The sequence below is a fragment of the Hyaena hyaena genome, unplaced genomic scaffold, assembly GCF_003009895.1.
Source record: "Hyaena hyaena isolate Hyena2069 unplaced genomic scaffold, ASM300989v1 scaffold_261, whole genome shotgun sequence".
Lineage (NCBI taxonomy): Eukaryota > Metazoa > Chordata > Mammalia > Carnivora > Hyaenidae > Hyaena > Hyaena hyaena.
This window is the reverse complement of record NW_024080893.1, coordinates 40,675-101,622: the sequence shown is the minus strand read 5'-3', so window position 1 is coordinate 101,622 and position 60,948 is coordinate 40,675. Positions and strand designations below refer to the sequence as shown.

The 60,948-nt window shown below is 36.9% G+C and overlaps 2 protein-coding genes across 2 annotated transcripts; one reads left to right on the top strand and one right to left on the bottom strand.

The window, feature by feature from the left end:
• Positions 1-1,748: 1,748 nt before the first annotated feature.
• ARL1 (ADP ribosylation factor like GTPase 1) lies at positions 1,749-13,154 on the bottom strand. The gene is made up of 6 exons (XM_039245585.1): positions 12,943-13,154; positions 10,040-10,177; positions 8,029-8,110; positions 6,495-6,606; positions 2,891-3,069; positions 1,749-2,152 (listed from the first exon to the last, which is right to left on the bottom strand). Exons 1-6 carry the CDS (start codon positions 12,944-12,946, stop codon positions 2,122-2,124), a joined length of 546 nt encoding a protein of 181 aa, XP_039101516.1. The 5' UTR covers positions 12,947-13,154; the 3' UTR covers positions 1,749-2,121.
• On the top strand, positions 12,948-59,080 carry SPIC (Spi-C transcription factor). Its single transcript, XM_039245577.1, has 8 exons — positions 12,948-12,975; positions 13,074-13,259; positions 13,345-13,791; positions 50,086-50,183; positions 53,105-53,198; positions 53,908-54,020; positions 55,476-55,584; positions 58,653-59,080. Exons 1-8 carry the CDS (start codon positions 12,948-12,950, stop codon positions 59,078-59,080), a joined length of 1,503 nt encoding a protein of 500 aa, XP_039101508.1.
• The last annotated feature ends 1,868 nt before the right edge of the window (positions 59,081-60,948 follow it).

Genomic DNA, 60,948 nt, shown 5'->3' with positions numbered 1-60,948 from the left:
TCTGATTTTAAGTTTGGTGCTTTTCCCATTTTCAATCTTCTCCAAAACAATATTCAGATTTTTATAAATATCATTCAAACGCCTATAACTTGCCTGTATAGTTGTTTCCTGCTAGACAAGGACTTCATAATTTATACCATATTAAAGTAAGTGTATGCTCTTTTTACCCCATTCTATTCTTCGTGGTAAAACAGATCAGGATCATCCAAATGTTTGCCTTTGCTACTACTTCATGCACATTCAGTATTCAAGATGGCAAGAGCTACGTGCTGGGCAGCATCTGCCTGCCAGGGTGTCTCTACCCCCACTTATATTCTCAGTGTTCCTAGAGTGCTGGCAGGAGGTGTACCTTACCACTTAGGTATAAACTCAGCACCAGACATGTGCCACTGACCAGAAGGGAACCAAGTATAGGTGACAGAGATAGTATTTTCTTAGTTGACAAGCATATACCTACTGTTTCAACCATGCACATATTCTGAGGTGCAGTAATATGCCAGGTACCACACTGGATTCTAAGTATATAAATACAAAATAGTCTGCATATACAGAGTGATTTAGAAACTATGAAACAATGTTAATTACATGCTCAGTGAGTAATATTAGATGTAGCACTGAGAACATTTGAGCCTGAAAGATCTCCAGAAAAGACTTCAGAGACCAAATTAAGAGTAGGTGCTGGGGAATAAGTAAAAAATAAAAATTAAAAGTCCCACAGGTGAAAAGAAAGGCACATTCATTTGATCTGAATGACCAAAATTATGAAGGAAAGAGGCTAGGGTCCAACACCTGGAAAGACTGTGGCAGGAACAGGAAATGGACCACTGGTGTTCCCAAGAGCACTAGTGAGGGGCATCAGGTTTTTTAAATGCTAGTTGTCCCATTTAAAGATTCCCCCTAGTTTTAGTAAATACAAAGGCTATATTTACTTCTGTCACCACTGTAGCCAATCCTGTAGCGGACTGGATAGTATGAAAAGTTACTCTGAACATAACTTTTTGATAGCCTAGCAGTAAGTCTAGTTTTTAAAACCAAGAATGCTTAATTTCTCCCTGTACAACCACTAATTTTTTTACTTTTCACCAAATTTACATGTCCGGTACAGACAGATAAAGGAAATGAAAGACAGTAAAGACATCTTTTACAATGCTTCTTAAAATAGATTTTTTAAAAATTCTCCTTTAAAATGTTGTGGATTCCATCAAATATAACCATATTTAGGAGTGTTTTTACTACCTCTACTAATATAGACAAATTTACAGATATTATTTTAAATGTATTGTGTCAAGTACAATTAGCCTATTTATTTAAGCAGCTATGGTTGTCTCTTGCCAGTGTTGACATTTTTAGGAATTAATGTAGTTTATAGGACAAGCTTCTGACCCTGAAATCTCACTTTGAGTCCTGTTTCCACCTCACTAGCAGGTGATCCCGAGCAAGCCAACTCATCAGAACCTTGGGTCCATGTCCATAAAATGAAGACATTACAACCTGTCCTACCTGTATCATGGGGTTCCTATACATATAATTTTTCCAACAACTATAAAGTACTATAAAATGACAACTACAGAGGTCAGTGAAGTTAGCCACCAAAATAATTATTTCGGCTTCATACCTATAACCAAAAGCTTTTAAACAAAACAGGTTAAATAAAGCAGTCATTGAGCAAATAAGATCTATTAACTCACACTATGTTCCTAGTCTATTGAATCTAATCTCTGGAAAAAAAATTCATTTATGGGGAAATATCTGAGTTAAGATATTTATTAGTGTTTATACAAACAAGATGCAACCACTGATTCAAAAATAGGAGGGTGTTTTCCTCAATGAGAATACATTCTTTAATAGGACTCTATTTGAATAAGAATTCCATACAAATAGAATATATACTTAACACAAGAAAGCAAGGAAGGATTTTACATTACACACAACAGACATTCAGTTGGTTCAATAATGGTGAGCTACCCTTCCAACTGAACACGTTATATTTATTACAAATATTGCAGTCAGTTCGGTATATGCCAACAATCACAGAGTTTAACATTTAGTAGCATGAAACTTAACTGGTTCCAAAGGGATACGTGATGTAGTCTTCATTTCAGAGGAACAGAAGTGACTGAACTATTGTCTGCTCTTTAATGTTTCCACTAACCTGTGAAGAGAATGAACAGTTTCGTAAAATTAACCTAAAACTTTCAGGTATAAAACATGATCATTTATAGTAAGTTTTATACTGGAAGTGGATTCTAAAGCACTTTAAATGAAGGCTAAAATAGTTATATCAGAAGAAGGAGTTATGGACTCCATTTCCATGAGGGCCTCTTAGCTTTTACTTTTGTCTATGCTCCAAATGAATAATCAAAAAATTTCAAATATCTGCTTGCCAGGCTGTAACTACTGCAGCAAGGCCAAATGTGGATAATTCAGAGCTGGAAACTAGTCTCTCCTCATGGAGCTGAAAATCTAATGAGCAGATGCACAAATCAATTACATGACAGTGTTAACTACTACATCACTGGTCTGTGACAAGGAGATCTGTGTGTGCGGTAAGACAGTGGGCATGGAGATGTGCAAGGAAAGGTTCTTGAAAAGAAGACAGTCTTAACCCAAGTCTTAAAGGATAAGGAACTGGAGGATGAAGTAAAGGAGAAAAAGCTAAAAAAAAAAAAAAATGGCACAGGGTTGGCTTATCTAACTATAATCAAGGGGTGTGGTTAAAATAAAAGCCAATGCATATGAAGACCAGTGGAAGAAAAGGCTGGAGGAACTTAGTATGATGTGTTGCTAACTAATCCGAATTTTGTCCTTAAGACTAAACGGAAATCACACATTTGCACAGCTGCACACAGAAACAAATGCACAGATTACTTCTAGAAACATGATACTTCACCATTCCATTGCCTCATCAAGGCCAGTGCCTTTGGTTGCTGAAGTTTTGAATATTTGCCATTTTCTGTCCTTCAACGCAGGTAACCCAAGTGAATTTGCCATCTCTGAGGGAGTCATGGCCTGTTCCATGTCCTGCTTATTTGCAAACACCACTAAAATGGCTTTTCTCAGCTCTTCTTCCTAAATAAAATAGAAGGTATTTAATTTTTTCTAATCAAATTGCTCCCTTCAGTTTGGGGGAAAATGCCAACAAATACACTATTTTAAAAATTATTTCCTAATTATGACTATATAATGTTCATCATAAATTATCTCCAATAATAGAGAAGTATGAAGAAAAGAAGCTTCATCCATAATCCTACCTTCCAAACATGATCACTTTTAACATTCTGGGTATTCTCTATTACTTTATAATTTAGATACTTATAGTTTATTTAGTAAATACATTTACACATTTAAGATCAATACATTTACACACAGTTCTTTACCCTGCTCTAAAAAATAAACATTTGGGGGACTGGGTAGCTCAGTCTGTTAAGTGTCTAACTTTGGCTCAGATCATCATCTCACAGTTCGTGAGTCGAGCCTCACATCAGGCTCTATGCTGACAGCTGGGCGCCTAGACCTTGCTTCCGAATCTGTGTCTCCTCTCTCTGCCCATCCCCTCCTTGCGCACTCTCTCTCTCTCAATAATAAATAAATATTTTTAAAAATTGAAAATAAAATAAACATTAAATAATTTTTAAAAATTGAAAAAATAAAGATTAAATATTTTTCAAAACAATCAAAAATTTTTCAAAAAAAAAACATTTAATGGGGCGCCTGAGTGGCGTCCAACTTCACCTCAGGTCATGATCTTGCAGTTCATTTGTTTGAGCCCCACATCAAGTCTCTCTGCTGTCAGTGCAGAACCTGCTTAGGATCTCGTGTCTCCCTCTTTCTCTGCCCCTCTCCCGCGTGCTAATGTGTGCACTCACTCTCAAAAACAAACATTAAAAAATATTTAAAAACTTTTAAAAACAAAAAAATGCAATGGTTAAATATACTCTGCACTACGAATGCATGCACCATAAACTATGTAACTGTTCTCCAGAGATTCTTACTAGATTCTTTTTACCAGACTAATATAGAAACCTAAGGGATGCAGTCGTTACACAGAAATCTTTTTCTTTATCAAATTCTCTAAAAATAGAGTAAGAGTTTGAATTTTTTAGGCTCTTATTATATGTATTAATAAGCTGCTTTCCAGGAAGGTTTTTAACAATTTAGACCCCCACCAACAGTGTATGATAGTACCATTCTTCAGTGCAGCACTGGAAGAATTAGAAATATGTATATATGTCTATTTTTCCAAACACAGCATCTCATTAAATGCTTATTACCAGAGTATAAGAAATACAAACATTAGAATATAGTTTTCTCCTGTGCACTGTGGGCTCATGCCTTTTGTTCAGTTTTCTGCTTATTTGCAAAAGGTCTTGATAGGATTAAGAACATGCATCCTTAGTTGCTGGTTGTAAAACTATGTCCTGGTTCCCTGCTTTACCGTAAGTTGTATTTGTGAGGTTTTTGTTTGTATTAATATAATTAAATCTATCTTTTCTTTGGTAACTCCTTCTAATCCTTTGATTTAGAAGGACCTTCCCTATCCAGATATTTTAAACATATTCATGTACATATTCTTGGAGTTAACTTCCATTCTTTACATTTCATTCTTCACTCCATTTAGAATTTATTTTTGCATACAAAAATGGGAAAACTTAAACTGACTTATATGTCTGTAAGTTTTAATGTAATAGAAAACAGACCTGACTCATATTCTATGTGTACTCTACATTATATATATTGATTGAAACAATTAAGTTACCTCCTAAAAAATTAATATGATTTTTTACTCTTTCTCATGATCATACCAGTCAAATTCTAATATCACAAGTAACAATGCAGCACAAGAATTATAAACTGAAGTTAATAATCCATTTCTTTTATTCAATACTTTATATGATAAAAATCAATTATACCATGTGAATTACATCTGAACAAAGCTTTTTTAAAAATCCATTATACTAAAAGCAGTTAAAATGCTCCCTTAAAATTCCTTATACTTGAATTTGGTCTAAGAAACTTTTTTTGATAAATACGATGCCATGTTGTGAAAAAAATTAAGCAAAAGTTTAAAAACTATTAGGTCTCCACTTTGTAACTCAGAAGCCATTAAGTCAGTAATCAAGAAATCAGAAGTCCAAAGCATTCTGAGAACACTTCTACCTAGGTAATCAAATGGCCTAGAACTTAAACAATGATTGCATAATTCAGAATCATAGTTTTGATAGGAAAAGGAAAAAGCATCTAATTTTCTCAAGCATAAGGCAATTTCATTATTACTTAAATTAACCATTAGTACATTTGAAAAGCTTATTTAGCAAATGGAGATTTTTTTGAACTTTTGATTACTTAATACAGCCTCTGAATTCAGCTAGCCAATAAATTTATTCTATAAACTTCAGTGAATACAATGTACTGAGTTTTTAGTAAGTGTTATACATTGTTCTGAACATCAGGGATTATATTAAGGTAAACTCAAAGAACTTACATTTTAGAATGGGAGATTTATAGAAGTAAACAAATATATTTTAAAATAATAGAAAGAGGGGCACCTGGGTGGCTGAGTCGGTTAAGTGTCCCACTCTTGGTTTCAGCTCTGGTCATGATCCCAGCGTCATGGGATCAAGCTGCATGTTGGACTCTGCACTGTGTGTGGAGCCTGCTTAAGAGTCTCTCTTTCTCCCCCTCTGCCCCTCTCCCCAACTCATGCTCTCTATCTATAGAATAAAAAATTTAAAAAGAAGAACAGATTTTAATATAAATTAAATTAAATTACAGAAAGAAACAGTAAGTGGTACAAAAAATAAAGTAGGATAAGGTGTTAGAAAATAACTGAGCCTCCTCTCTGGAGCAGAAACAGGAGATAAAACACGTCAAGAAGGTAGCCATGCAGATTTGGAGGAAGAGCACTACAAGCAGAAAGATGAACAAGTGCAAAGAGCCCTCAACCAAGTGTCCAGTGTACAGACTCAGTGTATCCAAAGAACAGAAAGGTCAGTAGGACTGAAGCACTGGAAACACAGCCAAGAGTAAAAAACAATAAAGCCGGAAGAGATAAACAAGGGTCAAAGTTGTGCCAGAAACCCACAGATTCTAAAACAAACAAATATGCTTATTATGTATATACTTATCTGCTTCTCTAAGCTAATTTATACAATTAAAAATAATTTACACAACTAGAAATATAACATTTTATAAAAAGCACTTGATAAAAGTAACTCAAAATAGTTCTTCCATTTAGAAAAAGTTCAGGTCTGAGCTTCCTAGAAATCAAGGAATCTAGTTTAAAGGAAGTTACAAGGCTGGATTCTTTGGTTTTTTGTTTGTTTTTGGTCTCCATCCCTCTTCCCAGTAGAATCTCTGGAATATGAAATAATTTGCATAAAAGAAAATGATACTAAAGGCATGAGGGGAAAAAGTAGGGATTCTTGCATGTCGTAACAATGAGAACAGCAAGCAAACATAAGAGATTTCCCCGCGTTTGAATAAAGTTGTCTTACCTCCAACATGGCAACTAACTCTGACTTGGAAATGCCAATTCGGTCTCGGTCACAACTGTCTACTACATAAATGACTGCATCTGTGTTTGAATAATAACATCTCCAGTATGGCCTAAAGAAAATTCAGAAAGGGAGAATATATTATTATTTGAAAGAAAAAGAACCTGCTGTTAATTTATGTGCTAGGACTTGGCAATGATGGGGGGTGGGGGACTTACCTGCCACGTTAGAATCAATGCCATAATGATTCAGTTTCTGATGGATATGTACATATCCTTCAGATGGGATGGGGGTGGAATGATAAACATTAAATCACAGGATCAAGGAGTTTCAGAATTTAAGCTAAGAGAAGACATTTATAATCAATCTATATCACTAAATGTACTAAGATAAAGTTATACACAGACCTTACTGATACATCTTATAAATTTTTAACTAGGAACTCCTTAAGGAATGGGTTCTTAAAAAAACTTTTAATATGATTTTATATAACAGACATTAAATTGATTACTAAAGACTTCATGAAGTAGAAATGGCTAAAATTAGAGAGGGACTCAAAAGTGGTTCAAAAACGGGTTGCCTGAGTGGCTCAGTTGGTTAGGTGTCTGACTTTGTCTCAGGTCATAATCTCGCGGTTTATGGGTTGGAGCCCAGCATCGGGCTCTGTGATGACAGTTCAGAGCCTGGAGTCTCTTTCAGATTCTGTGTCTCCCTCTCTCTGCCCCTCCCCTGCTCATGCTCGGTCTCTGTCTCAAAAATAAACATTGAAAAAACAATTTTAAGTGGTTCAAAAAATAAAACAAGTTAGGGCCGCCTGGGTAGCCCATTTGGTTGGGTGTCTGACTCTTGATTTTGGCTCAGATCATCATCTCACGGTTCCCAGGATTGAGCCCCCGCATCAGGTTCTGCAATGACTGCACAGAGCCTGCTTGGGGTTTTCTCTCCCCCTCTCTCCTTGCCTCTCCCTCACTTGCACTCTCCCTCTCTCTCTAAATAAACTTTTAAAAAAATAAATAAATAAAATAAGTAAAAAGGCAGCAGGATATTTGGAGACTGTACTACTTGGGTTTTAAGATGCCAGGCACCACAGTGAGCAATCACTAACAGTCACCAAGCATTCATAGTTGCCATGCTACTCACAGAATGCTAGGCAGGAGACCCGAGTTCCAGAAGGCATCTATGTTCACATTAACCCTAAATGGTGGGCTAAAAGGTATTTTTTATAAAATCCAAAACAGTGTGCCTTACTGACAAAGTGACTGACAAGAACTAAATGGAGGATTTTTATTTAAAAACTACCCAAGTAATTAGGTCTTGGGATTTCCCTGAAGATTTTTTTCATTTAGGTGGTATCTGGAAAATTGGCTTCCTTAAAGTTTAATTCAACTGAGAAAATAGGAAGTTCTTCCTCATCTTAAACTAGGTGGCTCTCATTTAAATTACAATAGAAGACATATTTGGGTTTACTGCTCTTCACCCTTAAAGGGCCAATAAATACTCAATACTACAAAGTAATCTGGTCTTTATACCATACCTGATACTTGTCTGTCCTCCCAAATCCCAGACTTGGAATTTAAGGTTTTTGTATGTTACTGTCTCAACATTAAATCCAATAGCTAGAAGAGAAAACAAAATCAGTAGTATATGTAGACTAATGCATTCTACCTTCAAAGTACCCAATCTAATTGCATCTTAGCAATTAACGAATTACCACTGACTCACACTATTGGTTGAAATATTATTCCAATATAAAACACTTGTGCTACACAGACACACAGATGCGCGCGCACACACACACACACACCAATTAGCAAGATCAGCACCACTTTCAGGTTATATAAGAATCCCCAGTTACCTCTGCAAATACAGAATTTTTAGCTCAGTGTGAATCCTACTATGTTAAACTCCCTATATAATACAATCCTGGCATACAAAAGTGTTCAGAAAGTTATGCTTAGAAAGAACAGATGTAGATGTATTACAAAAAAAATGGAATTTTGAAAGGTAGCAAATACACAGGGAATAAAAACAAGACAGCAAACATTTTAAACTTCAGTGGTTAAGGATTCAGCAAAAGCTGTATACCACTTTATAGAACCTGGGATCTCTAAGGGTGGCAATCTCACAGACTCTGCAGACTTTCTCAGGAGCTCATGTGTAATAAGGCCACGGCTGGATGCTCAGAGGGGAGGTGTCTCATCTCTTTTCCCTGCCATCCTTTTTAGGTGGAGGTGTGGAACCATATGGCTAAGACAGGATACTACTATTTTCATTGAAAGGACTCTAAGGGAAGGTGGAGAGGATGGTGAAAAACTTAAATTAGTAAGATTTTATAAGCTTAAAACAAAGTAAAAAATGACTTATAGCTATAATTGGACAATTTTTGTTTTAAATTTAAGTCTATATTGGTGAATGATGCTAATCCCTATCACAACTAAAAAGTAACTATAATAAAGCTGAGTAGAAAATTAAAAAGCAAGCACATGATGTGTCCCTTATAATTAGGTAGGAGTGTAATCACCATCTTTACTTCAATTACAAACACATTTTATACGCAAAGTACAAGGGTGGGCTATAAAGCGTGGTCCCTCAAATGCAATCCACTGGGCTGTGTGCTCTGCAGGGACCACCAAGACTTAATCACTGCAGAGATGGGCGATTTTGAGAAGCAAAAATTAAGGGAATTGAAATTTACTGGAAGTGGCAAAAAGAAATCAGATGCCACAGGGTTTAAAAGGCTCTTCTTTCATAAAAGCTAGACTATTTTCCCTTTTAATCCGGAAATTTAAATACTACTGAATATAGAAATACTTTGCATGACAGTGATTTTAGAGGCATAATTTAAAATACTCTTGAGCAAACTGTACAAACTCTTAAACTTAGTTTAAATATATTAATCTTCTCTAAGTCAATTCAGGCCAACAAATAAAAAAAATATAACAGTTTTCTCATGTAGTCAAACGGGACTATTTGAGAATATTCCTCTAAGATATCAACAACTGATTTAACGTTGAGGTGTTTCTTCTCTTATTTTTAGGCACCAGATTAATTCAACAATCTCTTCAACTCAGATCTTTAAAAGCAATGAATTCCTTAAAAAAAACATATCTTAATTAAAATAGTAACAAATATTGGGGGGGGAGGGAAGCACCTCAGATGCAACAGTATCACTTAACATCTATATAATTCTTTAAAACAGGATTACAAAGTATTTTATATATTTCACTTATTCCCCCTTCAGAGTCAGTAGGTTTATTTATTATCTTCATTTTATCAATAAAGATACTCGCTCTCAATGAGATTAAGTGGCTTAACTCTATCCAACTTTAAAATTAGCTTTAAACAGAAAAACCCAGCCATGCACAGGGGTTTACAAATTGCCTCTAAATTTATGAAAAATGTTATTAATATTATTCCAACACTAGAAGTTTATAAAGCTTACTATATTAAAATTATCTTTTTGTATTAATTACTTATTCAGAAGTAAAGTTATGTTAGATGGAAAACAAAACCCCCTACAATTAGTATATCATACCAACACTTACTAGGAATCGTAGTAACGACTTCTCCAACCTGTAATCTGTACAAAATTGTAGTTTTTCCTGCTCCATCTAATCCCAAAATTAAAATCCTCATTTCCCGGGTTCCAAACAGACTAGAAAAAATACTTGAGAAAAAGCCACCTGAAAAAAATAATAAAAGAAAAAATGTATTCAATATCATTTTGTGAACTAGGTCCACAAAACATTTAATCTCAACCTTTTTAAGCTACACCAGAGGTGCCCGGATGGCTCAGTTGGCTAAGTGTCAGACTCTTGATTTCTGCTCAGGTCATGATCTCCGGTTCATCAGATCCACCTCCATGTGGTACTCCGCACTGGGCCTGGAGTCTCCTTAAGATTCTCTCCCTTTCCCACACCCTGTCCTCCACTTTCACAGGCTCTCCCTCAAGAAAAAATAATAATAAAGCTATACCAAATTAAGTAATACTGTAATATTTTCCTTGATTTATAAGTGCATAAGTTTGCTCCCAATGATATATATTATTCAGCATCAAACAAGTAATTACTGATTGTCACTATGTCCTAGATACTGTGTCAGGAAGGCACAGAAGATATATTCCAGAATAAGAGAAACAGGACTACCTTCCTCATGGAGCTCACTTTCTAACGATGAGAATATGGATACCTTACCATGCTCTCCTCGCAACCCCTAAACACCAAAAGACAAATTAGAATGACAGTGGGACAATGAGATCCTCAAGTGGGAAAAGCAATTATTATCATTGTACAGTAGCACCGTCATAACTACCTTCAATCACTGAGATTTCTCTTTAAGCAACAGAATTAGAAAAAGAAATTGAGACACAGAAGCCCAAAATAGCAAAACCTACTTTTGGCAGAAAACTCATTAAAAAAAATAATAAAGCTACATTCAATGATCTTGAAATATTTCCAGAAAGCTTCCTATACGCGAGGTATTGTGTAAGATAAAAGTACTTGTGAACAAAGTAGAATGGTAGTTACCAGATGCTGATGGAGTGGGGGAAATGGGAGAGATGTCAAGGGTACAAACTTTCCTTATTACTCCAGTACATTAACAATGTACTGTACACTTGAAATTTGCTAAGAGAGAAGATCTGGAAGTGTTCTCACCACACACAAAAAAGGTTAACTATGTGGAGGTGATAGATGTATTAATTAGCTTGACTGTGGTAATCATTTCACAATGTGTACATTATATACATATGAAAACATCATACTGTGCCCCTTAAATATATGCAATTTTGTCATTCATACCTCAAGAAACCTGGAAAAAATTAAAATTAAAAAAATTGTCCTTTGTCTCAACAGGACCTGCTGGTAACAGATTAAGGTGTTGATTCATCTGGAATCATTAAATAAATGGTGATTTAGAGTACTCTTTTTACAACCAAATAAAGAAGCTTTTTTAAGATACATTTTTTTCAAGGTGCCTGGATGGCTCAGTCACTTAAGCTGCCAACCTCGGCTCAGGTCATGATCTCACGGTTTGTGGGTTTGGGCCCTACATTGGGCTCTATGCTGACAGCTCAGAGCCTGGAGCCTGCTTCGGATTCTGTGTCTCCCTCTCTCTCTGACCCTCCCCTGCTCACGCTGTCTCTCTCTCTCTCCTAGAAATAAATAAATAAATAAAATAAAATACCTTTTTTCTTTAATGATTACCAGAAAAAAGCACTTTGGCCCTTCTCTGCCAAAAGCCATTAGAGAAGATTAAAAGATACATTAACAATATAAAAAAAGGTGAGAACGGAAGTGATGCCACACAATACACGGTTATTTGACAAAGAAATGGCACAATTAAGAGCTGCAAGTCTGTAAAAATAAAGACACCACAGGCAAGAGAACCTTGCGAAAGTGTAAGAGAAGGGGTGTGACTTGACAAAATCCATACCACCTTTTACACCTAAAACAAAACAAAACAAAGCAAAACAAAACAAAACCAGAAAATTGGTGCGCCTGGCTGGCTCAGTCCGTACAGTAGGCGACTCAATCTTGGGTTTGTAAGTTCCAGCCCCATCTTGAGTGTAGAAAAGTACTTAAAAATAAAATCCTTAAGGAAAAAAACTGAAGGGAGTTTTGGAGAAAAACAGGAAGGCGCCTGTGACATGCCAGGGCAGGAAGTAAATCCCCCAGAAAATCGCAGAGGAATTAAAGTAAGCCATGGAATGTGCATCCATCTGGAGAGATGTAAACCAGTTTAAAAAATCTGCACCTTCATTTGGGCTCCAGCGGGGAGGGAGGCTGACAATACAGTTCTCTCAATTAGTACTCCAGATATCGAGATTAAAATTTCACTCACTGACCAGTTATGACCAGTACCCTCCCCATTTCCTTCTCCACATTACTCTATTATCTACATGAAAAGCTGTTACAGCAAGCAGGCAAATAAGAAGTGGGCTATAAAATATAAAACATTATGAGCAACAATTCCCTTTAGATTTTTTAACCTGACGCAGTCCCAGCGACCAGGAAGAGAATCAAGCTTCTACTGTGGGCTCCTATCTTTCACGCAAGAAACCTCAGCGCACCTGCGACTGACAAGTTGCTAAGCTTCCCAAGACCAACTCTGACCCCCGAATCGAGCTGGGTCTGAAGGGGCAGGGAAAAGTTCACGGTCAGGGGAAAGGTCTCAGGGCCGGGTTCCCGGGCCACGGCGCCGGGCGAACCTGCGCCGCCCCTGCCGCCTAACCTTTCTGGGATAAAGGCAACAAGAGCGAGGGCACAGGCGAAAGCTCGAGGCAGGGTCCACCCCCACAGGCGAACAGACAAGGCGAGTTAAGTCCTCAACGACCTGCCCCTAAAAAGCAGGCTACTCCTGGCTTCCCAGGCCGGCCCCTCTCCTCCAGACCCCGGCCCTCAGCCGAAGCCCCTCGAGCGCGCTCGGGCGACCTCCTCAGATCCCTCACCCATGATGAACCGCCTGTCTGCCCTTGTCGCTGGTTAAAGGCAGGCCCCAGCCTCGGCAGCGACTCCTATTAGAGCCTCGACGCCGCCACCTCTGCAAGCCTCGGCCTCTGGCTCCGGCTCCGGCTCCCAGGCGGTTCCCTTGGAAGTCCGGTCCGCCAGCAACTTCCACGTCGGACTCCCGGCGGGGGCGGGAGCGACGGGCCGCTGCGACTACGCGCCAGGAACGGCGACCTGAGCGTCCGCGTCGTCGCTTTCGACAAAAGTCACAGGCGCGCAAGACGAAACCCAGAGGATAAAAAATATTCAAGGACCCCAAGTTTCTCCTGCTTCTATTTTCTTGTATTGAAAGGGCTTCCAAAAGGGAAATTCGAATTTTCCTTTTAAATTCTAACCCCCAAAAGTGGCGAATCTGCCGCCCAATAATTCGAGTTGGGCCTCGATGCAGCAGCCAGTCGACTGGTCGCAGGCTTCGGGTGCAGCGTGGCAGAAGTTGCAGGTCTTGAAGCGTCCTGCGGGGGCGAAGCACCTTTCCCTGGGTGCTTTCTCCCACACGGAAATAGGACTACGTAATAATAATAGGAAGAGCCCTGCGCCGCCAATGCGAAGTAGCCTTACACATGAGGTCGCTAACGAGTATTTTGGTGTCGCAGTGGTGCCCAGGGTCAACGTTAGACCCCTTCACTCCGTTCTTCCACCTAGTTCTGAGCACCTGACCACCTTTGTGGGATCAGCACTGTGGATGGGCTGCTTCAGATCACAAGGACTAATGACTTGTTCCCTCCAGGGGGCGGGCTGCTTCAGATCACAAGGACTAATGATTTGTTCCCTCCAGGGGGCGTCGATTGACAGTAATGCTGTTCTTGACAGACCATTATATTGGGAGAAAGGAAGCAATAGTTGGACGATGGGAAGAAGGGATACTCATAGACTAATTTTTCAAAAAAATTTTTTAATGTTTTATTTATTTCTAGGAGAGAGAGAGAGACAGCGTGAGCAGGGGAGGGTCAGAGAGAGAGGGAGTCACAGACAAACAGGCTCCAGGCTCTGAGCTGGCAGTCAGCACAGAGCCCGACGCGGGGCTCGAACCCACGAACTTCGAGATCATGACCCAAGCGAAAGTCGGACGCTTAACCGACTAAGCCACCCAGGCGCCCCTAGACTAATTTTTTTTTTAAAGGTTGAGTGTGTGTGTCTTAATTCGTAAAGATACACAGAAAAGTAAACCCATCCGTCGCTCCAATCCCACAGTTCTCCCTAGAAGTCACCATTGTAAACTCTATCTTGGGTCTCCTTCCAAATATAGTTTTTGCATATTATGCTTTTATTTATAATAGAGATTTCCATTCATCCAACGTAAGTTTATGGACTGACTTTTGTTTTTGATTTCAATTTTCAGACCTCTCCTGCTGCCCAGGCGTTGAACTAGACTTGACTGTTGCTCTGGCCTCCCCTCCCCACTTCTAAATTATAAATTCACAGAAATTTTCCAAGGAAAATTTGGTTTTTATCTTTGTTTTGTTGTTTTGAGAAGGGGACAGTTGAGTGACTCTTTATCTGAACACCTGGACCTTTTTAAGGCTGTGTGTTGTAAGCATTAGAAAGTGCCAGCTGTTGGACTTCAGAGGGCTGGGATTCCACTGACATTTCTCTCTTGTTCTTCATCCTCTTCCCCTCCCTGTCTTTGACAAGATTAGCTCCTGCCACTTGGCATGTCTTGACCGTCGCTACTTAAAATTTTGTCTATGTCAGATTTCCAGTATAATGCACATAGTTCTCTGAAAATACAAATTCCCTTTAAAGAAGAACTAAAAGGAAGGGCATTTGGGTGGCCCAGTTGGTTAAGCGTATGACTTTGAGCTGGTAATGATCTTTGAGTTCTTGAGTTCGAGCCTGGCATGGGGCTCTGTGCTGACAGCTCAGAGCCTGGAGCCTGCTTGGAATTCTGTGTCTCCCACTCTCTCTGCCCGTTCCCAGTGTATGCGCTCTCTCTCCCCCGTCTTCTCAAAAATAAACGTTTAAAAAAGAGAAACTAAAAGGAAATCTATGCTATAAACTTTATATTTGCAGTGTATATTCTGAACCAAATAAACAAATGAGACCTATATGAAGACACTGTGTGAACTGAAGGCTATCTACAAATTTAAAAGCATTGTTAATACTATTAGATGGCTTGTCAGCCTTTCATAATGTGTATTAAGCACCTAATTATAAATCATTATGGAAACAATAATAAGATAAAACCAAACAAAAGGGTAGTCTGGATGGCTCAGTGCATTAAGCATACCACTCTTGATTTTGGCTCAGGTCATGATGCCAGGATGGTGAGATTGACCCTCAGGTGAGGCTCAGTGCTAATAATAGCAAGTAGCCTGCTTGGTATTCTCTCTCCCTCTTTCTCACTCTCTCTCTCTCTTTCTTTCTCTCTCTGTCTGCCCCTCCCTCTCACTCTCAAAATAAATAAATATACTTAAGACAAAAACCTCTGCAACTGGATTAAAAACTTTATTTTTTACATTTACCCATTTAACTCTTTGTTAAGATTTTATCTCATTTCCTGGCTGCATCAAAAACTCTTCTCCATTCTCAGCAACCTTTGACCTAAAGAAAAACCCCAAAATATTAAGATGCTTCCTTTAAATTTTTTCTAATGTAGATTTAGGACAAAGAAAATAACTTTTCTGACCACTTACTGTGTTCAAGGCCTTATGCTATGCCTGTGACATAGTATAAAACAGTACCTACTCTCAAGTTCTAACTTTTAGAGACACTCATTAACTCGAGAGTGGTTAAGTCCAAAAATTTAAATAATTTCACAAAGTGCCATTGCAAATTTATAAATAACAAAGCCATAAACAGCCTAGAGAAACTTAGCTAATATTTATTGGTGATATCCCACTTCTACCTTCTCCTCCCTTCTCTCAATTGTCAATTCCTAAGACTAGAGCAATTCCTACTTTCATAGGAACACAATTTTCAATGTGTAAAGGTAAGGTGAAAAACAAGATAACAAAGCTACACTTTCTGTCTCTTTTCTGATACTAACTAAAGACACTCATAACATAGGAAAGATACTTATTTTTAGGGCAACATCATTTTTCCTTTTTCTTTTCTTTCTCTTTTTTTTCTTTTTTACAATGTTCTTTTTCAAAACGTAGTCATTCCTATTAATATTGACCTGGTAGTACAGTTCCTGCTTCCTAAAAAGAAATACTTGAGGAAGCAGAATTATAGCAGCATGTTAGAATTAAAGCTAAATATTTAGTTGTAAGTCCATGGAATTTTATTCTTCAGATAAGCACATAGAATTGACCTCACCTTTCAAGTCTTTGTTCAAATGTCATCCTATTTAAAACTGCAACCTACCCAACATCCTCCTTATCCTAATTTTTTTAAAAAGAATTTGACACTAAACATAATTCACTTATCTATTACGCCTATTATATTTTGTCTACTTCCTCTCACTGGAATGTAACATCTATGAATGCCAATATTTTTGTTTAGTTTGTTCACTGCTTTGTTCTTATACTTGGGCACTAAACATATTTGTTGAGAGAATTTGTTGAATTATAAAAATAAGTTTCTAAGACCCATGCCGTAAGCATTAGTTAAACATAAACATACTGTGCAATATTATTAAAGTTGTTTCCTAAAATAGTCATATCTGAACCACCTGTCATAGTTTGATAGAGGCCAAACTATCATATTCAAATAAGAAGGTTGTTGGGGCACTTGGCCAGTTCAGTCAACAGATTATCCAACTCTTGATCTCAGAGCTGTGAGTTCAAGCCCCACATTGGGTGTGGAGCCTACTTAAACAAACAAAAAAAAGTTGTCATATTGGAAAAGAAGCCACCAGGTGGTGGTATTGCTTCATACTAATTCTCCATAGAATGAGATCAATTGGTCCAATATATTAAAAGCTGATTGGACAATTTAATCCTTTTCAAATCTTATGGTCCGATAATAATTAAGTAAATTTTAAAATGTGAACGTTTTAAGGCAGTCCAAGCAAGCCATACAAGTTCAAAACTCCTTTGACTATAAAATCACAAGAGCAAATACATTCAGAATTTTAAAGCTAAAAGGAACCTCAATTCGTCAAAACCACCTCAATTATACATGAAGAATTAGAAACAACCTAAGAAACAGTCAGGACAGCAACCCTCATCATTTGACTTCCAGGCCTGGAGTAACTAAATTATGATACTTTCTGTAATTGAGCCATGATCTAAACATTTGGTAAACTGATTTTCAAACACATGACCATGACTCAAGAATCTGTAGTTTCCAAAGTTGGAAACTAAACATTTCTGCATGTTCCATTACCTACTAGAGGTTACATTGTTTTGCTCAGATCTTATTCTATGAAGCAGAAACCTATGAAATATAATAAGTTTATAATAAATACAAGTTTCAGGAGGGCTTGTCATACTGTGTCTTTATTTATTTATTTATTTATTTATTTATGTGTGTATTTATAATTGTATTTAAACTAAGGAGCATTTTGGGGTGTCTGGGTGGCTCAGTTAGGCATCTGACTCTCGATCTCAGCTCAGGTCTTGATCTCAGGGTTGTGAGTTCAAGCTGCACATTGGGCTTCACGCTGGGCATGGAGACTACTTAAAAAATAAAGATAAAAATAAATTAAGGAGCATTTTGAAATCATATCTAGGTGTGTGATTTTCACAAAGCAAAATACAGACTATATTTCAAATATTTCCTTTCAATGACATGTACTTTGCCAACATTGAAGAGTTTCTCTTTAAAGGTTTTTTCTTATTGAGATGTAATTCACATAAAATAAAATTCACAATTTTTTAAATGTTTGTTTATTTCAAGAGAGAATGCACACAAGTGAGGGAGGGGCAGAGAGAGGGGAAGAGAGGGAATCCCAAGCCAGTTCCGCACTGTCTGTGCAGAGCCCAGACAAACTTTTCTGAAATTAAGAGTCAGTCACTTAACTGATAAAGGCACTCAGGCAACCCTACAATTCAGTTTTTTAAATATTGTAATGTTTATTTATATTTTAGAGAGAGGGAGAGAAAGAGAGAGCATGAGCAGGGGAAGGGCAGAAAGAGAGGGGGACAGAGAATCTGAAGTGAGCTCTATGATAACAGCATAGAACCAGCCAGATGTGGTGCTCAAACTCAGACTGTGAGATCATGACTTGAGCTGAAGTCTGATGCTCAACCGACTGAGCCACCCAAGCACCCTTAAAATTCACAATTTTTAAGTGTACATTAAGTGACTTTTAGTATATTCACAAGGTTTGCAATGATCACTTAAATTTCAGAACATTTTCATCACCCCAAAGAAAACCTCTGTAACCATTAAGCAATAATAACTCCCCAGCTCACCCCTCCCCTAGCTTCTTATAACCTGTGATCCATTTTCTGTAGCTATGAATTTGCCTATTCTAGATTTTTATAAGTGGGAACATACAACATTTGTCCAATATTTGTCTCATTTTACTTAGCATGTTTTCAGGGTTCTTTCATGTTATAGCATTTATCAAATACTTCATTCCTTTCTATAGGTGAATAATATTCTCTTGTATATACCATGTTTTGTGTATTCACCAATTGATGGACATTTGGGTTGTCTTCACTTTTGGGCTATTTGAATAGTGGTGCTATGAACATTGTGTACAAGTTTTTGTGGGAATACATGTTTTCAGTTTTGTGGGGTATAAACCTAGGAATGGAATTGCTGAATCATATGGTAACTCTTATGTTTTACTTTTTTTTTCTATGTTTAACTTTTTGAGGAACTACCAAACTGTTTTCCAGCTGCATTGTTTGCTGAAGCTGTTTTCCACCATTTTACATTTTCATCAACAATGTTTGAGAGTTCTTACTTTTCACATACTCACCTACACTTATTTTCCATTTTTTTAATTCTAGCCATCCTAGTAAATGCAAAGTGGTATCTCATTGGGGTTTGTTTGTTTCTAAGTAGGCTCCATGCCCAGCGGGGGGCCCAACTTGGGGCTTAAACTCAGAACCCTGAGATCAAGATCTGAGACTGAGTTGGACACTTAACCGACTGAGTCACCCAGGCACTCCTCTCATTATGGTTTTGATTTTAACATTCCTGATGGCTGGAGCACCTGAGTGGCATCCGATTTGGCTCAGGTCATGATCTCACAGTTTATGAATTCAAGCCCTGCATTGGGCTCTGTGCTGACAGCTCGGAGTCTGGAGCCGGCTTCAAATTCTGTGTCTCCCTTGCTTTCTGTCCCTCCCCTGCTCGTGCTCTGTCTCTCTTTTTCTCAAAAATAAGTAAACATTAATAATTTTTTAAAAATATTCCTGATGACTAGTGATGTTGAGCACCTTTTCATGTGCTTATTGGCTATATTTTATTTAGAGAAATGTCTATTCAAATTCATTGCCTATTTTTTAATTGAGTTATTTGTCTTTTTATTGTTAAGGTGTAAAAGTGTTCTATATATGTTCTGAATGTTAGAACTTTATCCAATGTATAATTACAAATACCTCTCCAATTCTGTCAGTTGTCTTTTCACTTTGTTGATTGTGTCCTTTGATGCACAGCTTTTAATTTTGATGAAGTCTATCTTACCTATTTTTCTTTTGTAGCTTATTTTTCTTTTCTTTACTTTGCATGTCAAATCTAAGAAATCTACTGCCTAATCCAAACTCAAGAAGATTTACACCTATATTTTCTTCTAAAAGAAAAGTAAAATAAACACCCCCAAATCTGGTTCAGTCTTCCAACTTCACTATTCCTTTGCTCAGTGATCCAAATTCTATCCTGCCTTATAACCTCTGGTTATTACAGACTTGCTCCTTTTTCTGGCCCTTCATTGACCTCACCGTTCCCATTCTTCCTTTACTTCCTGCTCTTAGACAGTAGCCACTTAACTGATTCATCTTTTTCTCCCCACTCTCAAATACCCCTGAACATCATCATTTTGCATCTAATTAAAGTCTAGCATGTACTAGGTACTAATAAATGTTAACTGAATAAAACTCATGTAATTTCTCTATCATAAGCCTTTAAAACTCATTGCACAAAGATGTTTATAACTGTTGGTTACTTACTTTTACAGAAGACTGTGGGGCTCTTAAGGGCAAGGCCTTTCTTACTCTTCTATGTATCCCCAATGCTACCATGTTGGACATCAGTAAATGTTTGTTAAATTCATGAATGGATGAGGCCTGAGCTTCTTAACATGGTATTCAAAATTTTCCAGAATTCCATCCAACTTACTGTCTCTTTTCAGTTTAGGCAAAAATTGTAAATTTACATGGAGGGGAGGAGAGGACTCACTATTTCCAGGACCCTCGAGATTTTGGTTCTAAAGTGAAGTTTGCCACTATTATCAGGGAAGCCATCTACTGCTCTGTGGTTCAGATTCCTCTGCAAAATGAAGGATTGGACTAGATTAGAGCTTCTCAGACTTTAACATATATACAAGGCACCAAAAGATCTTGAACATGCAGGATCAGATTCTGATTCTGTGTTTCACCAGCTCCAAGGGAATGTTCATGCTGATGCTCCACAGACCAACCACCCTTCAAGTAATTATAAAATGTTGTCCTCTACAACCTTTTAATATCTTCTAGACATACCTTCTCCATGACTAGCACTGTATCATTTCGTATATTGCTTTTCCTCCCTGGGATGCTTTCTCCATTTATTTCCTCCTATATGACTCCAACCCCTATTTTCAGGATCTTACTCCAGGGCAAAGCTTTCTCTGACAGCTCTAGTGTCCCTACTCAATATTTTTTTTTTTACTCTATTAAAGTATCCAGGGCACCTGGGTGGTTCAGTTGGTTAAGCAACTCTTGATTTTGGCTAGGTCATGATTTCACCATTGGTGAGTTTGAGTCCTGCATTGTGCTGTCAGCATGGAGCCTGCTTGAGATTCTCTGTCTCCCTCTCTCTCTGTCCCTCTCCCACTCGTGTACATCTCTTTCTCCCTGTCCAAACAAATACACACTTAAAAATTATAAAATAAAAAAGAATCCATTATTGATGCTTGATGTTTGATCCATCATCTACAAATAATTATTGGTTAACATTGTATGTATGCAAGTACCCAGTTATATCCTTCTTTTTCTTTCCTACGAGACTTAACACAATGCCTCACATATAGGAAGTACTCAACAAATCATTGTTCAATGAATGAATGAATGAATGAATGACTCACCCTAGCATTACTACTCCAGAGAGAAATCAAATATTTTACCGTACTATACTGTTCTTTTCCAGAATATGGAGGAATGAGCCAATATGGAATTTCCCCAGTCAGCCTAAATGAGGCAGTTCAATCTAAACAACAATTTGATCTTTTTAAAAATAAATGATATTAAAATATCTAAAATGAGTTTATATTAAAATTCAAATTTCTCTCTTTAGTTTCTGAAACAATGAAATTTGCTGCCACGGTTTCTGTCCCAATTTCCAAAACTAAATACACATAATATATTATATGAGAAATATAATGAGAACTTGACATTATATAGAATAAAAGATTGGTCCTATAGAATGTGAATTGATTTTTATCATGATTTCAATAGGCTGGTTAAACAACCTGCTTTACACCCAATACCATGTTGCATATCAAACAAAGTAAACTTTCTGGTGAAAAACAAAGAATCCCTATTATTGATATAGAGAAGTTGCTTTAAAGTTAAAATAAGGAAGTTCTTTGAATATTGCCTAACTCACTATTGTGGGAAAAAAAGCTAGAAGCATTTCAGAACACAATACCCTGTTTTGCATTTCTATTAAAGTTTTTTTCTTAACTTGCAAAATTGTTTCATAAAGCAAATTTAACTCAAATATCAATTTATCATTTTTGACAAGAGAAAAGAGCTATATTGTATATTATCAAGTTTTTGACGAAATAAATGTTTGAGTTTTAAGTTGTCAGACTGTAAAACTTCTTGATAGACTGTGAAGTGACAGCTCCACAAATGTAAAGCACTTTAATCATTGTTATGCATAAGGTATAACATTTCTGCAAAATGCTGGAAAACATGAGCTAAGTGAGTACAACTAGTAAAAGTGCTGTATCACTTGAATGGAGATATTAGTCACAATGAGTCTTATTTTTAGTAGGTTTTAGTAATCTCAATCAGTGTGTTTTATTTCAGTTCCAAAGGATTTCCATTCTTAATTTAGTTTACCCACCTCTGATGGCAACTTCCCTTTACAAAATAAATAATAAAGTGAAAAGTCTCAGAAAGCATATTTTAATACTGATTTTTAATTATCTTTATTTTATTTAGTTCTCTAGCTCTGATAAAATACTTATGGGAAGAAGTTATTTTTAGTTCAGGCTTTGCAAAGCTCTCTGTCACCTCCCAATCTGAGTTCATCAAAATGAAGCAACACAGGATATACAATTGATGGAGACTACAAGGGCTAAGCAGGGTGTTTTGTTATTAAAAATTGTCATCTCCATAGAATCTGGAAGAACACTGGAGATCATTGGGGCCAGTCTCCTCATTTTGCAAGTGGAGACACTGTAGCCTTGATGTCACCCAACTCATTGGTGAGAGTCAGGCTTGAACTCTACTCCTTCTCTTCAATCCATGGCCCTTTCTACCTTTTTAAGTGACACATGGTAAAACTATGAATGGTAAGAGCATCAAGAAACACAGAGGTACAGAGTATAAGCAGGGGAAGAGCAGAAGAATAGAGAGAATCTTAAGCAGGCTCCACATCCTGAGCTGAAATCAAGAGTGCCACCCTTAACTAACTGAGCCACCTAGGAACCCCACATGTGCCTAAACTTAAAGCAAAAGCTAAATATGATTAAGCTTAGTGAGAAAGGCATGTCAAAAGCCAAGATAGGCCAAAAGACCTCGTATCAAAAAGCTAGCGAAGTTAGGAATGCAACAGAAAAGTTCTTCAAGGAAATGAAAAGTGTTACTCCAGTGAACACACAAATGATAAGAAAATGAAACAGCTTTGGGGCTCCTGGGTGGCTCAGGTCATAATCTCGTGGTTTGTGAGTTCAAGCCCCATGTTAGGCTCTGTGCTGACAACATGGACCCTGCTTTTGATTCTGTGTCTCCCTCTCTCTCTGCCCCTCCCACTTTCACACTGTCTCTGTCTCTGTCAAAAATAAATAAACATTGAAAAAATAAAGAAAGAAAAATGAAACAGTCTTATTGCTGATATGGAGAAAGTTTTAGTGGTCTGGATAGGTCAAACCAGCCACAACATTCCCTTAAACTAAAGCCTAATCCAGAGCAAGGCCCTAACTCTCTCCAATTCTTTTTTTTTCTTCTTTCTTTCTTTCTTTCTTTCTTTCTTTCTTTCTTTCTTTCTTTCTTTCTTTCACTATTTCCAATTCTATGAAGGCTGAGAGAGGTGAGGAAACTGCAGAGGGAATTTCACGCTAGAAGAGATTAGTTCAGAGATGCCTGGGTGACTCAGCCAGTTACATGGCTGACTCAATTTCGGCTCAGGTCATGAACTCTTGGTCTGAGAGTTCAAGTGCCACATCGGGCTCTGTGCTGACATCTTAGAGCTTGTTTGGGATTCTCTCTCTCCCTCTCTTTATTCCCCTCCTCAACTCCCATGTGTGTGTGCTCTCCTTCTCTCTCTCTCAAAATAAATTTTAAAAAAGAAGAAGAAAAGTTTAATTCATGGGGTTTAAGGAAAGGAGCTGTCTCACTAACATAAAATTACGAGGTGAATAGCAATGCCAATATAGAAGCTGAAACAAGTTACCCAGATCTAGCTAAGATCATTAATGAAAGTGACTACACTAAACAACAGATTTTCAGTGTAGACAAAACAGTCTTCTATTGAAAAAAGATGCTATCTAGGACTTTCATAGCTAAAGAGGAGAAGTTAATTCCTGGCTTCAATGTTTCAAAGGACAAGCTGACTCTCTCGTTAGGTGCTAGTGCAGTTGGTGATTTAGAGTTGAAACCAATGCTCATTTACCACTCTGAAAATCCAAGGGCCCTTAAGAATTATACTAGATCCTCTCTGTCTGTGTTCTATCAAGATCCAGATGACAGAACATCTGTTTACAGCATGGTTTTCTGAATATTTTAAACCCGCTCTTGAGGCCAACTGCTCAGAAAAAAAGATTCCTTTCAAAATATTACTGCTCATTGACAATGCTCCTGTTCAGCCAAGATCACTCATGGAAATGGACAATAAGATCAATATTGTTTTTATCCATGTTAACACAACATTTATTTTGTAGCCCATAAATCAAGTAATAACTTAGACTTTCAAGTCTTACTATTTAAGAAATATATTTTGCACGTCTATAGCTGCCATAGATAGTGATTCCTCTGATGGATCTGGGCAAAGTAAATTTAAAACCTTCTGGAAAGAATTAACCATTCTTGATGCCATTAAGAGCATTTACAATTCATGAGAAGAGGCCAAAATATCATTAACAGGAGTTTGGAAAAAGTTGATTCCAACTTTGGTGGATTATTTTGAAGGACTTAGGACTTCAGAGGAGAAAGTAACTGCAGATGTGGTGGAAACAGCAAAAGAACTAGAATTACAAGTGGAGCCTGAAGATGTGACTGAATTGCTGAAATCTCATGGTAAAACTTTAATGAATGAAGAGCTGCTTCTTATGGATGAGCAAAGAAAATGATTTCTTAAAATACAATCTACTCCTGATGAAAATGCCATGAAGATTGTTGACATTACAACAAAGGATTTAGAATATTACGTAAATTTAGTTCATACAGCTATGGCAAGATTTGAGAGGATCGATTCCAATTTTGAAAGAAGTTCTACTATGCATAAAATGCTATCAAACAGCATCACATGCTGCAGAGAAATCATTTGCTAATGGAAGAGTCAATTGATGTGATAAACTTAATTGTTGTCTTATTTTAAGAAATTGCCACAGACACCCCAGCTTTCTACAATCACCAGCTTGATCAGTCAGCAGCCATCAATATTAAGGCAAGCAGCAGCAAAAAGATTACAACTCACTGAAAGCTCGGAGGATGGTTAGCATTTTTTAACAGTAAAATATTTATTGATTAAGGTATATACAGTTGACTCTTGAACAACATGGGTTTGAACTTCACGGGTCCATTTATATGTGGATTTTTAAAATAAATACAGTACAGTACAGTAACATATTTTCTCTTCTTTGTGATTTTCTTTTCTTTTTAGATACTGAATTTTTTAAAATTTAAGTGCTCTCTATGTCCAATGTGGGGTTCAAACTCACAACCCTGAGATCAAGAGTTGTATGTTCTGCTGGCTGAGCCACCCAGGTGCCCCTCTTTGTTGTTTTCTTAGTAACATTTTCTTTTTTCTAGGTTGCTTTATTGTAAGAATACAGTATATACTGTTTATAACATTCAAGACATACATTAATGGACTGTTGTCAGTAAGGCTTCTGGTCAATGATAGACTATTAGAGAATTTTGGAGAAGTTAAACATGGATTTTGGACTGTATGGAGGGTGGTGCACCTAAACCCCACATTGTTTCTTTCAACTATACATTTTTATATACATAATGCTATTGCATGCTTAGTAGACTATAGTATAGTTAAACATAACTTGTATATGCACTGGGAAACCAAAACTTCATTTTACTTAGTTTGCTATGATATTTGCTTTATTGTGGTGATCTGGAACTGAACATGCAGTATCTATGAGGTGTGCCGGTATATGTATATTTCCTTAATATAGATGGTAGCATAATATTTACACTGTTCTGTATGTTTTTACACTTGATGTATCTCGACAAATATTCTATATCAATACACGTACATTTACCTTATTCTTTTTAAACAATGGTAAATTGTTCTATTGCAGAATAATAAACAGATGGAAATTCATTAACGTCAATAAATAGTGTTTCTTGGGCCCTATCCTGTATGTGTGACTAGAAGATTTCCAGCCCCCACCCTGCAAATCTCACAGATCTATCCTCTCAGCCTCCAAGCGATGAAGAGAGATATGGGTGAGCCTTCCAGTGCCATCAACAGAGAAGTTCATACCATACTATGCTTCACAACACAGGACAGAATGACATTTCTTCCCCTACCAAGTTCCACTAAAACTTTTGCATCAAAGCACCTTGTCCAGTTCTTGGCTTTGACATCATGCACAAGCCCTTCAAATCTGAGTGATAAACAATATGCAACACTCAAGAATGGCTTTCTTCTCCAGTAATTCCCTTGGAATGAGTCCTCCTATAAAGTTCCTGGGTCTTTCATGCAAACAGATCTCCAGTAGACCCTCTTCAGCTAAAGTCCAAATATTTCCAGTTGAATTCATTTAATGAAACTATATTCATTGGCTCAAGATGAGTCACACACGCCATCCCATCTGCACTGCTAAACACACACAATGAAGCACTCCTATAGATTCCTCTTGCTTCACGTGAGCCTTATTGGCATGCATGGTGAAAACGGACTTTTATAAATGGACATTAATTTTGACTTTTATTAATAGACTTCAAAACTGATGTTATTGTTGCCATTTACAACTGAGAAAGGCGAGAATAAGTATAACAGGTGGAAAAAAGTGAGTCTGGTGTTCAAGTGAGCAGATATTAACTGATTTTAAAGTCTTCTATTTCTCCAGATTGCCTTCCCAGGGTTGGGGAACCTTTTCATCCACAGCCATTTCAAGCACAACCTGAAATTAAACTTCTTTTAAATTATTTTTTTAAGTAATCTATATATCCAACATGGGGCTCAAATTCACAACCCCAAAATCAAGAGTCACTACCAACTGAGCCAGCCGGGTACCCCTTCTTCTTAAATTCTAAGTTCAATATGCGCAGCTGTGTGCCTTTGTTTACTATACATGTTTCGTTACTTATTCATCCATTTACTGAACAAATATCATTAAGTCCTGATGAAAGGCCAGCCATTGTGCCTCATCCTGGGGACTTACCTGCAAAGGAGAAGTACATGTCACTTTCAACACATAAACAAATAAAAAAGGTATCTATAGATTGCAATAAATGCTGTGGAGGAACTGAGTAAGATAATGTGACCAAATGTAACTAACTGGAAAGAAGCTATTTTAGATAGAAGGGTCAGAGAAGGTCTTAAAGAAGGTGACATTTCAGCTGAATCCTGAAGGGTGAAAGATGAGAAGGAAACAGTCATGCAAGGACTGGGGAACAAGTGTCTGGGCAAAGCGGATGGCAGCTACTTGATCTTTCCAGTTCACTTCAGCACGGCACACTGTTGAACTCAAAAATATACTTCTCAAATGAAAATGAATTCACATTGCTTTTTCAAGTGCTAAAACATATTTGAAGGCCAACTATTACCTGACCAATTGCTATTAAAAATAATATACCAAGTAATAGTTTCTATTATTAAATTATTTATTTATCTTTATAAATTTTCTAATGTCTGCTTTAAGGGATAACCTCAATTTGATATTGACTGAGGCAGCATGATATATTCCTTCAACAAATATATATCAAGGTCCTACTGTATGCTAGATCTTCTGCTGGCCTCTGGTGATGAAGTAGTGAAGCAAAGAAAGCTTATGTAAAATAAGTACTGGACTGACATTGGGTTGGGGTCCTTAGTCCCCTCTCCCACCAGGGCAGTCTTCATGTGCTTTATACGTTGACCTTCCATATGAGAGTTTATTGTAGAAATGAATTCCACTGATAAAAAAAGATAGAAAAGATCAGAAAATCACTGACTTCCCAAAGTCCTTTCTGTAAAACTAGATATACATATTATTGTGGGGACATTTTTATTTTCCTTAAATTCCTTACAAGCTACATGTGGACATTATGTTTGAGGCAACTCAAGGATCGTATGAAATAAAGTGAATTACTCTGCTTGAATAATTGAAAAAATCATATTTACTTTTAATACAAATATAACATTTTCCTCTATGGACATAGAACACTAACCAAAGTTCCTTGCCCTCTTAAAACAAAACAAAACAAAACAAAAAAACCACTCTTATATTTGTTCCTGATTTTTAAAACTCTCCTTGTTCTATCAGAATTCTTAAAGAACGGTCTGCATACATTTTAATTGAATTCTTTTCTCCTTTCAAAATCTGACAGTCTTTTAAGCAATAAGGAAGGAAATACCAAACTGGCAAAATGTGGGATGTGAAAATGGTACTATGGGCATGAGAAAACTGCTCCTATTATGTTAGCAAGTTTCAAGTCCTTTACAAAAAGAAGAACTGGCTTATTAATACCAGTTTTGCTTAGTCATGTATTTTTTTAAAGTTATTTTGCAGTTATGTATTGGCTTTTTCGCTGGCATCAACGTGGGAAACAAAGTCACATGAATTGAAGTTAGTGCTCATTTTTTTTTTTTCTGTCCTTTTCCACTTTGACACCTATCTAGGGTGTACAGATGTTACGAAATTCATAACAAGGATCTCCAGTCATTTTGGGGAGAAAAATCACACTCCTTTCTTCTCTTGCTTAAAGCACTTAGTTTATACTTCTTTCCTTAGACTATGCAAGACTACTATTTGATGTTATTATGGTGCTTGGTATTAAGTAATTAATTTATTTGGTAATGAACATGCCAGGTATTAATTGTTGGCCTGTGGCAACATTGCCAGTTAAAGTTATTGTTCTTTGGTCCTTCATTTGGGTGGGCTCTTCTGCCTTCCAGCAAAGGCCCTCCCAGAGCATACTTATCCTCTGCACTCAGACCCATCTCTGCATTCTCTGGCCCAGTCTCTCGAGTTCTAGATCTTTTTGAGCTCTTTCTTTTGTTTATCCCTTACTGACTTCCAGCTACTACAAGACATTCACATCCAGTATTAGGAAAAAAATTGTTAGAAAGTGTTCTCCCGGTAAATACTTTCATTGTCATTCAAACATTTTCTAAAGTCATGAATAATATGGGGTTTCAGGGAGCAAAAGGAGATATTTCCCCCACTCACAGATTTCTGTAGGTACTTTTCAAATTCTACCCCAGAGAGGGTCATCTTTGCTAAATGGATATAAACCTCTTGCCTTTCTTACTCAATGAAACTTGCTTACTCATAGCTCACGAAGTTCCCCTGAAGATGATTAGTAAGCATTATTCCAAAGTTTCAGCAAAAACATTGAGGGAGGCTGCTTAACAGGATTAGATTTAAATTAGTGGTTTGAAAAAAAGTTACATTGCCTTATCTGCCAGCCAGTGTTTCTGCTAAATTAGTTTTTTTCCTCACTAACAAGTGCTCATATACATAAGGAAAAAATAAGAATTCACAAAGAAGTATAAGATATTAGAGCCGAAAGGGACCTTTAGGGTAAACAAGGCCAATGTACTCATTTTACAGACAGAACTGAGGCCACCAAGCCAAGTCACCCAGGCTCACCCCGCTAGTGATAGACCTCATTCTCAGTTACAGTCTGTCACAGCAGCATGGTCCTTTCCCTTCTTCCAAGCAGAACATTTTGCAACTACTTATGTCACTATTTGATTAACGCCTTTCTCCCCCACTGAACTATTCCCTTCATGATTACAGGAACGGTAGTTACACTTACCCCTTACCAGAACAATCGAGCTTATAGTCAGTGCTCAATAAATATTTGTTGAATATCTCTAAACTTAGAGCTAACTATCAGAAAAGATAGAATGGAAAGTATATTTAGTCTTTTGAATAATTGTCAAGTCACTGTTCACATATTATGTAGACATGTCAGTTAAATTAATCAAGGTAATGTTAGATTCTACTATAGTAAAATATAAACTGTAAAATCTCAGTGGCATAAGACAAAAGGGTTTACTTCATATTCATTGAAATTCTATATGTGATAGGTGTCCTATCTCTACCTTAGAGCTACTCCACCTGGAACTTGCAGCCTCCGAGGTCATGATGGAAGGGGGAGAGAGCCAGACGGAGGCATCACACTGGCTCAGAAGAGCCTTAGTCCAGAAGTGGCACATGGCACATCCACTCATATTCCTGTGGCTAGAATTGATCATATGGCCCCACCCCCATGGCAAAAGAGGTTGACAATGTTTTAGGGAGAACTAGGTGTCTCTGTTTGCCATTGTATGGGTTATTATAATAACAACATTCATTATTCTTTAATGTTTATTTATCTACTTTTAAGAAAAAAAGAGCACAAGTGGGGGAGCGGGGAGAGGGAGGTAGAAAGAATCCCAAGCAGGCTCCACACTCATCGCAGAGCCCAACGAGGGGCTCAATCTCACAAACCATGAGCTCATGACCCTGAGCTAAAATCAAGAGTCAGACATTTAACTGACAACTTAGCCACCCAGGCACTCCAACATGCACTAATTTTTATTGAGAACCTACTTTGTGCTAGGTCAAATTAATAAGTGTGTTATTACATCTGCCGCTTCATTTAATTCTTAGTACAGGGAAATGAACTGCAGACACTCTCATTATGATCAGTTTCCAAATGAAGAAACTAAGGGATAAGTTAATTTGTTGATGATCACAATTGCTAAGTGGGATCAGGGATCTTTATTAATATTTCAGGTGCTAAAACCTATGCTCATAGCCACTCTGAGTTAATTTCACCTATGTGAGTCATCAGAGTAAGGCTTTGAAGAACAACAGATTGGTTTTAATAGTACAAGTAGAGGATAAAAATTTTTAAATTCATTTGTGTGATGATAAATAAGCTTAATTCAGCTGTACAGTTGAAGAAATGTCTATTATTAATGTCATCAGTAGTGGAGAAAACTGAGATCATGTGCATCCTGATGAGACACACTGATAACACAATACACAGCATTTCTGCCCAAAGTTTGTTATCTGAATCTGAGAGAAAACCCAGATTGAAGGGCAGTGCACAAAACAACTGGCCTGAATTCTTCAAAAATGTCAGTGCTTTGACAGACAAAGACTGAGAAACTCCTCCAGATGTAAGAGGATAAAGAGAACCACAAAATCAATGTATGATCTTGAATTGGATCCTAGAAGAGGGGCTCAAAAAGGCTATGAAAGATATTTTGAGGGTTATGAAATTGAAATATGAACAATATATTAGATGAGTATTATAATAATAATATATTTCCAAATTTGAAAATTATACTGTGGTTCCCGAAAAGGGAGAACTTCAAGGGGCACCTGGGTGGCTCAGTCAGTTAAGCATCTGACTTTGGCTCAGGTCATGATCTCACGGTTCTTGAGCTGGAGTTCCGCATCCAGTGAGCTCAAGTCCTGCTTCTGGTAAAACAGGAGTCCCGCTTCAGATGAGCCCCCCCACTTCAGATGAGCCCTGCTTCTCTCTCTCTTTCTCTTTCCCTCTCTCTCTCTCCGCCCCCTCACTCGCTTGTGCCCCCTCCTGTCTCTCAAAGAGAAAAGAAAAGAAAAAAGAAAAGTAAAGAAAAGAAAAGGGAAAACCTCAGTTTTCCACCAGTGTGTTTCTTCCCTGTGAATCTCCTTTACAGCTCACAGAAAACACTTCTGGTCACCAAGTATGTAGAGATTTTTCTCCACACCAAGTAATTCTTTGTGACACTAACCAAGTGTCCTGATTTAACTCAATTCTGACACTATTTATCCAGAGATAGTGTCAGATCCCAAATGTAAGGGTTTAGTCCCATGCATTATCCCCTCAACATACCCACTTCAGATGCCAGTCACAAGTCCAGGTTGTCCCCTGTGTTTCTGACCAACCAGCTCTACTTTGGAGATTCTTGCTTTCAAAAGATTCATACATAATTATAAATAATTCATAATTATAAATAAAAAGAGATAAGCAAAAATAACAAGTCATTAACAATTACTGAATCTGTACTATTCTTAAAATTCTTTAAGTTTTCACTTCTTCCAGGGCACCTGAGTGGCTCAGTCAGTTAAGCGTCTGACTATGGCTCAGGTCATGATCTCACGGTTTGTGGGTTTGAGCCCCGTGAAGGGCTCTGTGCTGATAGCTCAGAGCCTGGAGCCTGCTTCGGATTCTGTGTCTCCCTCTCTCTCTCTGCCTCTCCCCTGCTCATGCTCTGTCTCAAAAAGAAATAAACACTAAAAATAAATAAAAAACTAAATTTTCACTTCTTTCAAAATTAAAAAAGAAAAAGAAGTATTTATTCATGGCCTGGTTGGCATTAGGCACTGCTTCCAGCCATAGAAAAGAAAGTTTTGGGCAAGGGCATGTAGAGAATGCTATGCATATAATTCATTGTAAGTAAGACTGGTAGAACCCAAGTTGTGATTACTTTTTTTTTTTTTATCATGAAGGCTTTTGATTCATTAGGCTTGGTTTCCAAGAGAAGGTTATGGTTTCTCTCTCCTTGGATGTTTTGAAGAAGAAAAGGAAGGAAGTCTCAGTGAGGTGCCAAAAGGGGCCATGAATTTTTGTAACCATTAGTTCCATGGTAATATAAAAACTGAAGAGAAATGGAAATCCCCTTTGAAAGCAAAGGCATTCTCAGTCAACAGAAATCCAGGGGTCTGGTGGAATGATTGAGAATTAGAAAAAGCTCTCCTATTCAAATTCACTCTTGCTCAAAGCATTAATGCATGAAGTAGATCGCTCAACAAAAACCACAGACACTGACGGCTTCCCATCCTTCCCTAAGGCATGGGAGCATATATACTACCAGAGAAAAATAAGCAAACAAGGGCAACATTTCCAAATCTTCTTTCCACCAAGGTCAGAAGAGTTTCTGAATTGCCAAGAATAGTTTCATGGAAGACCTTAAACTGGGCAAGTAAAATTGTGTTCAAAAGGGATACGAATAGGTTGTAAATTAGTATATTGTAAAAACAGAGATCAGCTGTGAGAAAACAAATCACTTATATACAAGAGAAATACTTATTGAAGCATAAATATATTTTTTTCATTTCTCACAGATTTGTTTTATGTAACCAGCCATCATCATCATTTTTTAAAGAGTATAAAAAGCTTTTGAATTTCTCTTCTTCTGCATACATGCTTCTGATTAATACAAGAAGTGCCAGATGGGAGCACCTGGATGGCTCAGTTAAACTTCGGCTCAGGTTATGATATCACAGTTCATGGATTCAAGCCCCATGTCAGGCTCTGTGCTGACAGCTCAGAGTTCAGAGCCTGCTTTGGATTCTGTGTCTCCTCTCTCTGTGTGTCTCTGTCTGCTGGTACTCTTTCTCTCTCTCTCTCTCTGTCTCTCTCTAAAAACAAAGAAAGAAATACTGGATAAATAATTTAACATAGGCAATGTGGTCAGAACAATGCCATGCACATACTACAACTCAATAACTTATATTTTAAAAACAGATAAAAACTATTAGCTGAACAAAGTTAAGATTGACTCCCACTTAAATTGTAGTTCTATGGGAATAAATCAGAGTCCACTGCCGTGTCCAAGGAACCTAGAACTTCATCTGAAGACAATTTTGAATACCATGTTTTAAAGTGCATTTCTGGGTGGATCAGTTGGTTGAGTGTCTGATTTTGGCTCGGGTCACAATCTCACAGTTTGTGAGTTTGAGCCCTGTGTCAGGCTCTTGTGCTTATCGCTTGGAGCATGGAGCCTGCCTCAGACTTTGTGTCTCCTTCTCTCTCTGCCCCTCCCCCACGCCTGCTCTTTCTCAAAAATACATAAACAGTAAAAATATATATATTAAAGTGCCTTTCCAAGGTCTCTTCTCCCTGTGACTTTTCCTAATTCATTCAGACCTTCACCTCATATCCATGCTGAACTAAGTTGCCAACATTCTTTTCCCATGTCTATTTTTTTTACACAACTAGTCTGGCTGTTTCCTCATACAACACTACATAAAGACTTTCAGAGCCCAGAGGACAGAAGTCTTGTCCTCTTTTTGCACAGGCTCAATCAATGGGTTGAAATGAATTTTGCTTTCCACGTTTTAAATGGGAAGGTCAGGATTAATTTGCCTTTGCAAAGTATCTCCATAAAGATGAGGCTTTTTCTCAGGTAGACAGTGCTATGTGACCTTGGGCAAGTTATTGAATCCCTTTGTGCTATATCATAAATAATGTCAGGGACATCATTGTTACTTTTGTTAATATTAGGCATAGGAAAAATTGAATTTGAAAATGGCAGTACTATGGTTCCAACCCAAGGAGTCTGTCTCCAACCTTAAGAGTCTGAGCTCTTATCTATTTTTCTTGATTTCTTAAATTGAGAAAAAGACCCTAGATAGCCATTGATCTGATCTGTGATTCCGTAGTTGTGCTTGTTCTAGAATTTCATGTAATTTGAATCTTACGGTATGTAGTCTTTTGTGTCTGAATTCTTTTACTTAGCAAAATGCTTTTGAAATTCATCCACATTGAATGAGTGTGTAAAATAGTTTGTTCTTTTTTCTCTTGAGTAAAATTCCACTGTATGGTTATGCCACAATTTTTTTATTCATTCGAGAGTTGATGGAAATTTGGATTCTTTCCAGTTTGGTCATATGATGAATAAAGTTGCTATGATCTTTTTCATATAAGTCTTTGTGTGGACATGTTTTCATTCCTCTTGGGCAAATACCTAGGAGTGGAAAGCGAGGTCATACAGTAGGTGCATGTGTGACTTTGTAAGAAACTAACAAGCTATTTCCTAAATTATATTCCCACCAGCAATGTACGAGAGGCCCACTTGCTTCATATCCTTGCTAACATTTAGTAACTATCAATCTTTTTAATTATACTCTTTATAGTATGTGTGTAGATATAACTCATTGTGGTTTTTATTTGAATTTCCCCAATGATGAATGATGCAAAGTATCTTTTCATGTGTTTATTATTCACATATTTTCTTTAGTGAAGTGTCTGTTCAAATATTTTGTCTCCTTTTTAAACTTGAGTATTAGTCTAACTATTGAGTTCTAAAGCTTTTTTATTTTTTTATGTTTTAAATACAAGTCCTTTATTAAAAATAAGTTTTGCAGATATATTCTACCAGTTAGTGCCTTGGCTTTTAATTATCTTCTCAGGATCATTTGAAGAGCCAAGGTGCAAATTGATATGAAGTTCAACTTATCAATTTTTACTGTTTTAGGTTCTGTGTATTTTGTGCCCTATTTTAGAAATCTTTGTGAAACATAAGGGCATAAAATTTTCTTCATATGTTTTCATATTGAAGTTTTAGAGTTTTATCTCTTTAAATCTTTGAGTCATTTTGAGTTAATTATTTTATATGTTATGAGGTAAAAGTCAGGGTTTATTTTTTTTTTCCAACTGTACATCAAAATTTTCCAGATTCATTTTAAAAATTCAATCAGTCATACATGTGTAAGTCTATTTCTGGACTCTATTTTGTTTCACTGACCTACAAGACTATCCTTATGCCAATATCACACTATGATATTGATTGCTGTAGCTTTATGATAAGTCTCTAACGTTGTTCTTTTTTTTGTAAAATTGTTTGGCTATTTTACATTCTTTTAACTTCTATATAAATTTTATAATCAGCGAGTCAATTTCTGCAAGTCATATGCTGCATTTTGATTGGTGTCATCCAGAATCTACAATGAAATTTGTAAGGATTTGACATCTTAACAATAATGAGTTTTCTGATTCATGAATATTGTATAACTCTTCACTTATTCAGTTCTTCTTTAATATCTCTCAACAATGTTTTCAGTGTTCAGGTCTTATATGTATTTATCCTTAAGTATTTTGTATTTTTAAAATGCTATTATAAATGATACTGTTTTCAGACTTCAAAGTCCAATTATTTGTTGCCAGTATATCGAAACAAAATTGATTTTTTATATTAACTTATATTCTACAACCTTGCTACATTCATTTATTAGTGGTGACAGCTGTTTTGTGGATTCCTTAGTATTGTATATACAGCTAATCATATCACATTTATTTGTTTACTTATTTAATCATATCATCTTTAAATGAAGACAATTTAACAGCTTCATTTCCAGACTGTATGCTTTTTATTCCTTTTTCTTGCCTTACCACACTGGTCAGGACCTTCCGTACAATATTAGATAGAGCTACACACTTGAAGTGGGTACATTTTATTGAATGTAAATCTTATCTGTTAAAGTAGTTAAACAAAGAGACTATTAGACTGAGGTGACTCTCTTTTGCCTTGATAGCCTACATAAGCAAACCAAAACCTAGGACATAGTCAATTGTAAATGCATTTATATACAAGAGAATGACATTTAAGAACAGCCAATCACAAACAGCCAGCTAGGCTTTCCCAAATAAAACAACTGCTTAGGGGCACCTGGGTGGCTCAGTCAGTTAAGCATCTGACTTTGGCTCAGGTCGTGATCTCACTGGTCAGAGTTCAAGCCCCAGTTGGGCTCTGTACTGACAGCTCAGAGGCTGGAGCCTGCTTCAGATTCTGTGTCTCCCTCTCACTCTCTGCCTCTACGCATGCTCTGTCTCTCTCTCAAAAATAATAAACATCAAAAAAAAATTTTTTTTAATGACTGCTTAAGTTGTAGTCTATCAAATAATTTCCTTGTTTTGTTTCTATGTCTGCTATTAATAGGAGCTTACTAGCCTTTCCCCTAGCTTCTGGAAGGGGAGGGTTCCTAATCACTTTTGGTTTGGTGCTGCCCAGTTCAAATCAATATTTACTCATGTAAACTCTTGTAAAGTTTAATGTGCATCAGTTTATTTTTTAATGAATCTCAATGACACTGATTTTTTTTAAGTAGTCTCTGTGCTCAATGTGGGGCTCAAATGCACAAGCCCTAAATCAAAAGTCACATGCTCTACCAACTGAGCAAGCCAGACACCCCAACACTGATTTTTTTAAAATTGAGCTGAATATATCACAAAAGTGAAAAGTTAAAGAGGTTTTTATTGTTGATGGACATTGAATCACAGATCCAAAAGAGTTGAAAATTACAATTCCTGATCTTGATCTGCAAAAATAACAAAAGGAAAACAATGATGGCTAAAATTAAGAAAGAAATTATTGGGACAATTGACTTAGAAACTTTTTCTTACTATGTTAAGTTTGAAAATGATTGAAAATAATGAAGGAAAAAATATTGGAGGTTTTCAAAGTATTCAAAGTATTTCAAAGTATATGGTGGTACAGGAAGCATAATATAAAGATTTGAGGTAATTTAGTTTCTGATAAACTTAAGAGAATATTTGACCAAGCTGTCTGTAATGGGGATAGAGCAATAAATAAAGGGAGATTATTGACAATGACAAACACACACACACACACACACACACACACACAAAACAAAACCCCTACTCTTTATCAATATAGGTGCACTGTTAGCTTTTTGAAAAGTTGTTAATTTCTTGGTTTTTTAAAACATATTGTTTCTACAATTTAATCTCTGAAGGTATACTTCCATAGTATTTAGCTTAAATATATAGATTAAATTCTGACTTTTGACATCTAAACTGCACTGGCACATGATTTTTTTTTTGTTAATATATTGTTAGTCTACAGCATGTAAAAGCAAAAGTAAACAAAGTTGGCTTCCTTGAACTCTGAACCAAGAACAACAGCAATCCCAGTTGCTGTGAAAGAAGTCGCAACTTTTAAACACTTAGAATACTTCTTCCTTTTTTAGGTTTAATAAACTGGGTCTTGCTGTAAAGAGATTGAAATAAAATAGCAAATAAGCCTCTTTTTTTTTTATTTTATTATGTTTCCTTCTTACAACACCTGACAATCATTTCCATTTAATCAGGTATTAAGTTCTTTTTAAAAAAAATTTTTTTAATGTTTTTTAAAAATTTATTTCTGAGAGAGAGAGAGACAATGTGAGCAGGGGAGGGCCAGAGAGAGAGGGAGACACAGAATCCAAACCAGACTCCAGGCCCTGAGCTAGCTGTCAGCACAGAGCCCTAAGCGGGACTTGAATCCACGAACCATGAGATCACGATCTGAGTCGAAGTCGGACCCTTAACCAACTGAGCCACACAGGCACCCCAAGTATCCAGTTCTTTCAAGCATAAAATAAAATTGCTTTGCAAGTGTATTATTTTCTCATTTTCTTCTAATTATACATATAAAATATAAAGCAGCATTTCTATCACCGTATTTCCTTCTATGTGGCATTCTACCAAGGGAAGAAGGAGAAAAGCAGCATGTGTTCAACACTCTGTGGGATGTGTGTTCTCAGCTGAGCCCTAACAGCCAAAGACACAGTTTACCCACTCAACAGTTGAAAAAATGAACCAGAGGGTAAACATACCCACATTCTGATCAGAGATTTGCAAAGTTTTTGCTCTTGCTCTGCAGGCTACTTCTCTCATGATGCTTTTAAAGTTTAACTTTTGGGGCACCTGGGTGGCTGAGTCGGTTAAGCCTCTGACCAGCTCAGGTGATGATCTCACAGTCTGTGGGTTCAAGCCCCGTGTTGGGCTCTGTGCTGACAGCTAGCTCAGAGCCTGGAGCCTGTTTCAGATTCTGTATCTCCCTCTCTCTCTGACCCTCCCCTGCTCACGCTGTCTATCTCTCTCTCTCTCAGAAGTAAAAAAAAACATAAAAGAAAAAAAATTGAAAAAATAAAGTTTAACTTAAAAAAAAAATTTTTTTTAAGTCTATTTATTTTTGAGAGAGACACAGAGTGCAAGCAAGAGAAGGGCAGAGAGAGAGGGAGACACAGATCCCTACGCAGGCTCCAGGCTCTCAGCACAGAGCCCAATGCAGGGCTTGAACCCATGGACCTTGAGATCATGACCTGAGCTGAAGTCTGACACTTAACCGACTGAGCCACTCAGGCACCCCTAAAGTTTAACTTTCTAATTTATTTTCAATTCTGTCTCTCAGGCTTTTTTTTTTTTGCTAAATTTTAATTTTGTCAACTTAACTCTCCTTTTCAAAAGAACCATACTTTTCTAGAATATAAACAATAAACTTGGGGCAAGAAGAAATTCTGTGAAAAATGTAACTTTTAAAGGCCACACCCAGCAAGCAGACCGAAGGTTTTTGGTTTTTTTGTTCTGTCAGCATCTAAGAATGTTTCTTCATTCTATTGATATTATGTGTTAATGGAGTATTCTTACCTATTTTCACTGTACTTAAAAAATATACAGCATTATTAACATACAATGTTATATTAGTTTCAGGTGTACAATACAGTGATTCAAAGATTTTTTTTTCTTTTTTTAAGTTTGTTTATTTTCAGAGAAACAGAGTGCAAGCGGGGTGTAGACAGAGAAAAAGGACAGAAAGAGAGAGGAAAGAGAGAATCCCAAGCAGGCTCTGCACTGTCAACACAGAGCCCAAGGTGGGACTCTAATTCACAGAGTGTGAGGTCATGACCTGAGTAAAAATCAAAAGTCTAATGTTTAACCAACTGAGTACCCAGGTGCCTATACAATACAGCGATTCAATAATTCTATCCATCACTCAGTGCTCTTCACAGTAAGTGCATTCTTAATCCCCGTCACCTATTTCGCTCATCTCCCTTCTTTTATTCCTTTTTTTCTTTTTAAAGTTTTAATGTTTATTTTTCAGAGGGAGGGGGAGTGGCAGAGAGAGAGGGAGACACAGAATTGGAAGCAGACTCCAGGCTCTGAGCTGTCAGCACAGAGCCCTTCGTGGGGCTTGAACCCACAAACCCTGAGATCACAACCTGAGCAGAAGTCAGACACTTAACCGACTGAGCCACACAGGCGCCCCCTTCTTTTATTCCTAATTGTGAAATATTTCTTCTGGACAAAGGAAGAAAGTATATATTAAGTGTATGTTATATAATAAAATGCCAGCCTTTCATTTTTAAAAAGGTTTTATATTTTTTAACTAGGTAATACATATGATAAAAAAGAAATTCAAAGAGTATCAAAAACTATATGGTGAAAAGTAAGTCTCCCATCTCTGGTACACAATCCCTAGTGTTCCCCAAGACACCCATTTTTTTAAAAAGTAATTTCTTATGTATCCTTCCCGGCCATTCTATGTGTATGTAACCACATATAATATTTAATACAGTCTTTTAAATATAATTGAGTTCTGTACACACTGGCTTCATGCATTTTTTAATTTTTTAATATATCTCAGAATTCCACATTGATATATAAAAAAACTACCTCATTTTAACGGCTATGTAACATTACATTGAGCAATATGCAACAGAAACCATGTATAGTTCACACAGCCTAAAATACTTACTGCTTGATTCTTTACAGAAAAAGTTTGCTGGCTTCTGTTTTTGCTATTAAATTTTCTTAATAGTGAGTAATTAGAGAACATGGTCTAATCACTCATTATTGAGTTAGAATTTAGTAACAAAGAAGTTTATACTAAAAGCTGTTGAGGGACGCCTGGGTGGCTTAGTCAGTTAGGCATCTGACTTCAGCTCAGGTCATGATCTCAAGGTTTGTGAGTTTGAGCACCTCGTCAGGCTCTGTGCTGACAGCTCAGAGCCTGGAGCCCCTTTCAGATTCTGTGTCTCCCTCTCTCTCTCTCCCTCCCATGCTCATGCTCTCTCTCTCTCAAGAATAAATAAACATTAAAAAAATAAATAACAAATAAATAAAAGCCATTGAGATACGGTATTTAGAAACTTAGACTTATAAACAACTCCTGGCTCAAGAAAGAAATCATAATGGAAGTTAATAAATAATGGAACAGAATGATAGTGAAAACATTCTGTATCAGAATTTGTGGGACAGAGCAAGTGATATTTTTAGTCTTATATAGACTCACAGTTTAAAAAAAACAAGCACAAACAAACAAAATTAAAAACAAGTGTCCCAAATAAGAGATTAGAAAGGAAATACAGAATAAATCCAAAGAAAATAAAGGAAGAATATATTAAATGTGAGAATGAAGGAAATAATAAAAGCAAGTATCCATTTTTTGAAAACGTCAGCGAAATTATTTTATTTTGTAAAATAAAGAATGTATGAGTAGATATATTGAATTCTTACTTAGGGTTTTTGTATTTTTCAGTTCTAGAATTTCTATTTGAGCCTTCATATCTGCCATGCCCTCCAACTCTGCTGTTAACAAAAAATAATAATTGTCACTTCTCTGCTGAGATTTTCAATCTTCTGTTTACCTCCTTAAACACAATAAATATAATTATTTTAAAGCCTGGACTGACAAGCCCAGTGTCAAAAGCCCATGTGTGGCTGTCTCTATTTTCTGCTGTTAACTACTGGTTCTCCTTCAAATTGCCTAATCTACCTGCCTTTTATTTGACACAATGCAGAGGTAAAAGTGCCTAAAGACATTACCAGCAGGGATTGCCTTAATCCAATTTCAGGGATTGCAAGGACAGGTACAAAGCTGAGCTACAATTCCCAGTAGGGTAAGCCTTGCTTCCGTTTTGATATACTCCAAGGGTAAAGGCCCGAAGGCTTTCAACCCAAAGTGATCGAGGGAGAATTTAAATGCCTCCACTGCCCAGAGCCAGCCACAGTGAATGTTTAACGGTATTAGAAGAGATGGAAACAAACAGGCATACTTTATAGGCTCCTAATTTGGTGCACACTCAAATCCACATCCCTAAAATTTCTGACATTTAAAGCTTTTAGAAGTGAATTCTGACTGCAGGAAACATGAAATAAAGATGACTTTTGTCAGTGTCCCTAAGCACCCAATATAATCCTGTAATTAACTGGGACTCTCCCTCCAAGAAGCCCGTGGCCCCAGTGCTGCCTTTCAACCCTTGACCTGCTGTCTCACTGATGGTTTCCTCTACCTGGATCGTCTTCCCACTGATGTCCACGTGTTTCACTTCCCCAAACTGCCCCATCTTTTTTATTAAACTTTCCCCCCCAACTACTTACTATAGCCTTGTCCTCAAGAAGAATTAGCGTGAATATATTTCCTTTACTTCTATACATTTGTGGTGATAGCTTAGGTTTAGATATTGTAGATTGTCCTTCCTGGAACCTGCCTGCCCGGCCCACTCTTATCTGGCTCTGCATCTCACATGAGGATGGTCTCCTAAGAGATTCCCGAAGTATTCTACCACACCCAGCATCCATCTCCACAATAGCAATGGTTTTCCCGAGAATTGGATTACCTCTCCTTCTGGATACTTTTTAGAGAGTTCTAGAATAGGCTTCTTTCTCTTAGACTCCTTGACTAGCAGCCCTCCTTCCTGAATGACTCATCCTCTTTTTGAATATTCCTGCTCACCCATCTTTTTCAAAAGATTTTAAGTTTGTTTTTATTCTCCTTGCTGTTTAATCAACTGGGAACAATATTATCTTTCCTCTGTCCAAGTTCCTGAGAGACTGTCACTCTGAACCTCAGCTGACAGTGATCCTTGCAAACACATGAGCATTTAGGCATATTAGTGCAAATCAGTGCCACAGATCTGACAATTGAATCTTTAATTTCTTTTCCATAGAAACCGTGAGAATTTGCACCATGAATGCAAAAGAAAAATAACTGGGCCTTTTCGTTTCTCAATGAACAAAACAAGAGATCATAGATGACTTACCAAATATATTTAAAACCAGATGGGTCTGCTTTTATATTTTTCCAAAGTGGCATGTCAAGAAAACAAATCTGGAGTCCATACGGAAAGTGTAGTGTTACTGTCCAATGGCAAAATTACTCCTATTTCAGTGCAGGGCTTTAAACAAGAAATAGCTGAGGTGAGGGGGACAGAACTGGTTTTCTAAACTGCCAGACTTCTTCATTACTGTCAACTTTTAAGCTTCTGTCATAAATTTACACAAATTATATTTAAATCATGAAGGACTTTTAATAAAATGAAAAATGTAATTTTGCAACACTGACTAATGAGTGTTTTCGTATTCAAAGCAAAATTATTTCCTTAGAATTTTCTTTTTTTGGAACTTAACTTTGTTAGATGGCTTTCTTACATCATCTGTTCCCTTTGTCTATTGTTTTTTAAAATTATTTTAGTATGTTGTTTGAAACACATAAAAACATATATGATCTCATTTTAATAAGATGAACATACATGAACCTATCTCCTGGTCCTGAAACCAGAACATTTTTAATAAATTATATGCTTCTTCCTCGACAATCTCCCTGCTTTACCAAGGAGTATCCACTGCTCTAACTTTGTGCTTATTATTACCTTGATTTATAAACACAAATACACACACACACCATAGAGAGATGGTAAGATAAGATAGATGATAGATAGATAGATGATAAAGAAACAAAGAAATAAGGAAAGAAAAAATAGAAAAGCTGATTAAAATATATTTTGGGATACTCAGCTGGTTCAGTCAGTAGAGCACGTGACTCTAAATCTCAGGATCATGAGTTCAAACCCCACATTAGGCATGGAGCCTACTTAAACAAATAAATAAAATATATTGTTTAGTTGTTTTTGAACTCTAAAAATCTTTGCATATTTTAGTTTCTAGGTTTTACTGTTTTCACTGAACATTGCATTCAAGATTCTTCCTTGTCATTCCATTTAGCTATGGTTTATTCATTTTCACTCTTCTATATGATTCCATTATGTGAACATAGCACAATTTATTCATTCTCTTGTCAGTATGTATATACACGTACATAGGTGTGTATGAATCTATCTTTGTGTATGTTTGTGTGTATAAACACCTCTTTCTCTCCTTCTCCATAGAGATAGTTGTTTGCAGATCTCTTCCGTTATAGACATGGCTGCTAACATCGTCTGTGTACAGATATCTTGGCTTGTATACAAGTGTTCCAGTCTTGCATAGGGTGAGATGAGCCCCACTGGGGGTGAACTTGAGCCTTGCTTGGGGTGAACACAAGCTCCGCATCATGTGAACATGAGCCCCTCTTCAAGTGAGCCCCACTTCTATCTCCCTCTCCCTGTCTATCTCTGTCCTTGCTCACTTGCACCTTCTTCCTCAAAAAAAAAAAAATTATATATATATATAAAACAGAAGTTGATTGACACCTGAATTAAACACCTCGTGTTCTGTCTGTCTCTCTCTCTAAGAATAAATAAACATTAAAATTTTTTTATATTAAAATTAGTATTTTCATTGTTAATTTCAGTTATCTGATAAAAGTTCATTATAAAGAGACTATGTATTTCATAATGATTGCCCACTGGTTCTAGAAACTTAAAGCTAGTTATAGAAACATACCTTAGCTAATTTGGGATCTCATTTGTCTGTCAGTTGCCCAAACTGCTTTGGGCCCAGAGTGTCCAACCCCTTGGCCCTGCTTCACTTTCCCTACCAATTTCCTACTAGTTAATCAGTTAACTTCTTTAGCAATGGGATACTGTTTCTCTATAACAAAGGACATTGTAGCCTTGCTAACAGATTTTGTTAAAACATAGAGTCACTACTCACAAAGCACTAGGAAAAAAGAAATAGATCCAGAGATGAAGCAGAATTGTTAGCCTATCTTCCGAGTCAACTCAAAAGTGAGGGGCGCCTGGGTGGCTCACTCAGTTAAGTGTCGACTTCATCTCAGGTCATGATCTCACAGTTCGTGAGTATGAGCCCCACGTTGGGCTCTATGCTGACAGCTCGGAGCCTGGAACCTGCTTCAGATTCTGTGTCTCCCTCTCTCTCTCACCCCTCTCCCACTCGCGCTGTGTCTCTCTGTCTCTCAAAAATGAATAAACTTTGAAAAAATATTTTTTAAAAACTGAAAATAGACATGAAGTCTCCAGTAGAAGGAGGGAGGAGTCATTACTCTTCCCTTTCCTGGGCCAGTGAGTAGTTTAGGTTTAGAAGCTTTTGAAGCCAGAAGGGCTGAGGTGGAGAAGGATACTTGCTCTCTAGATCAGGATAAGGATGTACAAAGAATTCAGCTATGGTGTAGATCACCTCTTCCTGCCTAGAATGCAGCAGTTACACCAGTAGGTTGTCAGAGAGAGTGCCCTTGGGCAGGATTGGTCATGGTTTAGAACACCGGATAACAAATCCCCACCCTTGCAGCCCCTGCAGATACCATGAGCATAGATCTGCTGTCTACCCTCCTCTGGGTTGCTGGGTAGTTCTTTTACTAGTCTTGTGTCAGAGGAGTTTCCTCCATTGGTATGAACACTGACTGATAGGAGGGTTGTTTTGTTTTGTTTTTGTTTTTGTTTTTGATAGGAGCTATTAATCACGGGAAATACATAGAGCCTGCGTAGAATATTGTGCAACCCAGTTTTTGGGAAGAGGCACCAGGCATGGCAAGGGAAGACCTGGGTTTGAGTCCTGGTTCTGTTGCTTGCCAGCGAGGCTTCAAACCCCAGATGTGGTAGGAGCTGACTGGTTTCGGTGATGATGTAACCACCACGGTGCATGTTTACTACTCTTTAGCACTATCTCAATAAAACCTCTCAAGAGCCCTTTGACTATATAATCGAATGGCCATTATCGAATTCTTATTCTCATTCTCATTTTGTCTCAGTCTCACTCCATAGATAAGGAAGCAAAGTCTAGTCAGATGGTTAAAAATCTTTGGTTGGAGTAAGGTAGAACTGGTTTGAAAACCTTCACCTCTACAGCTCACTAGCTATGTGACCTTGGGTAAGGCCAAGGTTAACTTCCCTGAGCCTCTCTTTTTTCAAAATGAACAGAGGATAATTACCTAACATTTGTTGAGCATTTACTAAATGTCAAGACTGTTGAAAGTATATTAAGTGGATTCACTCAGATTTTCAGAATTCTACGTGATGAGTAAAATCATTATCCATATTTTACAGAGCGCAAACTGAGAGGATAAGTAAATTGTCTGAGTTTATACAGATGGGAAATATGGAGCTAGAATCAGAACTCATGGATAGCAACACCATTTCACAGCATTATTGTGAGGTTAAATAATCTATTATACATACATAGAAGTAAATATATAAGTTTAGCACAAAGGATGGAAGGAGATGTAAATTAAATTAGTTGACCCTTGAACAACACAGGGTTTGGGGCATTGACACCCCTGTGTAGTTGAAAAATCTACGCATAACTTTTGACTTCCCCCAAAATTAACCACTAATAGCCTACTGTTGACAGTAAGCCTTACTGATAACATAAACAGTTGATTAATGCATATTTTGTATTATATCCTGTATTTCTTACAATAAAGTAAGCTAGAGAAAAGAAAAATGTTATTAATAAAATCATAAGGATAATGAAGAGAAAATACATTCACAGCACAGTACTGTATTTATCAAAGAAAATCTGCATATAGGTGGACCTGCACAGTTCCAACCTGTGTTGTTCAAGGGTCAACTGAGTACTGCGTTTAGGTTCTTACATGATACATGAAATGGCATAATAGTAACTCACAATAGACTGAAAAATTAGGAATACATATTGTAATCCGTGGAATAATTACAAAAAATAAATTATAGACGTATATCATATCACAACATATATAGACATAACATAAAATAAAAATTTTTTTAAATGCTAATGGTGGAAATGAAATAATAGAAATGCTTGTTTAATACAAAAGAAAGCAGGAAAGAAAAGAACAAAGGAACAGAAAAATAGGAAACAGAAAACAAATAGGAAGATGGCAGAATTGAGCTTACTCAATTGGATAAACTAAAAAGACAGAGATCATCAAACCAGATTAAAAAAAAAGCAATACCCAATTACATGCTGCTTAAAGAGACATACTTTAAATGTGAAGACAGATTGGACATGTCAAAAGTAAAAAGGATAAGAGACCTAGTGTGGTTAATATCAAAGTAAACTTCGAGGAGTACCAAAAAAGGACTGCCAAAATGAAATACAGAAATTTTTGGATGATAAAAGACCCAATTTATCAAGAACACATAACAGTTCCAAATGAGTATGTATCTAATAATAAAGCTTCAAAAAACATGAAGGAAAAATGGACAGAACTAAAGGCAGAAATAGACAAATCTGCTATTATAGTTGGATATTACTCTTTGTATACTCTGTAATCTCCTGTGATCTTTGTAACTGATAAAATATGCAGGCCAAAAAACAAAGAGTCAGTAGAGATATGGAAAATTTGAACATTATCAGTGAACCAGATCTAACTGACATTTATCAGGCACTATATACAATAATTGCAAAATATACATTCTCCCAAATACAAATGGAGCATTCATCAATATAAGGCCCTATGTTGGGTCACAAAGCAAGTCTCAATAAATTTCAAAGAATAATCTAGTGCAAGTAATTACTACTCTGACATAAGAAATTTTCTAGCATCTTCTTCCCAGTCTAGCAATATTATTTGCTTATTAGGTTTTCAGAAATCTAAGTTTAGGATTCCACTCTTTTTTTTTTAACTTTTAAAAAATGTTTTATTTATTTCTGAGAGAGAGAGAGAGAGAGAGAGAAGCAGTGTGAGCAGGGGAGGGTCAGAGAGAGAGGGAGATACAGAATCTGAAGCAGGCTCCAGGCTCTGAGCTAGCTGTCAGCAGAGTCTGACGTGGGGCTTGAACCCACGAACCGTGAGATCATGACCTGAGCCAAAGTTGGACGCTTAACCGACTGAACCACCCAGGCACGCCTAGGATTCGGTTCTTTAATCCCCTAAACAATGGAGTTTTTTTAAATTGTTTTTGTTATTACTTTTTACATTCCAGAAGAGTTAACATACAGTCATATATTACTTTCAAGTGTACAGTATAGTGATTTAACACTTCCAGGGACTCATCACAACAAATGTACTCCTTAATCTCCATCATCTGTTTCACTCATCCCTCTATCCTTCTCCCCTCTGGTAACCACTAATTTGTTCTCTATAGTTAAGAGTCTGTTTCTTGGTTTGTCTCTTTTTTCTTAGTTCATTTGTTTTATTTCTTAAATTCCACTTATTAGTGAAGTCATATGGTATTTGTCTTTCTCTGACTTATTTCACTTAGTATTATTCCTTTTAGATCCATTCATGTTGTTGTAAATATCAAGAATTCATTCTTTTTATGGCTGAGTAATATTCCATTATATATATACACCACATCTTCTGTATCCATTCAGATGGACATTTGGGCTTCTTCCATAATTTGGCTATTGTAAATAATGCTGCAATAAACCTAGAGGTGCATATATCTTTTTCAATTAATGTTTTTGTATTTTTTGATTAAATACCTAGTGGTGGAATTACTGGATCATATGGTAGTTCTATCTTTAATTTTTTGAGGAACTGAGCAACGGGGTCATTTAAATAGAAAGAACGATATGAACTTGAATTTAGTCTGCCTTTTCCAGTGTTCTGAAGCTTTCTAGTCTCAGAAAATACAATCTTCCATCTGAAGCTTGACACCATATGATTTAAACTCCAGAACATCTGTTGCTTAAGATTCTCTAAAATAATCTTCGATACCACTGAAGACAATGAACTTCTGCAAAAGAGACTTCATTGATCAGGAATCCTTTCTTTAGAGTCCTTGTTAGTCAGCTTACTTCTGGGGTTGAAGGAAACGTTAATATCCACCTTGGAAACTTGAAAAAGATGTTCTTTTTTTTTTTAATGTTTTATTTATTTCTAGTAGAGAGAGAGAGACAGCGTGAGTAGGGGAGGGACAGAGAGAGAGGGAGTCACAGACTGAAACAGGCTCCAGGCTCTGAGCTGGCAGTCAGCACAGAACCCGACGCGGGGCTCGAACCCACGAACCGCGAGATCCTGACCTAAGTGAAAGTCGGACGCTTAACCGACTAAGCCACCCAGGCGCCCCTTGAAAAAGATGTTCTGTGTATGTGTGTTGTAGTGGGTATAAGTGTCTTAAGAAGCAGTTCTTAGACCTTAAATAAAGTTTTGAAAATATGATACAGCCAGAGCTCCTAAACTGGGGCCTGTTGGCCCTACTTACAGAATAACATGGGGCTCGAACTTACAACCCCAAGATCAAGAGTTGCATGCTTTATGGACTGAGCCCAGCTAAAGAAGTTCTAAACAGCAGAACTTCCTTCTGCTCAATACTTTTTCAGGGCCCATTTATTAATACCTTACAGAATAAAACTGGAGACACCAGTTGGAAAATACTGGCTTAGAAAGTTCACTTATTTGTCCTTCCATTTCAAATACGTACCAAACCTGCACCACTAGAAGAATCTGCTAGGTGCTATGGAAACTGTCATGGGGCTGAGAACTTCGGTCAAATGGAACCTAAGTGGGGACACAAGGCTCCAGTGCTATGGTTAAGAGTATGTTCATGATGTCAGCTGGGCCTAAATCTAGACCCAGCCTAGCGCATCTCTCACTAGCAATTGGACCTTGGGAAAAATCATAACATGTCTTTGAGCCTCGGTTTAGATTCCTCATCTGTAAAATGGAGTTAAGCAGGTTACTACTATCATGTGCAATTTTAAGATTCTTTTGAAATATATATTTTGAAATATATATACATATACATACATATATACATACACATATATATATATACATATACATACATACATATCTATCTACCTATCTACATATGTGTATATATATATATACATCTTCTAGCTTTACATTTGGGTTCATCTGGACCCTCCCTCCTACTTTCTAACTTCTAACTTTGACTCTCAGCCCCCCAGGCTCATTCTGCTTGAGCTCCAGTGGCTTTCTTCCTGTGCTTTGAATAAACCACACTCATTTCTAAAGTTCTTCGCACCTGTTGTTTCTTCTGCCAGGCAGTACTTTGCATCACTGCAGTTCTTTTGCTCACTCTTTCTGATTGTTAGATGTCAGCTCTCACACATTCCCTCCCCACAGGATTTTCATGATCATTTATCACACCTACATCCTCTTTCTATCCCCTTTCTCTTATCGTTTTAGTAGTATTTATTATCTAATACATGTCTAGTTTGCTTTTTTTTAAATCACTTCTCATTATAACTTGTTCAGGGTTATATCCCCTGGATACAGGACAGTGTCTAGCAGAAATATTACTTGTTAAATAAATAAATCAAATGGAACAAAATGGCGCGAAAGGGCGTACGCACAGAAATGGTACAGATTAAAACCTCATCAACATTAGTGATTACAGTTTTGTACACTTGTTATTAAAACATCTACATTTCTGAAGGGGAGATGTGTGCTTACATTTGCATGACAAATTGAGTAAAGAAAGTAGATGGTCTAGAACAATAGTCCCATATCAAAGGTAAGTTCAGATTCCAACCATGCAAAACAGAAAATCTCTCCACCCAAAAGCTTTACCAAAACTTCTTAGGTGGTTTTCCCCCTGGCAAAATGTGATATCTGTTAAAATGGCAGAAGGTTACAGTTAGGGAAGGCTGATGCAGACACGTGCTTCAAAGGGGAAAGTTATTTCTGCCTGGTACACATGGATGCTAGATCAGACTCTGATAGACAGGTAAAATGGAAGGGGTGGCTTGGCACATGATTGGACTGGGAAGGAAGCATTATAGGAGGAGGGTGCACCCCATGATTTCCATCAAAGCCACCAGAAACCATCTTCAATAGAACTTTTAGCTAAATAAGAGAACTGGACCTCTCTGCAGATCAGCAGCTTCGAGTGTATCCCGGATCACCGGATCACCACCCACCAGCTGTTCCTGACAGTTTTGGAGGCCCTACTGGATTTAGGTATGGAGGGAAGGTTACAACATGAATTTCATTTCCTACTCCTATATAAATGGTGGTAATTGAGGTTAAGGTTAGAATGCGGAGCCTTGCATGCCAGGAGAAGATCCTGTACCTTTAAGATCTCTAAGGCAATCAGTATGTGTCAAGTAGTTTGAGAGGAAAGAGACCAATTTGGGAAGGGCAGAGTGAAAGTTGTTTATAGTCCAGGCAAGACAGGCAATATAGGGTCTAGAATCAGGGGAGACACAACAGGAATAAAAAAAGGTTGGATAAGAGTTATGCAGGTCAGAGATTTCCAGTGGGGCTATGGGGGGCCAGAGGCGCCTCAATTTATGCTGGCAGGGGATTCATAGGGTTTGTTCAAATGCTTTCGGCCCATGGGATATGAACTTTTATGTGTCTCTTCAAAATAATAGCCTCTAGTGTCTACTGGCCTATCATGAAATAGAAATCATGAGGACACTGTATCTTTTAAAAAAATCCCCTTTTGTAGCACTTCCTTAAAAACAGTTATTTAATGCAACTCTGCCAGTGAGTTCTTGACAGTTCTGTCTTACAATTCTGATATTAATGAAACGTTTTTGCAAAAGGTTGAAGTGACTTCCTGGTAAGTATTTAGCTTCTGTTTTTCAAAATACCTGTGAAAACTTAAATTTCTCCTGTGGCCTAATGTTTCTCATTGATTGTTTCGATGCAAGAAATATCAAGCAATTGCAGTGATCAATAACATTTTCAATCCTTTTTCTTCCTTTTGGGTTTGCTACTTTTAATAGTTGTAATACTTGTGATAATTTTTTGTAATACTTTAGTCAAAGTCATTGAAGTATTTGATTCAAAGTACAACACTCATGTATTGCTTTGGTGCTTATCAGTTGAGGCATAATTAATTGAGAGTCATTTACTGGTTTTTAAAAATACATATATTGATAATATTTATCAGGGACCAGATCCCAGAGAGTGATTTATAGATTTTCTTTTTTTTTTTTAAGGTTTTGTTTAATCATTCTGCATTTCCCACATTGGAAAGCTGTCTTTTTCCCCTCCAGGTTTATTGGATATGATTGACATATAAGATTGTATAAATTTAAGGTGTAAAATGTGATTATTTGGCATATGTGTATACTATGAAATGATGACCATAGTAAGATTAGTTAACATTTCCATCACCTCACATAGTTACCTTTTTTATGACTTTTCTTCTCATGTTTTCTTTTAACTGACATAATGTAGTGATTTCAAAGAGCTGAATAGAATTCCAATGTTTGACATATTATATTGGTGTAATTATTATATTGATATTTGTATATAATAATAGTGTTAGATTATATTATCTCTTTCTATTCTTGAGTGTTAATGAGTAAGTTTACTATGTTTACAGGGTAAATGTTAACAACTTGTATAAACAGTTGCTTGTGCTAAATGAAATGATAAGCAATGTTGGACTCACCACATGCTTTTTCTTGTTATGTAGATTTGTTTGTGTTTAGTTCTATAGAATTTAAGAACATTTAACGTGGGTCTGTGTAATCATTGTATACATAAAACAAAATCTAACTTACAGGCATAAGAAAGTAGACCAGGGTTCCTATCCTAGGACTTTAGAAAGTCGTCGGATAGATTTCTTAGGGTAAATTTTATTTGTAATGTAAGTCCACAGTTTGTCAGCGAAAAAACCTATGTTTTACCAGATTCTCATTAGGCTATCTAACACCAGAAAGATTTAAAAACAACACTGTTATAAAAGGAGACCTATATTAAGATAATTTATATACTTTAATTCTTAGAATTTTGAAATATTGAAATACTTATATATTGAGTTATTTTCTATTCTCTTTTAAGTTAAGCCAGTTAGGTAATTAACTCTATTTAGCTATTTTAACATTTAAAAACTTCTAATGATAGAAAAGCAAAAACGAGTTTGTAGGAAATTATGTTCAGAAGAAATATGGGTACTCATTAAAAAGAATTCAGATGATACTTTTGGCTTATATTAGGTATTTTCAGAAAATGTTTTGGGTAAGATCCTTTCATTCAGACTTAAATGAAATAGACACTTAATTTTGTTTTTTAATTATTAATCTTTTTCAGAATCATTAACTCATTAATGAAGCATGGTAAGTTGGCATTTTAAAATCTTTGGATGATTTGGATGAGCATCCTCCATTTTGAAAATAAAGTATATGGTTCAGATTATAAGGGTGTGACATGGTTTGCAAGACAGTTTAATTTTTGGCCTTAGAGACATATTTTTGAAATTAAGAACATTCCATCTTTTTATTATTATTTTTTAATGCTCATTCATTTTTTTTGAGAGAGAGATAAAGCACGACAAGGGGAGGGGCAGAGAGAGAGGGAGACACAGAATCTGAAGCAGGCTACAGCACAGAGCCTGACATGGGGCATTCCATTTTTTAAGCTGTCAGCACAGAGCCTTATGAGAGGCTCAAACCCATGGAACCACGAGATCATGACCCGAGTCAAAGTCTGATGAAGAGCATTCCATTTTTAAACATAAATTCAGATTGTTAAAGATATACCCTTGCTCCCTTTTTCCAAATCTGTCTTCCGCTATATAACTCCTTACTAAAATTTTACAAGAATGTTAAATACTATACTATAGAATGAGTACTGTTCTCTAAATACTATATGTTATAGAGCAGTGGATTTCAACCAGGGTTGATTTTGTCCCCCAGGGTATATTTGGTGATGTCTGAGACCTTTTCAATTGTCACAACAATGAGAGTATTATTGGCATCTAGTGGGTAGAGGCCAGGGATATTGCTTGATATCCTACAATGCACAGGACAGCCCCCCACAGCAAAGACTTAGCAAATCTAACATGTCAATAGTGCTGTGGGTGAGAAACTCTGTAACAGAAAAATTTAGTTCAACTGATAATTTCAAAACTCAAGAGTTCTGCCTTTTCTCTAGCAGGCCTGTGTTGAACAAGACAAGCTGGGTCAAGCCTTTGAAGATGCTCTTGAGGTCCTGAGGCAACATTCAACTGGAGATCTTCCATACTCCCCAGGTAAAGATGTCAGTCCCCTTTTTTCACGGGGACACCAAATGGCTTGTTGGTCACACACACATAAGAATAATTATGAAAACAGAGAAGTCCATTTTTACCTAGTGCATCTAGGATTAATTCTAACAAAGACAGAAAGCTTTCAGGGTTACCTAGCTTAAGTAAATTCAAAGTGTCACATACAAAAATACAAAGAATGGAAATCTAGCACATATAATTATTTGCTATTACAGAAATCTGGTTGATATTTATCTAATCGATAATTAAAACTATTCAGAATGGGCTTTTCAGTTACTTTAATTTATCTTATAGACTTTCTATGCAAGAGATATTCTAATCAGAAGAATAAATATTCTTTTAAGAGTAAATATTCTTATTCTTCCTCACCCGTTGCCCTCTAGACTGTGGAAAAATAGTGTAGGTGAGATACAGATATTTTGCCTACTGAGTTTATGCAGGGTGTTGTGGTTAGTACCAAGATAAAAGAGATCATGGATCTCTGCTTGCAAGGGACACGTACTCTACTAAGGGAAAATGGGACACATCAAAGAGATTTCTGATACCAGCATAATGCAATAAATGTAGAGAAATGCAAAGTGATAGAGAACACATGATAAAGCAATCACACATAAGCATATATGCATATATAAACATGCACATGTGTGGAATCATAAACTTTGACTTTTTCAGTTTCTGTCTGTTTTTAAATTAGATTACAAAAATTATCTGGCATTCATCAACCACTGCTCTCATGTCAGAGGGAATTCCAACTGCTATGGTGTGCTACCTACAGAGGAACCTGTCTATAATTGGAGAACAGTAATAGTGAGTACATGTGCCAGGAGACCACTCACCCCACCCCCGGAAATAGGCAAATTCTCTATTCAGTCCAGCCTTCCACTTAGTGTATGGTAGCTAAAACCCAGCTTAGAGGCAGCAGTGACTGTGAGAACATTCACAGCCATCTGTGGTGTGAATCTGACAAGTCAACATGGGTGAGCCCTCAGCAATGCTATCAAAAGGAAACTGTCCTTCATCATTGTTCTTCACCCAGCATCAGAGGGTGTGAGTGACTTCTATAAAGATGTATTTTTAGGGTTATCTCATCACTCCTTCTCTTTAGTCCAACTGGAAAATTGCAAAAAGTCATGGTTCCCCTATAAGCCATAGGGCAAAGGCCAAACTTACCCTAAACTGGCTTTACCTACAATCTTCTATTGACCTCCTCTATTTTCTAAAGTTTTCTTTTTTAAATTATTTTTTAGAAGTTTATTTATTTTGAGGGAGAGAGAGCACAAGCAGGGCAGGGAAAGAGAGTGAGGGAGAGAGAGAACCCCGAACAGGCTCTGTGCTGTGGGCATGGAGCCTGATGCGGGGCTTGAACCTAGCAACCATGAGATCACGACCTGAGCTGAAACCAAGAGTCAGACACTTAATGAACTGAGGTAACCAGGCACCCTGACACCTTCTCTATTTTCCTTCAAGCTCGGAGCTAGCTACATGTCTCAGATCACTTTGGATATCATAGTAGTGTGTCCTGCAAATGAAGCGTCCCCATCATTTAGTTCTCCATTCATGTGTTCTTTTGTATTGTCTTCTTAATGACAGCGGTCTTAATGTGGTAGAGTGTAAACACATGATTTTCTTTTTCTTTTTCTCCCCATCATTCCCTTCATCCATGCTGTATATCAGATGTCCTTTGTCTGACCTTGTAAGTTCTGTCAGGGCCTCTCCATAAGACATTTCTTTGAAGGGGGAGTTTGAATTAACCCGTAGAGACCCATGTATCTTTGCCATATGTAATGGTAACAGTTCAGGCTGCTTCCTTCTGTCCCCTCTCTTGGCTCTGCCCTCACTTGGCTGACATCTTCCTCCCCGTGTCTCCTCTTGCCCAGCATCCAACAGAGGAATAGGAAGCCATCTTCCCTTTTTTGCTGACACTTCAGTATCTACTAATAATTCTACATTTTTCTTTCTGGCTGGGCATTTTTAGGGAGAAGGAAGGAAGCACCCCCTCTTTTTTCTCATAAGGAGGGGACCATATGAAAGTCTTCACAAAGCCAAAGACTACCTTCCATCCCATGGTCCTCTCTTTCTTTGGGTTTGAAGCTAATTCTGCCTTGGGAGATAACTGGCTGCAGTTGAAAACAGGGCTTGTTAGAATTTGGGAGATTCTTAGCACTCTTTTTGTCCCAGATTTTGGGACTTTAGTTGACTTTAGTCATCAACTGGGGGCCACATGGAAAGTCCCACTTAACATCTGTTGCATTATTTATATAGAACAGTTCTGCGGACCTCTATCTTGAAGGAAATATTCATCAATCTCTGCCAAACATCCCCGAAAACCAGCTGGTACAACCTGCTGTTCTCCATCAAAAGGGAGGAAAAGGTATGTGGATCCATCACTCCTTTTATAAGTAAAAGAACCAAATCTTCTTTAAAGGAGCTTTAAAGGGAGTTTAGAATTGCATTTGCAAAATATTCTCAAATTGTGATTAAGAATTTCTGTCTGACAGACTGAACCACTCCAAGCCATTCACCTTGGATGAGCCTTCCTATTGTTTCATAGAAAAGTTGTGAAGCTGCACTGTGTTGCTTCACTCAAATAAATCTGCATTCACAAATAATGTGTATATATTTGGGGTATATATAGAAGGAGGAACTTTTCCTTAAGTTGTTTTAACAATTTTATTCTAATTGTAAAGGCCTTGGTATAAAAGTTGTCGTCTTTATTCAGTTTTCTGCAAATGACATTCCATAATAATTCAATATTTCATAAATTTGAAATCTTGATTTCATAAATTTAAGATGATGATGATCTCACCTAACAGATGGGCAGAGTGTTAAAGCAGGATAGTAGCCTCTGAAGGCTATGATGCAGGCCACACACATGCACATGTGCTATTGGAGGCAGTGTAGACTGATTGGTATAGACTTTTATAAGTCATTTTGGCAATAACAATCCAAAACTTAAATGTTCATATCTTTTGACTCTTAGGGACTATATAACTCAGTGATTGAATGTAAACTCTGGGTCAATTGTGTGAGCCTGGGAAAGTCATTCAACCTTTTGTACCACAGTTTCTTCATTCAAAAAGCAAATAGTGGTAATTGTACAAATAAATCATGGTAAGATTTCTGTAAAAATCAAATGAAAGCCTATGTAAAGCATTAAGCTCATAGCCTGGCGCTGGGTAATTTCTCAAGATACCATAGGTGTATGTGTGTGTGCGTGTGTGTGTTATATGCATTAGGATGTTCCTTGCAAGGTTGTTTGTTGTAGTAAGAGAATGGAGCTTACCTACTGCATTTATCTGTGTATAAGAGACAGATATTTAAGATGTACTATAATTTCATAATGAAATTTTAAAAAATGTTTTATCATAGTTAATAAATTATTTTAAATGAGTTTTGGGGGAAACTAGTTTTGTTTCTATATCTCTATACTGTACCCTATATCCTAGAATAAAATTCTAAATATTCAGTAATAATCTAATCCAGCAAAGAATAATGCATAAAATCATACAGAAAAAATAAATCTGTATCACTGAATATTGGTTTTGGATATTGAACCATGGTAGTAATTTAATATAAGGAGAATTACACTTCTACCTCTGTACAGGTGTTTAGCTGGTCACTATTCTTTTTTAAAACTAACTCACACCAGGGTGTAAAGGCTATGTCTTTCCATGGATATTTTATGTTGTGGAGCTTTGCCATTGTGGGACAAATTGCTCACCACCTTCTGTTTTTAAAGTTTCATCTTCCACCTGAAATAGGGATACATTTGAAACAGAATGAAATCTCATAATAATCTGGGCATTTATTATCCAGAGAAAAATAGTACATACATAAAACACAACACATAGCTATTAAAAGGCATGCATGTGTTGATAAAGAACTCTAAAAAGAAATAATGCACATGATTAAAAGTTCAAAGGATTTAGAAATACATAAAGAATAAGTAGAAGTGTTCCTTCTTTCTTGCCATGCTATATCCTGGGAAGTAGCCATTGTCAACAGTTGGGTATTTTATCCATCTGTAGCTAATTTCCATATTATTATCTAACATAATATAAAATGTATAACATTGGAAAAGGGCAAAATACTTTGATGCTATTTGTATTTTTAAAAGATATGTGTATGTTTATATGCAAACTTTTTTTAATTTAAAAACTGTAGAACAGACTGGAATTTTACTTTGATTTTGTACTTCATTTTTTTTCCACTTTGTCCTTCCATTTGAATCTTTTACTATGAACACAATACATTTTTAACAAAAATTTAAACTTTTTTTAAAATTGAAAACAAGTTAAGAGACGAGCATCCATTATCATTGATTTGACCATTCGATAAGAGACAGTTTGTTTAAGCCTGTGACTTTAATTCATGATGTGTGTTTGGTAAGTCCCTTTCATTTCTCAATTTTTAAATTCAAGATAATATAATGCAAAAAAATAATCTTCTTAAAAACCTTTGAGGTTTTGGGATGAATGATGACTGATATAAGAGTATTACTCCCGAGAGACTATTCAAAGCAGTTTGGAAATCCACTATTTAACTCTCTCTAGAGGAAAAGGGAATTTGGCCATGGCTATCTTAGCTACTGACAGATCTGGGTGAGGCATGGTATTTACAAGCCAATTCAGAAGTCACAAAATGGACTGTCCGCTTTGTTCTCTCTTAGGCCAAAGAGATCCAATCAACAGAATAAAAATCACAACAAATCTTCCTATAGTTTCCTGTCTAGAATTCTGAAATATAAAGGGCTGTGTTCTTAAAGAGACAAAAATTCTGGTAGTACCATTTTATTTCACAGCAACGAAAAACATCATGATGCCGATTGTCATTGCTCATAAATTATGTCCAAATGTCATGAAGATATTTTGGCATTTTCTTTATTTTTCAAGCAACTGTGCAGACCCAGAGTTTTGGGGTTTTTTTAACCTAAGTCTTTGTTATTAATTTCACTAATGTTACTTTATATTTGAATACTGTTTTGCATTTTATAAAATACATTCACATTCCTTACCTCATTTGACTTACCTCATTTGAATAAAGCCCTTTCAAATGATTTGCTTTCTGAAAATGGCTTCTGAGGCTTCTCTTTAAAGCCACTAAATTTTTCAGTTCATTTTGCTCAGTTTTGTTGTTCTATAGAAAGTTTAACATATGACAAAACCAGTAGTCAAGATTTAAGTGAAGAAAAACCACATGACAGATGAGAGACTTGGGTCAAGAGACTCCAGGCTTCCCTTTTCCAGTAAAGGACAATGTAAAATTTTTTACAACATCCTCAATAAAGAGAGGTCCAGTTGAAACTTCAGTAAGACAAACAGACCTTTGACTTTCAAGACCCAATGCAGCTTTGAATTTTATAGTCATTCAACAAACCTTTTCTGAGTATGTTCTTTGTGTATGGCCATGGTGAAGTATGATATTTGTTCTCCATTTTAGGCAGAAAGAAGCTCCGACTGTTCGAATACCTTCATGAATCCCTGTGTAATCCTGAAATGGCATCTTGTATTCAGTGGGTAGATAAAACCAAAGGCATCTTTCAGTTTATGTCAAAAAACAAAGAAAAACTCGCCCAACTTTGGGGGAAAAGAAAAGGCAACCGGAAGACCATGACTTACCAGAAAATGGCCAGAGCACTGAGGAATTATGGAAGAACTGGGGAAATCACCAAAATCCGGAGAAAACTAACTTACCAGTTCAGTGAAGCTATTCTCCAAAGACTCTCACCATCTTATTTCTTAGAAAAAGAGATTTTCTACTCACCGTATGTTCAGACAGAGCAAGGCTTTCTCAGCTTCAGTAACTGGAATGCAAATTATAATTGTACATATGCTGATTACCATGAGCTAAGGCACCCTGACTGCTAAATATTCTCATACATTTCATGATTTTCTGACATCAGAAATCCCTACCAATTGCAGGATTTTTCTCTTAAAGCAAACAATGAAGAGGAAAAAAACAATTAACTTAATTGTTTCTATCTTTTATTAAATAGCATATAATCTCTACAGATTTGGTGAAAAAAATCTGCCAGCAAACAACTTTTAAATCAAGTCCCACTTGAAAGCATAGACTAAATGTTCTTGCTCTTACTGTTGTCTATGCAATTCTTCTAAGTAAACAACGCTGGTAGGGATGATTTGGCTCTTGATTTAAACACTGTTTTCCTGTCATACACTCAGGCCAAAAAAGAAAAATCACTCCTAATATATATCTGATGGCTTTAGTGACAAAATAAAATAATTGCATATGATAGTCTTCATGCTAAAATACACTCATGGCTTTAAAAACTATATTTTCTGTGCACTTCATACCTCATGGTCTGTAATCCTGTGGCGCTAAAGAAATGATCTAAGGAAAATGCCACAAACCTTAATGATACTAGAACACCAAATCTTACACTTCCCACAAATCATTTCCTGGCATTTTTCCCCTAGGGTAGATCCGGAAGCTAACATTTCTTGCTATCCTGCCACTCAGCCACAAGAAGGTGCTCTTGTCTTGTTATCTCTCTGGATCAACTTTGCAACATGACCTCTTTGAACTAGCCCAGCTAAGTAAGACCAGACTGGAACAATTGGAAAAAAAGAAAAGAGAAAGACTTTGATAAAGAATAGAGACTAGCAATACAGGGAGGAACCAGGATTTAGATAGTCTGACTTGAAAGCTATGGTTTATTCTCAAGATCCCATCAAGAATGAAGAAGAGAGAAAGCCTGGGAAGAAACCTTGTTTCTTACTTCCTGTTTGGCCAGTTCATACATACATATCTGTATTACCATGACACAGGCGAGCTTCGTAGACTACATGGGCCATCTTCAGTCCAGGCCAAGAGGGCCCAGCTGGGAGGCCTAGAGCTCCCAGAAGCCTATCCTATTTGATTTGCCACATTTCCCTTTTTTCCTTTGTGTCCTCCTGGTGTCTTTCATCCCTCAGGGATTCTTAAGAAAGAATATGGCAGGGGCGCCTGAGTGGCTCAGTCGGTTAAGTATATGACTTTGGCTCAGGTTATGATCTCGTGGTTCCTGGGTTAGAGCCCCGTGTCAGGCTCTGTGCTGACAGCTCCGAACTTGGAGCCTGCTTCAGATTCTGTGTCTCCCTCTCTCTCTGCCCCTCCCCAGCTCACTCTCTGTCTCTCAAAAATGAATAAATGTTAAAATAAAAAAAAAAAAGAACATGGCAGACCCAGAGTGATTAAATGAAGGCTAACGATATTGGCCATCTTCACATGTAGTCTGGGCTTTTGTTATAAGTGACTGTGTATGTCATTCCTAAAATCATATGAAACCCAATCCTAATGGTATTTGGAGGCGGGTCTTTGGAAGGTAATTAGGTCAGAGGGTGGGGCTCACAGAAATGGGATTAGTGCCTTATAAAAGAGGTTCAGAGAGCTCCCTTACTCCTGTGGCCTTATGAGGACACAACAAGAAATGGCCTCCCATGAACCAGAGAGCAGTCTTTCACTAGACTTTGAATGTGCTGGCACCTTGATCTTGGACTTCCCAGCTTCTTGAACTGTGAGAAATAAATTTCTGTTTGTAAGCCACCCAGATTATGGTATTCTATCATAGCAGCCCAAATGGACTAAAAGAGTTTAACCAGTGCTAACCTTAAAGGTAAGACCCATCATTTATGCTCATTCTCCTAGGAAGAAATATGCTCTATAAATTAATAAAAAACATATTTTACCAGAGATTGCAAAGAGGAAATGGTAAAGAGGTTTTACCACACAGATC

Bases quoted from the DNA above. Each gene is read 5' to 3' on its own strand.
- ARL1 (XM_039245585.1), bottom strand. The intron at 3,070-6,494 runs GTAAGACAACTT...TATTTTATTTAG, and splicing joins AGTTAGTTGCCATGTTGGAG to GAAGAAGAGCTGAGAAAAGC. The intron at 2,153-2,890 runs GTGAAGTATCAT...TTCTCTTCACAG, and splicing joins CTTGATGAGGCAATGGAATG to GTTAGTGGAAACATTAAAGA.
- SPIC (XM_039245577.1), top strand. From the start codon at position 12,948: ATGAACCGCCTGTCTGCCCTTGTCGCTG. The intron at 50,184-53,104 runs GTTACAACATGA...TTTCTCTAGCAG, and splicing joins GATTTAGGTATGGAGGGAAG to GCCTGTGTTGAACAAGACAA. The intron at 54,021-55,475 runs GTGAGTACATGT...TTATTTATATAG, and splicing joins ATAATTGGAGAACAGTAATA to AACAGTTCTGCGGACCTCTA.